This window comes from Emydura macquarii, unplaced genomic scaffold (genome assembly GCF_026122565.2).
Source record: "Emydura macquarii macquarii isolate MOO-44397 ecotype Brisbane River unplaced genomic scaffold, CSIRO-AGI_Emac_v2 contig_3506, whole genome shotgun sequence".
In the NCBI taxonomy this organism is placed as follows: domain Eukaryota; kingdom Metazoa; phylum Chordata; order Testudines; family Chelidae; genus Emydura; species Emydura macquarii.
In genome coordinates, this window is record NW_027133643.1 from 11,003,222 (window position 1) to 11,061,512 (window position 58,291).

Sequence of the window (58,291 nt, forward strand, 5' to 3'; positions counted from 1 at the left end):
ACGATAACTCTTTCCTTTTCCCCAGCCCGATCGCACCCTCTAAAAGTAGGTCCCTCCTCCAAACATAAACAAACCTCTGGCTTTCGTTTCCAGCGCTGCCTAAAGGTGAATTGTGAGAGGACAGCGCAGGACTTGTGATGCCAAGATTGCAACGCCCTGCAACACACACACCCCCCTCCCTCCCTGCAAAAGGGCTCCGGATCGCAGCCCTTGTACCCCCTATTCCCTGCCCTCTGCTCACCCACTTACGCGGCCGGGGCTCCTTTCCCCTCTTGTCTTTGTTCTTAGCGATCTTTGCATGAAGATTATCTAATGACGCAGCATAGACTCGCCACAACGTGACTGTCGCCATTTTTCTGTTTTTATTATATCTCTGCCATGTGATTAAAAAAAAAAAAAAAAAAACTTCCGGGTCTCATGACCAGAAAAGAGCAAAACAAAAACCGAGACAAGACAACTTCGCAGTCACACACACACACACGGAAGTGTCTTGTCTCTCCTTGTAGCCAGGGATGCGTCCCAGCTGTCAGAATCACAGCAATCGGAGAGCATCGGTTCTAGCTGTGTGGGATTGAGCCGTCTGGTAGAGAAAGGCAACCCTCGCTCACATTCTGCCCCAGATTTATAGCCAGGAGATCCGAAGATGAGACCAAACCTTGTTCTGCTTGATCAAATGCCTCTGATTTCTATTTAGACAGCTTTCTGCTGAGCTATTCCAACTGTGAGCTCTGTTCACACTTCATAATATTAAAGGAAGAGATATAATAGCGTTTTAATCGTTCTTAAAATGACTTGGCTACTCCATGTTGGACAACTGAAATCTGTTTGCTTATTGAATGTATCCTCTTCTCACACACGCATACTAATTTGTTATTGTAGGGCTATTCATAAGCTACTGGCAGAAGTTGCTATTACACGGAGGGAAGTGAAAGCATTTTTAAAATAGTTTCACATGTGAAGCATTATTCAGACTGCATATGGATCTATAAGAGCAACGGTAGATAATACTGTGGGTCTACCAACCAGCCATGACAGTATCCCAAGGGGACACTTACAAAATAAAAACAATGAGCAACACCATGTTGTCTTTTGTCTGGCAAAGCTCTCCCATTGAAGTCAAGGGACCACATTACTAAAAAACCTATTAGGTTTTTTTTTTTACTAACACGGCCTTAAATTGGTAAAACCAGGATTTATGAGAGTGGAGAGGAGGCAGTGAGAAGACTATTCCTCCTTTTCTGCTAAAAGCCAAGGGCTCCCCCTCCTTTCTTCTTGGTCAGTGAGAGACGGTTCCTCCCTTTTCAATCTACTTTAACCACTGCTTAAAACTGAACTTGTTAAAGATCTGATTGACTTCTTGCCCTTGATGCTATTTATCAGCTTGGATAGACACCTTTTTGGCTCTCATGCACAAGCACAGTGCTCTTTGAGTTTCCATCCACTGATGGAAATATTATACATAACCCCCTCCATTGCAGTGATTAATTTGCTAAAAACCATGAAACATTAAATTCACTGAAGGATTTCCAAAACTTTAGACAAAAACTGAAAATTGTGACCAAAATTACTTGATTGGGTCAGTTACCATTTGAGACTTACCCTGCTAGAGCAGATGTTAATTCATGACAGCAAAGCCATTATTAATGTTAATCATCCCAAGGCATCAGATGAACCAAGAAACAGGGTTAGCAGCCACCAGAGAGAAGCATAAACCAGCAGTGACAGGGGCAAGGGGATTGAACTAGCTGTGTAAAACTTTCATAGCAAAGTCATGTTTCTGATTCCATGGAAACCTGTTCATGCCAACATAGTAGGGAGCTAAATGATGGGGGAACATAAAGCTGTTGACCCTGGGCATGTCTGCCTTCCTCCCTCACTCCATTAGAGCAGTGGCTCTCAACCTTTCCAGACTCCTGTACCCCTTTCAGGAGTCTGATTTGTCTTCCATACCCCCAAGTTTCACCTCACTTAAAAACTACTTGCTTACAAAAATCAGACATAGAAATACAAAATTGGCACAGCAAACTATTACTGTAAAATTGCTTACTTTTTCATTTTACCATATAATTATAAATCATATAAATCAATTGAAATATAAATATTGTAATTGCATTTCAGTTTATAGTACATAGAGCAGTATAAACAAGTCATCGAATGAAATTTTAGTTTGTACTGACTTCACTAGTGCTTTTTATGAAGTCTGTTGTAAAACTAGGCAAATATCTAGATGAGGTGATTTACCCCCTGGAAGATCTCTGCGTATCCCAAGGGGTCCGTGTACCCCTGATTGAGAACCACTGCATTAGAAGACCTGTTACCACCAAAGTTTTCATGACACCATCTGAAAAACGGATAGTTTCCTCAGTACAAACTGTATTAATTTTTCTTGGGGACAGCCAGATTTATAAGACAAATAAACAAACAAAACACCCTACTATGATCCCTAATAGATTCCATCTGTGCTGTTCACCCAAAACTATTGTTAGACATCGTGTATCACTCAGCAAAAATAGAACCTGCAGGAAATATCTTATCATAATATACATACTTAATCATTTCACAACACCATGCCACCTGGTATCTACCTTTCCCACTGGGAGGCATGGATTCAGACCTTGTGTGTGGTCCGGGTGAGGCAGAATTCAGTGTCACGTCAGGAATACTAAGGAGTTTGAAATGAACATTTTCCCATGTATAACTATGCTGGCACCTCTTAGTTAAACTTCCTAGACACCTGCTTAAGTCACCCACTAAAACCAGTCTTACTTGTGTGTGATGGAAGAGATACTTCTCCTTTTCTTTAGTAGAGGAGGAAAGCAATGCAGTGCACTCTCTTGATAAAAGCCAAGCATTTTTATTACTATGCCTATTGGGAATTAACAACAGAGTTCATGAAGCCAGAATACAGCAGCTCTGTACTATCGTGATTTCTTGTATAATGAACTTTATATGCACTTTCTTGCTTTGGACTTTAGTCACAAATGGCTGAAAGAAGCAGAATAGGCACCAACTAAGGACAATTAATCCTTTAATGCTTCTGTTTCATTTGTCCCACAGATCAGAACATCTCCCATTCCTAACCTTTGCCATGAAATCTCACATTGGACCTTGTCAGCTATGGGTGAATAGCTTTCATTATTCCCCATCTTGTTAGCATTCACTGCTATTGTAATGCTTTCTGAATCTCTCTTCCCTTCTCTATTGCTAGGTGACCTTTTAAATTAAGAGACCATATAAGCCAAGGATTCAGCAGTTTGTAGATTTCAATGCTTTCTCCTCCCTCTGCATCTGGGGATGACCTCTTGGTGGATGGGTAAGAGCTTTAGGTTGGCATCTCACCTGCTCCTGCCATGTGTTGTGGGAGATGGGCTCATAACAGGCATGGGGATTTCAGGCCCACATCACTTTTCATCTGTAGACCTCAAAGCATTTGACAAAGATAGGTAAGTATTATTATCCCGTTTACAAATGGGGAAACTAAGTAAAGGAGGAAAGCAATGCAGTGCACTCTCTTGATAAAAGCCAAGCATTTTTATTACTATGCATGTGGGGAATTAAAAACAGAGTTCCACAGAGCTGAAGCCAGAATGCAGCAGTTCTGTACTATCATGATTTCTTGTGTAATGAACTTTATATGCACTTTCTTGCTTTGGACTCCTTTACTAAGATCACAGAGTAAGTCCATGACAAAGCCAGGGATAGAAGCCAGACCCCCATGATTCCCAGGGAGGAGGGGACACTGGGAGAACTAGGGAGATATGAAAATTTTTATTCTCTAGTTAGGATATATCCACCCTTTGAACAACACTTCCCCCCCCCCCCCCCCCCGATTTCTTGAGCCTGCAAAATCAACCACCATCGGTGCATGGTAAAATCAAAAGTTGCATGTGCAGCACTATTTGTACAGGTAACTGTCTCGACCCCCAGCAGAAAGTAGACCAGACATGCCACCTAAGCATTGACCAGAGCACTACTGGATAGTAATGGAAAGTTTATTTGTGCTGTTGGGGTTATTGGTGCTGGTGGCACTGTACTGGTGGAGATTGACAGAATGGAGAACCACATGATGGTTAGCCTGGCTTGAAGGAAGGCTAATGCAGATATTTGTAACATTAGCACAATGCTGGGATCATTTGTGTGTGAACATGAAGCATGTTATCAAATATTGCAGCATTATGCTAGTGCATTAGAACCAGAAAGTCACCTGATTAGTCTGTTTTCATTGTCCAAACGGGGAGGAAACAACAAACAGCAAAGGAGGAGAGAAAGGTTATATTTAAAAATCTCCTTCAGTTTAAATCATACAATTATCAGTAACACTAAAAATGTTTGTTTTAAAAATTTTGTTTGTTTTAAAAATTTTGGAACTTGTCAGTTTCCCTTTATAAACAATTCAAAACAAGGGAGTATGTCTCCCAACTGAATGAGACTTGGCAAGACTGCTACATTATAAATATTTTGTGTGTGTATGTGTGCATGCACATGCTCTAAACACACAATAACCACAGTCTGCAAAGTCCCTTCTCTAGCAGCTATTTTCATAATAGCTCCTATGGTAATATGTTGTCCCAGTGTAGCATATCTACTAGCTTTCAGGGGTGAAGTGTTTGAATGAGTTTTTCAAATTCTGTGCTTTAAGAGACAACCCCTAATTTGGTGACTAATGTCTCATGGCCTGGAGCTACTAAAAAGCATTCGATCAAGATAAAAATTATGTTTTGAAGCAGTAATCCTGAGAAAGTTCACATGTTGTAAGGCAAATGCATGATTTTGGGACACGTAAGCAACATTGTGGGAGCGAGTGGTACCCTTTAAAAATTGTTTGACCCTCATTTTTCATCAGGCCGGCCTTTAAATTTAGGTGGGCCATCCCTCCCAGAAGCCCCCCTGAGATTCTATGAGTTAATATGTACCCCACAGGTACCCAGATAAGAGGTATTAAATAGACCGCAGGTTTAAAACAAACATAAGGAAGTATTTCTACACACAGTGCACAGCCAACCTGAGGAACTCATTGCCAGGGGATGGGGTGAAGGCCAAAAGTGGGTTCAAAAGAGAAATAGGTAAGTTCATGGAGGACAGGTCCATCAACGGCTGTTAGCCAAGACCATCAAGGACGCAACCCTGTGGTCTAAGTCCCTAAGTCTCTGACTGCCAGAAACTGGGATTGGCCATTAGGGGGTGGATCTGTCGATAAAGTGCCCAGTTGTCTTTATTCCCTCTGAAGCATCTGGCACTGGCCGCTGTGGGAAGGCAGGATGCTGGGCTAGCTGGACCAGTGTCTGACACAGCTGGGCCATTCTGATAGTCTTAGGCCAGGACACAACTCAGACATTCATACAGGGACGTGGCGGGAGCAGGGAGGGAAGCAGGCTGGCTCGTGGGCTTGGCTGGGATTTGTAGTCCTTGTGGGCGGTTCAGTTTCCCGGTGGGCGTGGGAGACACGCACCAATAGGGGTACCAAGCCCGCTGAGCCCGGCCCCCGGGGCGGGGTTAGGTGTGTGACTGCTTGCAGCGGGCTTGCCTTTTCCCTCCCCGCTGCTGCTGCTGCGAGCGGGCGGCAGCTTCCACTGCAAAGGGACCTAGGCTGCGTCCCAGCCACTTTCTCTTAAAGGCGCAGGCGGAGGCGAGGCGGAGGCTGGAGCGGCAGCCTGCCGCGTGTGCTATGCTGGGTCAGTAGCGAGTTATGGGGCAATCCCTTGCACATTTTTTGAACGCCATATTGCAGGAGTTTCCCCTTCTCTCCCCCATCCCCCCCCCGCAAGGGGTGAGTTGAGTTTCCTTCCCCGAGAAGGGGGCTGTTTGAAAGCGCCGTGGGGTGCAGTGGGAAGGAGGATCCCCCCCCCCCGCACTACCCCCTTGCAAGCAGTATCTACGTCGGCGGGGGGGGGGGGGTCGCTAGGAGCCCCAGTAACTTTCACTGGGCGCTTTGGAGGCTGCAGCCCGGGCTCGGAGGCAGCTGGGGAGAATTGCCCACGTGCAAATAACTCCCCGCGTTCTCTGCAAGCGGCTCCGCGGGGGTGTGCTGCCGGGTGGAGATGCAGGCTGGCCGGGCGGGCGGCCACCCCCCCGCGGTGCTGCGTGCCCCGGGGCCGCTCGGCTGGGGCAGGGGCGCGGGGGTGGGGGGCCCTGCTCCTTCCCGGGCGGCTTGGCGACTGCTCCGTCACTGGGCTCGGGTCGCTGTCGCCCCGCAGGGATCAAGGGGGGAGTCCGGACTGCGTGAGAGGCGGCTGCGATGGCATCCAAGCTCCTGCGAGCCGTCGTGCTGGGCCCCCCTGGCTCCGGCAAAGGGACCGTGTGCCAGAGAATCGCCGAGAGCTTCGGGCTGCAGCATCTTTCCAGCGGGCACTTCTTACGGGAGAACATCAAGGCGGAGAGCGGTAAGTGGGGGGGATGCCCCAGCTGCTGGGGATCTGCTCGCCCACGGTCGCCTACGTGTTTCCCGGCATGCAGGAGGCGCCCTGTGCGTTGCCGACCATCTGGGGGTCGCGAACTGCAAGGCGAAAAGGCTCCGGGATCGATCGGGGCGGAGGATCTTAAACGCTGTGTGTCCCGGGAGAGGAATTAGGCTATGAAAAATTGAGCCCTTTTGCAAAACGATCATGCGCTCCCCGCTGACTAGCAACAGGCGCTCGAGGAGCCGGTTGACAGGCTTGGGTGCGTGGTGCCCAGTGCGTTGCATAAGCCACTTTTACCGTGTAATCTGGAGCGAAGAGAAACAGCACCTAACAACAAAGATGCAAACAGGTTTTTTTAAAATGTTGTGTGCTGCGCTTTTTGTCCACTTACGTGGCAGAGGATGAGGCTGACAAATCTTTAATCTCATTAGCCGGCCAACCTTTATCTTCTAACATGGATCACGTTTTTAAAAAAAAATGCAAAAGCAAGAGAGCTCTTGGTTAATGAAAACTGCAGCATTATCCAAACATGAGCAATTTGTGTCATTTTGCACAATTTGCAGTACACGGGTGAAATTCACTCACTGTTTACTTTCCTGCAGTAGTAGATACAGCTGTGAACTTTAAAGGGATGATTATCTTATCAGTGCGAGGAATAGCAGTGTATACAATTAAAACAACTTTTAAAATGTACTCTCCACTATGTATGCTGCCTGTTTGCCTTTCATGGTGTGAAAAATTGTAACTTCCTGGTTCTAATGTCTAAATCCACACAATTAACTTTTCACTGAAAAGTATTAAAAAAAAATTAACAGTGATTTCTGCATATGTGGTAATTGAGGTTCAGAGGAAGCCAGTATGAATAATCCATGTGTGTCCATGCATCAACTGTTAGCTGTGGTTTTGGGGAAATATTATACACTAATATTTGAATAAAAATACCACAAAATGGTCAGTGGCATGTGGTATAACTCTTTGTGCAGCTGTGAATTTGTGATGCTGTAGCTATTGTAGATCCTTAATGCATACTTCATACATGAATGCATCGTATGAAGTTATTGTGAAAAATAGCTCCCTGCTCATGTAGTGTTACAAGTATCTCAGCCAGATTGTCCACTTAGTTTTAAATGCTAAAGCTTAAATCTCATCATCCCCTTTGCAAGCACATGTGGTTTGAAAAGCAGTGGAACCAGTGCAATTCTGCTGCATGGGGCAGGTTATGGGACCATCTGTGCAGAGAAGTGTACCATGGAACTGTGCTGTAGACAGAGGCTCCATCTATGACAGCAGAGACTTCTCTCTGGTTCTTTTTTTGGGGTGGAGGGCGATGGAGGGGCATGGCCAGTAGCTGTGGCTATGTGGACCTGTCAGCTAGTCTTCTATGTAGTGGAGCGAGTGTGTGCATACTAGTGGAAGAGTCTGCAGCGACACATGGGCTGCAGGGCAACTAGGGCAAGGGAAGGATCTTGACAGTCCTCTGCCCCCTCCATGTTCTCCCACTTCTGGGCAGGGGAATGAATTTGGGCGTATTAGAATTAGGCATTATGAAAGTGGCTCAAACGTGGTTGCTCCTGGATGAATTTTTATTTTTCTAAAATAAAAACGTGCCATTTCTTCCTCTAACATATAAACGGTAAACAGGTGTTGTAACTTAGAAAAGAAAATATTAATTCCTGAAGCGAAGGCTTTTATATGCCAAGTTTCACCTCGGAACCAGTGTTTATGGCCAAATTGTACACCCTTCAGAAACAGGCTTCCTAATGAAAAGGCTTACAGAGCCAGGGGTTGAATTTCAGTAGTATCTGGTTAGGGGAGTTCATTCCCCCTCACTAACGGAGCAGTGGAGGGACCTCAGTGCATGCAAGCTAGGGGTTAGTTTGTCTACTTATCACCCCTGTATAGAATTTTCAGGGAAGATCACAGAATCCATTGCCTTTATGTATCAATATTAGCTGCACACTTTCAGGCGTGAGGGTGGATAATCACCTGGATTAGCAATAGCATTCTCTCTTATTCCCCTACCTCTCTCTCTTGCCTCTCTTCTCTAGAGCTAGATCTACACTAGAAGAAGTTTGCTGGTATCTGTGTGTGGGCAAACCCTCCCAGCGTAAACACCACTTATACTGGCCAGAAAATGCTTTTACTGGTATAGTTTAGTTGTACTGGTTTCCTGAGCATAATAAGCTGTACCCACACAAGCATCTTTCTGCAGCTATAATTGCATCTATACTAAGACTTTTGCTGCAATAGAAACATTTCAAAAAACACTGTACACCTAACCAGTGTTGATATACAAGCAAAAGTTTCTAGTGTAGGCCTTGCCTAGGTCTTGGTATTTTTCCTTTTATGGTAGACTGTTCACATCCCTTCTCCACACCCTCTTATTTTTGCCTATCTTTCCCTCTACCACTTTATTTTCCACCCTCCTTCCCATTTTGAGTTTCTGTTCCTCCTTCAAACCAGTCTCATTTCCTTCTCCCTTTGTCTCACACTTCTGCCCTTTCAGCGTGAGTCTTTTTCTCTGCCCGGTAAGAGGTTCACACCAGAGTTCCTGCACAACAGCACTGACCTTGTGGTGCCCAGGCAAAGTTTGGAGTGGATAAGTATGCGGCAGTCCTTACTGGGTTTCAACCTGGAACTCTGCCGGCCTCAATGGGGATGTGATAGTGTGGAGGAGTAGAGGTGTGGGTTTCCTCTGTAGTATTCTTACTGAGGTAACCAAAAATTAGAGGGATGGGAAGATGTGGCATACCTGCAGTTTCCAAGTCCAGTTTGCATTCCTAAGTGCTTTGACTTCATTGGCATTAAAGAGGTCTTGTGCTAGTTGTAATGTAAATGGATCCAGTCAACTTAGGCATCTTATGTGCTAAGGTCTAGTATTTTCTCACTGTTTCTTTGTACGTCGCTGGCCCATTGCACCCACCTGTTGTCTTATAAGTAGACTGTAAGCTCCTTGGAGCATGGACAGTCATTTGGTTCTGTGTGTTGTACAGCTCCTAGCACAATGGGGCTTGCTGCACGCTAGCTGTGGACCCTGCTGTCATGTACTAAAAGTTCCATAACTGAAAAGTTCTGCAGAACTCTTAGAGCACACAGCAGGGTCCACATGGTCTGGCCTTCTGGTGTGCTGTAGATTCACACCCTGGCTTGCTGTGCAGTCAAGCCCTAATGCACAAGAATTTGTAGCCTGTGATATACAAGAGACTAGCCTACATGATCTAATGGTTCCTTCTAGCCTTAAACTTGATGAAGAAATATATTTTTCTTATGGTTTTTTAGTCCAGTAAAGCCAAATAGTCTCCTTTTAAAGTTTAACTGCTAGCTTAAACTAAAACCCTGCATGCAAACAAACTGTTTCTTTGGAGGTTTACAGAGGAGATGGCAAAATACTATAGCAAATCAAAAGCGCTGCTGCTCTAATTAGTAGTTCAATGGAACTACTCATTTGCATAAATCTTGGCAAATTTGGGGCTTAAATTATTAGCCTTTCCTGGATTATGTTTCAATTCTTACATTTACATGAATACCATGTACTAAAGCCAGCCCTAGAGAAAGCTAGTCTGAACTTGCCCCGGTATATTCCCATTCTGAAACTTTATTATGCACTACTTGGTTCATGTTTTAGGTGGGGACAATCTTTCTTGCTTCAAAGAAATGTTTAAATGTTATGCTCCTGTAGGAAATTTAATCCAAGGATCTCTTACAAATACTATGCAATGCAGGGGGCATATAAAATTGATTGATCCATCTACCATTGAAATGGAGCCACTTGTGGGTGGTAAGTAGCAGCTGTTGAACAGTGTATAACACTATACAATTCAAGAAATGAAGACTAATACAACTGCCATGGGAAGCTTGACCAGCACCCTGGAGATGGTACTCCTATTTTTACCAGAAGTACTGAGATTACATTTTACTTCACAAGAGAAATTAGGTCTTGCGTCTCAATCAAAATGTTGAGTGCGCTGTTGCATCAGAACTACAGTGTTGAATAACATCTCTGATCACACACCTGTCAGCACTGGTTTAGCTATACGTGTTAATTAGCATTACTGCTTACTAAATGGCTGTGCTATTGAAAGAAAACTCAACTTTAAGAGTAAAGCAACTCTTAAATCTGTTCTGTCCGATATGTTGAGAAGATGGGGTACTGCTTTGCCTGTCTGGATGGAAGCACTTTCCAAACGACAACATGAGAGTACATCTCTGGTCCTGCTTTTAAAACGAGGGGATGGTTACACACGAGTAATCTGATACCATCTGGACTTCTAGCTGTTCAATTATCTGTCCAATAAAGAACCTGCAGTGTAAGGAGATGGAGCTCCTGTGTTCTGAAGTAGCTATAGGAAAAAAGCCAGAATATTTTTAATGGCTGTAATGTTTACTGGCCACTCTGTTAGGACTATTGTTCTTAGTCTTCTCTGAGGCCTTCATATCTTCAATTAATCAAGAAGGATCAGATCCTGCAAGGTCCTGAGCATAATGAAAGTTGGAAGTAAAAATGCATCTGTATTGAACAGTAAGGAGCTGGGGGAGTAGGAATTTCTTTGCCAGAGGCGGTTTTATTTATGGTACTGATCACTGTCCATTCCTCCTGACTTCAGATGGCACTTGGTAAGGCAGGATTGACTCCTTTCCATCCAATGAGAGACTTGAGTATTGTAATAGATACCTATCTCGTGGAAGAATGCAGAACTGTGAGTCCTTCACAGGATTCGCAGGTCATTTGTAGTGAAATAAAGGGATCGTTAAAACTTAAGTTTAACTTTCTGCCAAAAGGCTGTGTCTTTCTGAATTTTTCTGGTTTGTGAGAGTCAAATATCCTCCAAGCGAGTGGCTTGTCTATGGCTCTTGCTTTAATTGCTTCATTCAGCTCCGTCGTCTGTTTTTCTGATATGTCTAGATATATGTGATCTCCTTAAAATGTTGCTTGTTATCTTCTAAGACAGGCTTGATGAAAACAGACAGTATTAGTGAACGTGTTTCTGTCAGCTGTCTCGGTTCAGGTGCTTGGTTAACTAGGGTAGAACCCAGTTCTTTGTCATAAAGATACATTACAAAGCTGCTGGGATTGTTTCTTTTAAACAGTACTGAACTAACAGTCAAGTTAGTGACAGTACAACATGAGAAGTGATCAAATCTAAGTATGCAATAAACAACAATAAAGCTAATGTAAAACAATAAAGCTAATGTAAAAGACAGGCCTGAGTTATCCAGTTTGGGTTTGGAATGGAATCTGACTAAACTGTCTGAAAGTTCACAGGTGAGGTTTATACCTGCTATTCAGGTTTGGGGCCCATCTCTAATGAGTATATTTTTCTCACCCTCAGGTAGTTACTAGTCTCCTGATCCATCCACCTTTGAGTACAGGCTGCTGGACCCTTCACCAGTTAGTCACAGGTTTGAATGTGGTGCAGATTATTTAGCCCTTTCATTCTCAAAGTTCTCCACAAGCGTTAATCCTTTCTACACTCCAATGTGGTAGATAGGGTCTTGCCCTGGAACAGTGGTGATTAGAGTAGGAGTCCTTTACTCCCATTTCTGTCCACATGGTGCATGGCCATGCTTCCCCTCTGAAGGGTAGGACAGGCAGGAAAGATGGGGCCTCAACCAAAACTCCTGGTCCAGATCTCAACTTTGTCTCTGTATAACTGGGTAAACCCAAACCAGTGCAGGGATTTGCAAGCCAAACTTCAGGTGGTTAGGACTCCCTGAGTCTGGAGCTTTGGCTTCCTCTAGAAGGGATTGAAAGTAGTTAGCTGACAGTGGTGTTTTGGCCTGTGTAAAATGAATTGGTCCCAGCCCAATGCCTAGTACGTGGGTGTCCAGTTTACAAACTCATCAGAGAAGTCAAAGTTTGAATGAGCCTGGATCCCAACTGACTGGCTTGTGTCTAAGGGTGATCATCACCTCAGTGCTGAGCCACCCTGGCATGGCAGTTCAGAAGAAGTTTTGCACCGTTACTGCCCATGCTTCGCTTGTTTAGTGGATTAAAAAGAGAATTCATCCTTCAGGACATTCAAGTTGGTACTTCTCACCCTGTAAATTCACTTGTTTTGCTGTTTTTGGCTGTAAATAACCAGCTGCTAATACTTCTCTGGCTCTTTTTAAACTCCTTTAATCTCACAGTTAATTTCACCTGTTGGTGCTTGGATCCTGATGGACTCTTGAAACCTCAGACAAGTTCACCAGGAAAGTGAACTCATGTGACTTGCCATAGCCATGTCCATTATTTAGGTAGCTAATAGCTTGATAATAACAGCTGTCACTGACACACACCCTTCAAAAGAACATTTATCTAACAATCTAATACAGTGGACTTTAAAGATACTTAAACTTAATTCAGTAAGGTCTCCCAAGCATATTGCAGAAAGCTGTCATCTCTGTCACAATGGCCTTCTTGACTTCCTGTTTTGAGCTGACAGTTTTCCACCCCCAATCCCTTGGATGACTAGGTTACAAATTGATGGCATCCCTACAAGCATTTAACACTTGTTCAGGCCCTTTCATCTTTTGAGAGTAAACGGTTATATATAAACCTTATTGGTCTGACTGTTGTACTAGATAGCACTTATTAACACAGAAAATGTGTAACTAGTTGTTCCCTGGCTTGTAAACTTGTTTATAAAAGTCCCCTTAAGAGTTTAGAAAACATCCTCTCTATGCAGGAGGATCTGCTTCCTGCATCAAGCATCTGATTAACTGTGTCTTTATGATGTGGATCTGCAATAGTTCATAAACCTCAGTTAATAATACTTTGCTTGTGGCATTTGCTGGAGAAATGAATGACCCGAGAGCCAAGATTTAAAAAAAAAAAAAAAAAATACAAACCAATGCTTGGCTCCTAAAATAAGTGGCCAGATTTTTTGGAAAGTGCTGACCACTCAGCAGCTCCCAGTTACTTAACTGGGACTGTTTGTGTGCTTAAAGTTAAGCACGTGTTTTGCTGGAGTAGAGCTAATTTCTGTTTCCTCAAACCCAGGGTGCAATTGAATGTCTTTCCTGCTGTCTTGATGAGAGCAAGTTGGCTGAGGATCAGTCTAGATAAAGCTGAATTGACTATGGTGAGCTGAGGGAGGCAGCCAGGGTATTTAGTTGAGATGTTTGCCCATTACCGAGGTTTTGAATTTGGGCAGTAGAAGGGGTGTCTTGGTTTAGGGTCTTAGTTCATGGCAGCTCTGTCAGGAAACCAGCATCTGGCAAGAAGGCTGACTCCTTTCCTATTGGACAGTATCCAGGCCTCTCCCACCTTTCTGGTTGGACTGTGTACTGTGTGCCCTACAGGGCTACGCTTTAAATCTCCCTTTGAAACTGAAGCTTGTGCAGAATGCATCGGCTCACTTGCTAAGCAGAGCATCTAGCCTTGAGCCTCTGACACTAGTGTTCTGAGACCAGCCCTGTCTGCCCACTTCCTTCTGGGAGCCATATAAGCTGTTGTGTTTGACTTACAAAGAACTAAATGGCCTGGGAGCATCCCACTGAGGGACTGTCCCTCTTCCTCCATATGATATTGCTGCAATAGAGATCAGCAGAGACCCCTGAGCTGAGTCCCTCTCACTATAGAAGAGAGGGACCTGGTGGCAGGACGTGTCCTCAAATATGGACTTCACTTCCCCTGGTCTGAAATAGCTGGAACTTGTTGACCTACAGGGTGTTGTGTGAAGTCCCATCTATTTGACCAGGCTTTGGGGAAAGGGCTGAGCGGGCGTGGGGTGGAATTTGCTTTAGGAATCTGAGAAGGGAGATCTATAATTGCTCATGTAACTCTAGGCAGCAAAACCTGTACTGAGAGGTGGGAATGTGTTACTAATGTTAACTTGTGGCAGGGGCACCTGGAGCTGGGGGATAGGCATTCCCTTATCTGTGTCATTTTAAATCTGAATAGATAAAAGACTGTACACCCTGAGTCCTCCTTACCTCCTGGGAAGATGGCAAATAAATCCCTTCATTCTACTCCTCTCTGATTCAGGGATGAAGATGATGTGGATTTCATAACTTGACATTGGTTTGGTCTATTGCCGCCCCCATGTCTTTTTGTTTTTTTGGTATTAAAAACAAGCAAAGCAGGATCCAAACTTCTGTGAAGTGCCTAACTGTGTATCCCAATATCAAAGACATTCAGATCAAAGGCAGAAACTCTAGGCTAGAGTCTTGGTTCAGGCTGAGCTGTATTTGGCACATGACCTGGAGGGGGTGGGTCGCTCTGTACCACCTTTGTTTTCTTGATCCTTGGGGGGTCATAGCCCTTTTACTTAGCGAGCCAGAGACTCCAGCTGGTAGGAACAGCTGCAGAAGCAGCCAAAGCAAGGATGTTCGGACATACGGAGAACTTTCTACAGTGTTAACTGGACTTTTCTGCTCTGTTCTAATTGATTGTTTGCCCAACCCTCTCCCATCTTCCTTTACAGTTTCTTCACTTTGACTGCAGTCCACACCTGCCCCTCTTCCACCCTCTTCCCATATACCCTTCCCGTTAATATCCCCGCTTCCTTTACTTTTCTTTCCATTTTAGCTTATCCTCTCCACACTAAACCCTTCCAAAAATAAATAATTGTAGAAGTAACGTGACATTTGTTGCCATCACATGGTTACCTGTGCTTGTGTGTGCTACTCCTTCTCCCAGCCCTGTGTCTGCCGTGTCTGTTTAGAGACTCTAAGCTCTTTGGGGTAGTGGCTGTCTGCTACTGTGTTGTTACAGTGCCAAGCACAGTGGGGCATTAGGGCCCTACTGATTGATCCTCAGGCATGGCTGTAATAAATATAACTGAGAATACTTAGTGGATCATCTGTCTGGAGATTTCTAGGGATTTAGAAGAATCTGGTATCCTGCCATGGCCCCAGAATACACAAATCTGTGCTTTCTTCCTTGTCCATAAGAGGAGGGGAGCATAGGTCCTTGAGTAAATGACTTCATGTGTCTTTAAAATCCTAAGCACAACTTCTGGCCCCGGAAAGCTGGCCACCTTTGCGATAAAGCTAACCATATTAGTACACAGGTAACCGTTGGTGGTGTTGAATTAACTGTCTCTCTTCTCCATTAACGTTAAATTATTTAGCTGAAGCATAAACAAAAAATCTTGTCAGAGGCTACTTTGTACAGGCGAAAGTGTGAACTTATCTTGAGAAATCTGTCCATGAGAAGGTGGCTGGAGGGCTATTGAAAAATAAAAACCCTTCCCATTTGGCTTTTCCTGAAGGACTTTTGTGCTGTTTGTTTTTTGTTTTGTTTTGTTTTGTTTAAATCCATGCCAGTTTCCTAGCAGCCAAGCACTACAGAACCTTGTAGCAGCTGTGCAGTTTCTCCCTGAGCTGATACGGCGGTAACATCCTCTCTCTCTTGTCTTGTTTTCATTTAAATACCAGCAGCCTTGGCTGGAAACTCAAGATCTAATGGCAAGAAGCATAACCAACCTGTAACTGCAGCCATCTGTGATTTGGTTGGAGAAGGGATGGGTTGTGAATTGAGGAGGGAGATGGGGCAGTGACATTGAGGAAATCAGGAGGGAAGAATCTGAATTTTTGTGCACTGTTTAGGATTGATTAATCCTCTAAATGATGGGCCATTCCTTAGGAAGATCAGGGACACCAGCTTCATGCCATTGCTCCATGACCCTTCCCTTTTAAAGCAATCTGAGCAATGCTCTAAGAATTCTTGGCTCTTTAGAATGGCTAAAAAGTGACTCATGCAACTCTTATCTGAATGTATGAATGTGCTAGTTATTGCACATTATTACAGGCCTCAGCTTCTATAACAAGGGCAAATCCCAAATTGTCATTTTGGGAGGCTCAATTGAGCCCCGTCTTTTCTGTCAGTTGGCATGCACTGGAAATGCTGGGGATGGGAGTCCCTAACATGGTTTAAAAAGTCCCCTCAGGTGAGCCCCACTGCCATGCAGCTCCAGAGTCGCTGAGGGGTACAGATTTCAAGGGCAAGGGTTACTTTAAGATACTGCCATGACTTGAAAGCATCGCTGGAGTCTCTGGCTGCATCTGCAGTGCAAGTTAAGGGTATACCCATGGTAGCATTAATCTAGCTCAGTGATTCCCAACCTTTTTGGCTCGAGGGCCACAGATATCATTTTTACAACGCTGAAGGGCCACCAGTGTCTGCCAGCAGGCCCCCCCTCTGCAGCCAGACGGAAGGAGTTCAGCGAGGAGGCTGTCTCCTCGCTGATCTCCCGTCTCCCTGTCTGCAGCAGGGAAACGGCACGCGTCCTGTAGCCCTGTGCATTCCACCTGGGTTCCTCAGCAGTGGCTCCCTTCTGCAGCCAGGGACGGAAGATCAGTGCTCCCCTCCCTCGGGCTCCAGCAGGGACCCCGGCACCTATGGACCTAATTGGAGCGCTTTGCCATACTCCCTGCTACAGCCAAGGGGAGGGGAGCGCTGATCTGCCATCCCCTTGGCTGCAGCACGAAGCCTGCACTGGCCTTTTAGCCCCATGGAAACGCACTCCGCCTGGGTCCTTAGGCAGAGGATCCCTTCTGCAGCCAGCAGGAGGGGTGCTGCGGGCCACTTTGAAAGCCCCCGTGTGGCTCCCGGGCCACAGGTTGGGAACCATTGATCTAGCTAGTGTGGGTAACAGTAGTAGCGAAGATGTGGCAGCATGGGCTAGCAACCGGTATATGTACCCAGGATCCCCAGCTGGCTTGCATTGGAGTGGCTAACCTGTGCCACAGCCCATGCAGTCACATTCTTGTGACTGTTGTTACCTGTGCTAGCTAGATTAAAGCTGGCACAGGTGTGCCGACATGCTCTACCATTATACCTTAATTTGTGATGTAGACATCGCCTCTAGCAACGAAGCGAATGGAGAGAGAAACCTAGAGATGTGATATTTTCTACTTCCTCCTTCTCCCAACCAGCCAGGGCTCCTTTTGGAAAATGAAATATACATTTCTGTATACTTGGCAGGAATGGGTTTATTATGTGGACAATGTGAGACTTACAAATAGGGTGACCAGATGTCCGGATTTTATAGAGACAATCCTGATAGTCTGAGTTTTGTCTTATATAGGCATCTGTTATCCTCCACCCCCATCCCAATTTTTCACACGTGCTAACTGGTCACCTTACTTACAATGTCCTTCACTATTCATTTCAAGAGCTTGGGTTTTAGTAAATTAGATATTGGGTAACTTCTTTGTTCTCATGCCACTTTAACAAGCTTTTGAAACACTTTCTTGACTTTGGACTAGTACTAAGCCATTATATCAGTATTCACAATAGCTGTATAGTCCAGAGTCAAATGATGTCTTCGTATACATTCAGGGACCATCTTCTTGTCCTGTGTCTGTACAGCACCTATCACAGTGGGGTCCTGATCCGTTGATGCTATGGTAATTCACATAAATAATAACTTGCATTTTAGGTGTTTAGAGTGAGGGGCGGGTGGTTTGAAGTGAGAAACTTAACTTTGAAACTTTCTCAGTGGGAGTATAGAGCTGATATTTAATGCAATATCTTCTATTGAAGGGCTATATTTACACACATGGTTTCAATCAGAAGAGCTGTGTGCTCTAATAAACCTAGAAAAGCTCTATTTTAAACTGGAAAGGGAGAGGAAGTTACTAGCTCCTTCCAGGAATCTGTCCTTGGAGGTGGAGTATGGGGTCTTTTAGAGATTATACCAGCTAGTTAATTACAGATATATTAATCAGTTATGTGAAATGTAGTTTTGTAAGTTATTGGGGTTGGGGGTCAGGAGAAGAGGAAGTTTCAGGCACCTGGGTGGGATTCTAGATAACTGAATTCAATTCCTAATTTTGCTACAGACTCCCTGTGTGACCTTGGGTAAGTCACTTAATTATTGTGCTTCAGTTTTCCCCGTATGTAAAATGGGAAATAAAGCTCCATTTCTCCAGTCATTGTCTACTTAGGTTATAAACTCTTTGGGGATTGGACTCTTGCTCTAAGTTTATACAACACTTAGCACAATGGGGCTGCAATCTCAGGTGCTACTGTAATGCAAATAATAAAAAATGTACAGTGATGGGTGTCTCACAAATATTTTGTAGGAGTTCTTAGCACTTCAGGATTTGTTTTGTCCCATGACAAGTAGTATTCATCCAAACCTCTGTCAGGTCGGTTACTGCAACAGTTTTGTCTGGGCTAACCTTGAAGATCATTATGGAAATGTATTGATTTTTCCTCTGTCAAGAAAAATGCTTTCTCATAACCTAGGAGGGAGGGAATGCTACTTGGTAAATTAACATCATATTAAGTGGACTTTCCTGGAAATGTATAAACTTCATTCCTGAGAACTATAGAGAAGTCCACAAAAAAACATATGTATTTTAAATTCCTGGCACCCAGGACAATCTGGGTTTATTCCCAAGGCAAAAATCTTTTCTTTTCAGAAGAATTTTTATGAATGCCAGGGGTAGGGTCTGTCGGGCAGGGATGACTTAGCAGTATCCAGAGAGGAAGGGCAATCCGTTATAGCCATTATAGTAGCAAGGAAATCATCCCAACCATCTCTTCACAGAGGTAGGGATGGTGATGGAATTTTAACAAGGGGTCTCCAGCATATCTCTAGAATTTGAATCAGCTGCAGTATGTTCCTAGCATCTTCTAGGTCCCTGTATGTGCTCCAGGTATAAGAATGTGACCCAAGGCTTCATTGTTGAATGAAAGATGTACAGGGACTTCTGGTTTTGCATGTCTGATCTGGCTTATCTTTGAGAAACTGAACTAGGCCCCAAGCCCAGCAACTAACTGCAGATTGTCACTGAAGTCAATGGAGCTCTGTACTGTATAGAAAACTTCCCCTTGTGGCTCAGTAAATAAAAATGGTTATGAACACCAGTTCACGTTAGGAATTGCAGTGCTTTGAATCTGGGAGTGTCTCTCCCCAGCAACAAGTGCATTCTTGACAAGCCCTTAAGGGGCTTAGTGCAGCCCATGTGAACAGGTAAAAAAAAGTGCACGTAGAAGGGTGTGATAAAAGTTCATGCCCAAGGGGTTTCTGTACATAGGTTGCATAAGATGTATGTTTTTCCATCTGATGTGTTTAGAGACCTCAGAAACAGGAAGAAAGTGAACTAGTACAGTGGATTACCTTCCATTTATAAAAGTCACTCCTTGTCATCTCTCTATATGTACACGGACACGCCCTGTCACTACAACAGGCAAATAGCTGCCTTAACTGTGCTAGTTTCAATGTCTGCATAGAAAGAGAAGCATCCCATGAATCTAAATCCAGTGACTCATCTTTGCAGTCCAACGAGTGACTTTTTTATCTTACAGCATTCCCCAATGTTTCTTTTATGACGACTTTCTCACGTGCCAGAATCTGACATCCATGCAGTCGTCTCATGTTCCTTGGCAACAATCATCTCAGTTCTCAGATGTTGCTAGCACCCAGCCTTGTTTTGTTTTGTTTTTAGAAAGCTCCCATTGGCAATCCACGATTAACCTGTGGCTTCCGCATTCCTGAAGGAAAGTTTCTGACCACTTTCTTCACTGCAGGTGTTGAATCAGTCAGCTTGTCTGTCATTGCTTTGGGATTTTTTTAGGTTTCTCCCTAGGGGCCCAGTCATGAACCTTGCTGCACACCTGTGAAGAGTCCTCTCACTTCATTGTGCAGGCTACCTGCACTGCTGGTAGCTGCTGCCTGCCAGAGTGGTAGTCCCCCTCCTATGTAGGTGGGTGGGGAATGCACTGAAGTCAGCTTGGATCAAAGGGGAAAAGGATCCCAGAATTGCAATCTTTCCTGTCCTGCTCCTGGGGCGGTAAAGCTGAGTGCTGACCCTTACTTGGGTTGGTTTGTAACCTTACAATTGGTCCTAACTGACTAGCTGCTCTTTGGCTTTTGAGGCTGCTTTGTTTGTTTAATAATAATTAATAATAAAAACACACTCTTTGTGCATAAATAAAATCCAAGAAAAAAAATTCTGTTTTCAATTGGGATTTGATCACCGTTTGTTTAAAAATCAGTTGTATGAAACAGTGGTATATGATAAGGCATTAGTCACAAGCCAATTGGTAAGAAATTTCCCTCTGGCTAATAAACAGAGGTGATGCCCATTTTTAATGGGAATCCTCCAAAAACAGGCTGCTATCCTAAGAATATTGAGGGGAAATGAGTGAATTGCTTTACTCTGTGTTTGTTTAGGTTTTAATAATGCTTCAGCTAGCTGAGGGGAAACTATTTTGTTCTATGTGAATAAACTTCTTTTTGTGAAAGCTACAGAAGACTAAAAGTTGAAGAGCCTTGGTAAAAAGACTGAAGGAAACTGGCGAAGCAATTCATTCATACCTCGGTGCGGTGGGGGGGCTACGGTGCATGTGAGACATTGTCCTGTAGAGGTTGTCCAAAAGATAGGATACTGGACTTGCTGTTGCTACCATCATCAGCTAAAGAAATATTGTGCTCTCCTCCCTTCCCTCTCCACCCCCATTAGTTCGGAGTCCTACATACATGGAACTGCAGGAGAAGAATTCTAGTCCCAGCTCCTGTGTGGGAGATTATAGATCGACTGACTGCGGCACATCGGTTTGTTCAAGTAGTAGATGAGAGTGACCTCCCACGTCATGAGTCCATTCCCCTGCAAGGGCAGGCCATAGTTCCTAGCAGAGATCTTATTGGGTAGTATTAAACAAATGTGTTTGCATTAGCCAAATGTGTCTACTTCCACCCAAGTCTGGGTATGCTTCCTAAAGTGAATGATAAAAATAGATCTAGTATTGTATTCACTGGTTAAAAATTTTAACCTATGCCCTGTTTCAGATCGTAAACTGAAATGTGTTGCTCTTTGAGAGATTCCTCTGTCTGCTTAACCAAAGTCAGGTTTTAAGTTAAGTGAGTGAATAGGACACAAAATATGGAGCTTTTGAGATGATTGAATTTAATTCTCAATAAGACTCAGTCTGTGTGGTTGATTTTGGGGCATAGTATTTTGCCACATTTAGGAAACTGAAGGTTCTCTGTTCCTGGGCTGGTGGAATATGATGGAGATGATTGTGTTTCCAGCAGCAGCTGTTTGCAGATGAATTCATTAGCAGGATAGTTCATATCTCTAAAGTCCTATGCAAGGGATGATGCACATTTTTTTTCACCACTTCAACCCTTAATTTTGTGGGCGGTGGGAGAGAATAGGATGAGACAAACTGTCAGACCAGTTTAGCCCTATGAAAATTACCAGCACTGTTCAGAATGTCTATGCAGTGTTCCAGTATTCTAATTATTTTTCACACATTTGGGAGCCTCTGCTCTCCTCCTTCTCTTAGAAATCCATTCTTTGGGGGATTGCATAAATTTGTGCATATAGAAAACAGGTTAAAATTCATATTCTATTTGTACAGCACCTAGCACAATAAGGTCCTAATCTGGTTTGCCTCTAAGTGCCACCACACTATAAATGTTTCATAATAACTTCTAAATGTCCCTACTTGTCTTAATAATAACTTTTACATTATTAAAACAGAACTTTAAAAATGTTACTCTTGACATTTTACTCTGCCTTGGTGATGGAACAGAATCATTTAGCTTACTAGCCACTTTTGTTTTCTGGTTCTTGCATTTCCAACTGGGAGGCTGCAGATGCAGTGGGAAGGATACTATTCTACTATTCCTTCAGAAATAAACTCCCTCCATCAGGGGAGGGGCAATTTGTAAAATAAAATACAATAAAAAATATAATAGTTAAGTTTTTGGGTCCACATTGGCAGTGTGTCCCTCTTAAAATTCTGCATGTGCATCCAGCATTGCAAAAAATAGCATAAATGCACTCCTGTGTTGTACTGTCCACTAATCAAGAATCTGTACATCATCCTTTCACTCAATCAGTTGAGAAAAAGGCCACAAACTTCCACTTGGCATTTTCCAGGCCTTCTTTGCTTCTCAAGACAGCCTCACTCTTTTGTTCCCTAGTCTATAACTTCACAGCTGGCAAGTTAGGTTTTTCCACAGCACTGTTAAGTGTCCCTGGATAGCAATAACAAGAAAGCATTCCCAACAAAGCTAATGAGCAAAAGGAAAGCTAGGGAGGGGTTTCTGGATTAGTGGTCTGAAAAACAAACAACAGCTATCAAAGAGAAAAATCGTTTGTTTGTTTTTTTGTGGGTTTTTTTTTTTTTTTTTTAATTGAAACAATGTTTTGTTTCTTTAATAGAAGTCAGTGTCTTGGCAAAGCAGTATCTAGAGCGAGGCCTTTTGGTACCAGATCACGTCATCACCTGTGTCATGATGATGGAGCTGGAGAAAAAGCAGTCTCAGCACTGGTTACTTGATGGTAAGTAAACTGATGTGCATGATTTTGGTATCATGGGAGCAATAATCTTGCATCCCTCTGCTCTGGTACTTCTTTGTAGATTGAAAATCCCAGTCCTTTTCAACCTCTTGAAATCTATTTCTTTTAATAAAAAATCGTTCCTGGGAGAACAACGTAAGAGGAAAACAAATAAAACCAAGCATAGCCTTTCAATATTTTTAGCAATTAGGGAGGGATGGAGGAGAAAACAAAAACTCTTCTGAGAGCTTTTAATGGCCTCCTCTTAAAGCCTCATGCTTCTGAAAATGAAACTCAGATCCGGCTCACAAGAGATCAGAGGTACTAAGTAAAGATTTTTGTTAATTTAAGCTAGAGGTCCAAAGATCTACTCAAGGTACTGTCACTCTAATGGAAGGGGTTTTACAGCAGCCATCATGGTAGTCGGACAGCATGGAACAGTGCCCAGTACAATGTGTCCTGGAGCAAACTGCTACAGAGCATGTCTGCAGGCACCACCATTCTCCCTACAGCTTCCTCCTCCCCTGTGGGTTCTTAGCTTCCTTAACCATAAGGTCTCTGTAGCCCAGTATCAGCAGTTTTCAAGCGATGGGCTGTGGCCACCCGAAGTTCTGTGGACTTTGAGGGGCTCTGTGCCATAGTTGTCTCTTAGCTCACTGCAAATGTGTGTTGGGGAGGGAGATGCTGTTGCTGCTGACCCTCTGTGCAGAGGAAGAGGAGGGAGTGAAGGGAAGATGGACAAGCCCCATGCTTGTTCCTCCTCCCTTCTACTCCTGTGAAGAATAGTGCACGTGTGTCTGACCAGTCTCCACTGCAAAGCAATGGGAACATGGCAGAAAGCTGTCAGAATCCTTGACTTATTGTCTGTTGCATAAAGCAGGTCTCTCTTGCACAGTGCAGTTCTAAACCATGACATGCTGCAACTGGTACGAGGGAGTGATTGGACACAAGCCAAGATAAATCCCTTGGCGTTACTTCACATACCTATGAACAAGAATCAACCATTCATCATGTTTGCTAATCAGAAGCCTTACAAACACTTGGAACACAACTGGCTTTTTTTTTTTTTTTTTTTTTTTTAAAAGACTTGTTGGTTGTGAAGGTGAATTTTTGTTCCTGCAAATAATTAGTCCCTAATTTTACATCCATAATGAATTGTGGGAGCAGTCAAGTAGTGGGATGTCTAATTATGACAAAATTGGAGCCCAGATAGAGGCCTTACTTAAATATTAGGCTTAAAATATGAATTGTTTTATCAGATTGCGAGTACTTGTAAAATCCATGGTGCACCTAGTTCCCACTGTTGCTTGCATTTAGTCTTATATGTTGCTCTAAATATTTGATTGTACTTACTAGTAGAGCAGTGGGCTTGAGTTTAAGTGGATGTGAGGGGGTAAAACAAACATTTTTGCAAAAGTTCCATTTTTTTCAATGAAACTGAGAGATGCTCTGAAATGTTTCTTCGAATTATCTTCAGTGAAAAACAGTGACTAATGGAAGGGTATTCAGCCACCATGGTAATGAGTGCAGTATAAGCAACTACTTGTTTGTTTACATTATAATTATATGTTTATAAATATAAATGCATACACTGGAGACCGGGGCCCAAATTAGAACTGAACTCTCTAGCGTAGCTAAGATCCAAATTTTGCAGCTCTGGTTGAGCTCTAATTTATATTAACATGAACTTTCATAAATCCTAAGTATTTGGTTCATATGATTGGTGCTAGTGCATTTCAGGGCTTGTCTGTACCTAAAACACTTCAGTGGCGCAGCTGCGCCGCTGTAGCACTTCAGTGTAGACGCTACCTGTGCCGACAGGAAGGATTCTCCCATCGGCATAGGTAAGTCACCTCCCTGAGAGGTGGTAGCCAGGTCGATAGAAGAATTCTTCTGTCAATCTAATGCTGTTTACACTGGGACTTAGAGCAGCTTTAACTACATGGCTCAGGGGTGTTGATTTTTCACAACCCAACTGATGTAGTTAAACCAACATAATTTTCTAGTGTAGACCAGGCCTTAATGAGGGATTTTAATATACTGCTACTTCCTAACCAGAGGGCTCATCCTTTCCCACTTGGGTGGGTCAGTTGGTCGGTGTTATGACTTAATTTTGTATGACTTGGTGTCTTGCTCTTTTTTAAGTAGAAGCAGTGACTAGAACCTCTTGCATTATGGCGGCGTTTGCATGTTAACTATGAACTCGCCTGCTGTAATTGTCTTTCCATTTACACTCAGACTGCATTTTATAATGTGGCTCCATGAGGCCTCTTTGCATTAATCTTTCAGGCCCTTATATTTCTCTGATAGTCATGATCCATTCGTGGGTGTTCAATGGCTGTGTTCTGAGAGATGACATAGCTGTTGATGTTTGTGGTACAGTGGCACAGAGGGTACATCTACAGTGCAAACCCCCTCTCTCTGTGGCAGCGAATCTCAGAACCCAGTTGACTTGGGCATGTGCTACAGGGCTCAAAATGGCAGCGTAGACTTTCAGGCTGGGGCTCAGGCTCTGAAACCTGACAGGTTTGGGTGTAGTAATACAATCCTTATCCTGAAGAGCTTGCAGTGTAAATACACAGACAAAAGGTGGAAGGAGAAACAGAGGCACAGAAAAGTGAAGTGACTTGTCCAGGATCACAAAGGAGGCCAGTAGGAGAGCTGGGAATGGAGATACCCCCAAGTTTAAAGAAAAAGAAAGCAAAGCTGAGATGCTTTTTTTAAATGCAGCTAGGCAAGTGCTCTAGCTAAAAGTGTGCACTACTTGCTGACTGAGATGGAATAGACACTGGATTTCAGGATTTGTGTTCCATCTCATCGTTGTCACCTGGAGGCTCACTGTTAAGACCACATGTGGCTCCCACAGCCCTGATGAGGAGAGGCTGAGGGAACTAGGCTCGTTTAGTCTGCAAAAGAGAAGAGTGAGGAGGGATTTGATAGCAGCCTTCAACTACTTGAAGGGAGGTTCCCAGGAGGATGGAGCTAGGCTGTTCTCAGTGGTAGCAGATGACAGAACTAGGCGCAATGGTCTCAAGTTGCAGAGGGGGTGGTCTAGGTTGGATATTAGGAAAAACTTGTTCACTAGGAGGGTGGTGAAGCACTGGAATGCGTTACCTAGGGAGGTGGAGGAATCTCCATCCTTAGAGGTTTTTAAGGCCTGGCTTGACAAAGCCCTGGCTGGGATGCTTTAGTTGGGGTTGGTCCTGCTTTGAGCTGGGGTTGGACTAGATGACTTCCTTCCAACCCTGTTCTTCTATGATTCTATGATGAATCTCTGAATGTCTAAGGATGGTGCCTCTTTCTTCACACCCCATCCACCTAGGGTACATGAGCCCACTGAGCTAGCACATGGTGACACAACGTACAAGTTTCACTGTGCACACCTGTTGCTGAGTCAATCCTCTCCTCAGGAGATGCACTCTTCATGAAAGTTGCATGGGAGGTGTTGGGTGTGTGTGTCTCAGTTTCCCTTAGCAATCTCCCAAGATCAGTACTCGCTTGGGGACATTCTGTGGCCCGTGTTATGCCGGTGATCAGACGAAGAGGCCAGGATTTTAAAGATACGTTGGTGCTGTCCTGCTGAGGGCCACATGGCTGAATCTGCCGCCTAGTGGCATTTTTAGCGCCAGGGTAGGTGCCAATTAAGCGCTGACCTTCCCATTCGCTGCATGGAGGGCTGCATAATTGCCTGTTGTGGGGTTTTTAAGAGATGCTCAGCTTTGCAGAGAGCTCTTGTGCTCCTTGCATGTGTCCAGTGTCTATTAATGTGAGCGTTCACTTCAGAACTCTGTTCTTACGTTCACATGCGCTCTGTCCGCTGCCCCCCGTACAGATGGGAAACGTGCAGTCCTGTAGAACTCATGCATGTCCCTCTGCGGTGTTTATCTGTCAGCTGGAAGATCGATGCCGTCCGGGGTGCATCTCGGCAGGGCCCTCAGGAACTTGAGCAGCCTGACCCTTTTGAAATGACCCTCTAGTCAGGATGCCCAGGACAGCGTCACCCTGACGGGTACTATGTGTGTCTGGCTTCGCCATGTGGAAGACCGGAGGTCATCATGAAGCAGCTCGCAGAGGTTTTGCCTGGAGTCCTGGTTCCACCTGTACCTCGGTGTGCAGACCTGGCCAGGTAGCCCAGTGAGTAAGCCCTTGTCGAAAGCAGCTGCCAGGCCAGTATATGTGAGGGTGTGGACACGAGAGTTGCCCCTCCCCCTCCGGCTCTTTGCCGAGCTCGGCTGGGGTGCCTTGCCTTCCCTTTGCGCTGGTTCTTCCATCTCTCGCCGGTACAGGGCCAGGTACCTGCTCCAGGTGATGCTCTGCTCTCCAGCCTCTCCCTTCTCAGAGAAGACCCTCCTGGCCCTACCTACCTGGGTTCTCCATGCCTCACTTTATCTAACTACTCAAACTGTCCCCGCACACTTCTCTTGTCCCCCCCTCGGTGCCCCACTAACCCAGTCCCCGTCCCTGAGCAGCTAACCTGTAACCTGCTCTCTGTCTAACCAAAGTTTTCTCCCCAGCACCTCCCTCTGGCTTGTGACCCATGTACTGTCTCGCACGCTTCCTACCTTTTCTACTGCCACCTGCTCGCTGCCTGGTCAGCACTTCCATTGTTGCTACCTCAAGTTATTGCATGCAGTCAGTGCCAGGGGCCAGGCATTAAGCATGACCTGAGTACGCCTACATGACTGGCCCCTTACAGTGAGACAGGCGTGCCTCTGCCTAGTTTAAAAATGCCACTTAGGTGCTCAGGGAGTTCTTTGTTAGCGAGGGGACTGGGATGTAGCAGACTCAGCTCTGCAGAAGTACTGCTAGGTGAATCTGTGACTGTCCCTAGAGGGTAGCAACAGCACCTAGGACGCTGAAGCTAAGGCACTTTGGTGCCAATGGGTGGGAACTTAGGTGCCTGCAGGACTGGGTGGCAGCTGAAAGACAGTTTTCAAAATACTAGTGGTGCTGTAGTTGTGGATTTAGGCACCTATCTGCCACTTTGGGTGCCTAAGTATCTTTAAAAATCTTGCCCTAAATGATCATAATAGTCCCTTCTAGCACTAAAATCCGAATCCTTGAGGTTGGATATCTTGCTCACCCAACAGGGGTTAGGCTCCTTTTTGATGTAGGCAGTTGTAGCTTCATTATTGCCCTGCTAATTTCTGAGGAGGTCCTTGGCTTTCTTGAAGCAAACCGGGGAATTGTAACAGAAGCAGTGCAGAGAGACGAGCAGTTCTGGAAGATGGATGTATTTGTAATGAATAGCTTAATTCATTAGTACTGCAGCAAGCAGTGTGTTTATTTCAGATAGCCCATTCATTAACCAACAATAAAGTATCCTGATGACTAATTCAATAACTGTTCTGGTATTACCACAAATACTCAGCTAATAATGCTTCGCATGCAATAGTGCCTTTCATCGGAAGATCTCAAAGCACTTTGCAGTCATTAACTGACCCTCAGGGGGGCCTGGAGAGGTGGGTAAGTATTGCTGAATTATTACCCATTTTGCAGCTGAGTAATTGAGACACAGGACAGACAAGTGACTTGGCCAAGGATATTTGGTAGCAGAGCAAGGAAAAGAACCCTGCGGGTTTAGTCCTCATCCCCTGCTCTAACTACTGGGCACTCCATTTTTTTGTTCCTAAAGCTGAGGTTACTGTAGTTATTTTCCCCTGTTTCTTGAAGGACGGGTCAGATAGTTCAGTCACTACTCCCAGTAGGACATCAGTGAAAAGGGGGGGCAAGGGCAACGGCAACGGCTGAGAGCAGCAATGAGGGAGTTTGTACCCAGGGCATTTGTTCCCCTGGGAATGCTCTGAACAGAGATGACCTTTTCCAGTGGGCAGAATCATTCAAACCCTATGGTAGTTCCTTGATCTGGTAATACCAGGATTTCCCTATCATGAAACTAGATTTCAGACCTACACCTCATTAAAACAAGGGTATTGTATGTGAGAACAAATATAGCCACTGATGTGCATAAATTTATCATTACTGTACTGAAATATTGCTGGTCGTGGAAAAGAAAATAAAGCGTTGCCAGAACTCTTTGGGTTCTGATGTGCTCCTGTCTCTCCAAATAAAGCAGCCAGTGTTGGCTGGTGTAGCCATGAGCTGACTGGAATGGTTTGTGGTACTTGTGTAAATGATCATGTTGTTTCCTTATGAAGGACACAGACTCTTTGAACTGCAGGCTCTTGTTTCTGTTGCAGTGGCTTTGACTGACACTAAGAGAATTTATGGACCCAGTCAAGGCTGCCATACAAACTTAAATTTAACTTTTAAAAATGCATATTCTGAGTCACTCCTAGCTGCCTTCTGTGTCTGTCCTATGCTACCACCTTGTTACTGCTGCGTCCCTTTCTTGTGCTTCTCCTCCTCCTCCATTCCTTTTCCACTTGCATTAAGAGCATCACAGACACTGATCTGAATCTCAAGTTCTTGTGCATCAGCTCCAGGCACTGAGATCCTAATGATCTATCTTGCTATGTGGCTGGGACAAATGAGTGACTAGAGGACAGATATTAGAGCAAGCTGATCAATAAAAATACCTGGATGGATAGATCAATCAACACTGCTGCAAATGGAGGTGCAAAACTGTCCTATGGCCAGATCCAGACAGGAAAGAATGGGGGATGTATGTCTACAGGATCCCATGTTGCCTCTGATCTGGGGGATGCTAGAAAGTCCTGAGACCCCTTAACAACATCCATATGTTCCCTTTCTTTCCATCTTCCTTTTTCCTGCTTTTTCTGCCTTTCTTGCTTTTTCACTTCCTACAGCAAAGAACACACATGCACAGAGATACATATATATCTGTGTGTCACCCACTTTCACAAGTCAGAAAAGAGAGCATTTAAAGAGTCTGCTATTCCCCGGGCAGGAATTAGAGAGTAAATGCATTGCCAAGTGTACAGGTCTCACTGGGGCTTTAATTGCCAACATAGCTTCCCAGGAAAGTGGGGACCAAGAACAGTTATGCCATTGGTAGGAGTGTTGTGGTCACAAGGAGCTTCCTTGTGAATGACTAAGTTCAGGCAGCAAACTTTACAAAGACTGCAGTACACTAGGCAGCATACAGCTAACCTGTGGAACCCCTCGCCCCAGGAGCCAGTGGAGGCAAAACAATGAGAAGAATTAAAGGGCTTAAACATCTACATGAATTAATGTAACTGAGGCAGCTCGGCCTAAGACATGATGAAGGCCTTCATGCAGCAGGGTTGAGAACCTGACTTCCCTCCCTTCCCTCTTTCTCCTTGGCAAAAATGCATCCTGGGGAGTGGACTCTCCTTGTCCTGCGGCATAAGGCTCGCTGTATCCTAGGTAATTTGTCATCCTGCTGTTCTAGAATCGTCGCAGCTCCTGGGTTTAAATAAGGGTGTGCACACAGTATTTCTTTCTGTATAGGCCTTGGGTACTGCTGGGCTTCTGACTTCCACCACTTTGCCACAGTGCAACATTTTGGCTTCCATGCTGTTGTAAGAGACCAAACAGCTGACTGGACTGTTAGGCTCAAAATTCCATCCTGGAGGAAACCACAAAACCGAAGTCTTTCTTTTGGCCTGTCTTCATTAGCTCTGCTGCTGCTACTGCAAAACAGCCCTTAAGGTTTGTATTGACATTGGCCCTGGGAATTAACATGCCCAGTCCCTGCCCCTCTGCCCCCACAAAAAGAAAGGAGCAAGCGGTGAAAATGTGCTCTACAGAGCAGAAAAAAATAGCTGGCATTAGAGCATGTGTGCAGGGTGCCATTCTCCAGAGGAAGTGAATCGTAGTAAAGGTGCACTGTTTTACTGGCAGACACCCAAGGTGAGGAGCAGCTGACGAATTTCACTTGTGGGAAGGCATCTAGATGTGATGCATCCAGGTTCTGATGTGGATGGCTGACCTTTCTGTAAACGTTGCAGGGGAGCGGTTATAATCTCAACCCATCCCATGCCTGGTAACTGCTGGAGCGGGCTCATAACTGGTTTTTGCAGGTACTTAGACTCTTGCCTTGCCATGGGGCAGTGAGTGTCCGTGGTGGTGCTGAAGGGGAGCTTGGAGCAAATCATAAGAGGCTGTCCCTGTATGAGCTGGCCTGGAATGAGTGGGCTTATTGACACCAGCAATGGAGATAATTTTGCATTATACATACACAGTGTGCTCTCACTAGACTTCGTTCTCCTGGACACTTGATTAGTCTAAGCAAAATATGGCAGCCCACTCTGCTCTTCCTAAAACTGTTTGGAAGGCCCCATCTGCCCTCCAGCAATGGAATCAGATTGCAAAGGAGAGGGCAGGTAAGAATATGGGATGGGAGTCAGGATTTCAGGGAATTGGTGATGGCCATAGTAGGGATGTAAAAGTGTAACCCTTTAAACGTTTTAAACAACTGATTACCGTTTAAACAGGGCAGAAGGGGAGCTGCAGCTGAGCAGCTCTTGCTGGCGGGGAGGCTTAGAGCCAGCGCAGGGGAGGGTGGGGAGCTGCAGCTGGGTTCGGCTCAGCTCCCTGTGAGTGAGAGCTGCCCAGCTGTGGCTCTGCATGCCTGGTGGGGGGGAGCCGCGGCTGGGCAGCTGTCACTTGGCAGTGGGGAGCCGAGCCCAGCACGGCTCCCTCCCCCACGTGTTTAACCGTTTAAATGTTCTATTCTTAGAATGCTTAAACAGATCTTTCATTAAACTAATTTTTACATCCCTAGGCTGTAGACACCATCTGACTCCACACCCCTGGTTTAAAAAGTACATGTTGCTTACTTTTGCACGGTTGGCAAAGCCTTGGGTGTGATGGCTTCTAAACGTGCTTCCTGGATTTGTTTTTCAGTTCAGGATTTGTTTTACAATTCCGCCTAGTTTCTCCTACAGCCACACTGTCAATCATTCCATCTTGCTCTAGGCAAGTCTCACACTCACACATCTGTTAGGGCCTGGAGAATCTCTTCCTTTTTTTCCTTCAGAAGGATGGTGGCAAATTTATTCAGTAGCATGGATGAGAATCCCTACAGCAGTTGGTGAGTCATGTAGAAAAGCCATTTTCTTGACTGTGTATAACACATGCTTTGCACAGGATCCTAATCCTCTGTACTAAATACTATATTATTACATACTAACCTGTTTTCTACATAGTAAACTGCGAGGGTGTGTAACAGGGCATACTCCAACCCTGTCCTCTGATACCCCAGGATATGTCTACACCACAATTAGACACCCGTGGCAGTACCATGTCAGCTGACTTGGGCTAAGGGGTTGTTTAGTTGCGGGGTAGATGTTCAGGGTTGGGGTGGAGCCTGCGCTCTGGGACCTTCCCCCCTCATTTAGTTGTGTGTTTTGTTTTGAAAGTAGTCAGGCTGTATGACTAGTAAAGAAGGTTCTCAATTACTGTAGCGCTCTGATTAGGTATTAATCGCTCTGAATAGGGCTTTAGTAGTGCAAGAGGAAGGTGCACACAGAAAGAAAATTGTGCTAACAATAAGTACCAACTCCTCTGGTATTAGGAATCCCAATCGATGTGGTTAAATAAACCTGTTGCTAGGAACCAAGTATGAGTGAAGCCAGGACATTCTGTACGAAGAAAACTTCTTTCATGGTGGTGAGGAGGGAGGCACTCCAGTCTGAAAGGTTCCCTTTGAACATATCCATTCCTTGGAACTTTAAAGTATTTTTCCTGTCAGACCGTGGCAGTTAAAATTATGACTGTGCTGCTTCTGTCTGATTATACATGAGGCAGGACAAGATTTGCAAAGGAATGGAAGTAGCCGATGGCCTGCAAAAATCCAGCTGTATGGCACCAGCAGTGTACGTACTAGGCATGTACTAACATTAAAGGGCACAGGTTTTTATTTTGCCTCCCCTGCTCTGTACACCCCCAAACAAATTAGTGATGGGTCAGAAGTCCTCTATAAAGCAAATCCATACTTTCACCCCACCCGATCAACTCTACCTCTGTCTTTACTGAAAGGTCTCAGTGCCGGCCCCTGTTAGAGCGAGTTGAATTCTGACACGGGAAATGTGAAATAACCAGTATCTCTGAATGCCTCTATATAGCAGCCTCCTCTCTCAAGAGTCTATCTCAAATGTATTGAATACAATTCTGCTGCTCTATTAAAATACCACCTTCCCCTTTAAAGCACTGATTTTTCTTGGTAGCTTCATACAGGCTTCAGTGCCTTATTTCACAGTAAAGACAAAAATCATGTTGCTGGGGAACATCACACATGGTTTACCAGTGTGAAGAGCCATTTAGAAGGACTCTACTTACAATCCAAAATGGATGGCAAAGTTACTTATGCAACAAACAGTTGTCTGTCATGTTAATGATAGTGGTGATGGTAGTTTTGCCCTGTTATGGGGCCTTCCATTGGAATACTTTACAAGCATTGATGAACTGAGCCTCACAATAAGGCTAGGGAGTAGGTAAGTATATTCCCATTTTGCAAATGGGGAAGCTTATGCATAAAGGAGATAAGTGATGTGACCAAGAGTCTCTCAGTCTGTGGCAGAGCCAGCTGGAGTCTCGTGAACGCTAGCTACAGACTTTCCTTCCTCTCTATTTAAATCCTTTTATTTCATTGGTGCAACAAAGTGACCTGATGTACCACACACTGTGTGCCTGGCCACGTAAGACAAACCTCTTGGATACATGCAGTACAACAGAAGCTCAGCTTTATAAAGGTCTTAGCAAAATGTCTGTATTGGAGGGTTGGGGGAGAGTGATAATTAGGAACAACTGTCTTGAGAAACTCAAGCTCCTCAGAGTTGACTCTCTGAAAGTGGAACTGCAGAGGAGCAGAGCTCTGCCTTAGTTTAGCAGCCCAACAGCTCTGAAGTCTGAAATGCCACTTGACTAGAGCTTCAGTCAGTGCAGTCCCAGGGGACATAACCACCATCTCTGAACTCAGGTTAATTTTCACGTAAGGTTCAGATGAGCATGCTTGGTATTGTCCTAGCAAGTATATTTCCCTGCACATTTTCCTCCTTCCCTGACCATGCCATCAAGTGGTTGCTCAGACCTTTATCCTCTCCCTGTGGGTGCACTCAATTTCCTTTACCTTTCAAGTTCGTTCACCAAAGCCACCGTTATTCTGGTAGAGGAGGAGTAGCCAGGGCCCACCTGGAAACTTACCTGGCCAATTAAGCAGTGATAATAAGTCGCTGCTGAGTTACCTGCGGGAACTCCCCTTTCTTCTTCAAAGCTGTCTTTGCAACACATTCATCCCCAACTAAAACAGAGCAAGAGATAGAGGCTAAGAATGCCAGTAATTTTTTCATGTAGTGCCCATCATCCATAGATCTCCTTACAGTTCCCTTTCTCAGAAAAACGGCATGCTCCACTAATTACTATGTCCTATACCTTGGCAATGACTTACCCCATTACTTCATTTGGCCCAGTCAGATCTGTCACTGATCAACATTCTTGTCGAGTCCAAGAGATGCATAGCTTGATGATTAAGGTGCATGATTTTTCACTATTAGGGGTTGATCCTGTGAAGAGCGGCACACCCTCAATTCCTGTTGATTCCAGTGGGAGTTCTGTATCCACAGCATTTCAGTGAGTGTAGGATCAAGACCCAAGGGTTTAATTTTCTGAGAGCAGCCTTTGCCTGAAGCATGCAGTACAGGCTCCCATGGCTCTCCAATGTGGTACCACATGCTTTGTGCATTAAACTGCATGCAGCGCTAGTTGAATCGCACAGCTCAAAATTGGCAAAATTTTCAGAAGGAAATACCTCTGTTTCATTAGTACTGCTCTCTTGGGGCTATAGACTTGACCCTAAAGATGGGGACATTTCTTCCACTTGGGCAGTTATCATCTACAAGAGCCAAGACTCCCTCCAACCCTTCCTTGCTCTTCATGTGGCTTGGAGAATAGCACATATGATACTTGGAGCCTTCCTCTCCCCCAAAGGGATCTTGCTGGTATTCGTCTCATTGTTATGACCTGTCTCGACTTATACATCCTCCTTTCCCTTCACAAATATTTAATGTGTTTACCCTTGCAACACCCTTCCAAAACAGGGGAGCATTATTCCAGTTTTACAGATGGGAATTGAGGCGCACGGAGATTAGGTGACTTGGCTGAGGTCACATAGATGCAGTGCTGAGCGCTGACCCCAGATCTCCTGAGTCCCAGCATTCTAATCTTTGTCATTCAGAGTTACTCCCAGGTAGCTCAATCAAGTCAACAGTTCAGAACTTGGTACAGTGGGTGCTCATATGAAGCTTTAAAGGTAAACATACCTAGTATCGACTTGTATTCAACAATTAACAGATGTCCTGCTGCAACAAAGTAGCCTGACTAGGGAATGAAGTGTGAATTCTTGTGTTCACGTGTTAGTTTGTTTTAAGTGTACATTTATTCAAAGCTTCAGATACTTAAGGCTTTTGCTTTAACAGAGGGCTTGCCTTTTTTTTTTTTTTAAAAAAAAAAACACCAGTACTGATTATTGATAATCCAATTACTATTAGTTGCCTTGTCAGTTCATGTAATGTGTGTGTTTTTTTTCCTCTCCCTCACCCTCTTCCCCCTCATTCAGGTTTTCCTAGGACACTGGTGCAAGCCGAAGCACTTGACAGAATCTGTGAACTGGATCTAGTGATCAATTTAAATATCCCATTTGAGACGCTAAAAGACCGTCTAAGCGCCCGTTGGATTCACCCAGCTAGTGGAAGAGTGTATAATATGGAGTTCAACCCACCTCATGTACATGTAAGAGAAGCTGCCACATTAAAGACTAATTTAGCTGGAGAAAATTTAAATCTACTTCTAGATCAGTGAAGATGTCTCCACTCAAGAATGGCTGATTAGTCTTTTTAAAAATATTAGGGAAAGAAATCCTATTACACTGTAGTCAGGACCGAATGCACAGGAATTAAATTCTTTTTTGTGCTAGATAAGTCCTAGAAAACTAGAGAAGTTTTTCATGCTCCTGGGCCTTAAGAGGACAGCTGAAATATTGTGTGTAAGACTATTTTCAATCAGGCAAGATTTATTTAGGAAAATGAGATTTATGTTAAGAACTGTGTAAGAAAACGTCCTACTGTAATTATTGTGGTCCAGAATACCACAGTGGTTTATTGTTCAGTGGTGGCACAAATGATTATCCTGGGCGATATGGCAAGGTAGTACGCAAATGCCATTGTTACCAAGGGAGAATACAAGGTGTTTTACAGTAACTGGTACTAGTGTCGTAGATCAATGTTAATTATCCCTTTGCCTCAGATTTTTATGCAACATATGTACACTAGTAAAGTATCTTTCAGTGATAACATCTTACATGAATGTGAATTCTTTATAGCTGGCCAAATGTTACCCTCAGTTACACCCATGTAACCCCCGTGGCTCACTGTGTGGGACTGGTTTCATCTGGCACAGTGTTCATTATGTATTGTTTGGCTTGTACGCAGGGGATCGATGACATCACGGGTGAACCATTAATCCAGCGGGAAGATGATAAACCTGAGGCTGTTGCTGCTAGGCTAAGAAAATACAAAGATGCTGCAAAGCCAGTAATAGAATTATACAAGTGAGTCGAATGCACCCAAGAAACACAGAACGTGCCCGTAAAAATAAGGGCTAACCTTTCATCTCCACAAGTCTGTTCTTGGCTCACTCAGGGATATCTTGAGGTGGCCTCTCACAAGTAAAGTTGCTTATGTGTTAAGATTTTTGCCTGGCCTTAATCAGCAGCTATATGTTATGTCTTTTTGGGCTGGATTCGGGCTCCCACCCAAGTGGCATGTGGAGGTGTAAAGTGGCTGCAGTGGGCCAAAGAACTCTTCCAGGGCAGGAGCAATTGTACAGGGTGGAGGAAGGGGTGGGGCTGGGAGCAGAAATGAGGCACTTGGTGTGCTCGCTGCTATGGGGATTCTGGACTACAGAGCAGCCCTGATGAAGCCACCTTAAATTGGAACAGACCCCAGGCTGATGTACCTTATGCCAGGGCCTGTTTCAAGCCTTAGAATTCAGGCAGTGAGAGGTGATTCCTTTGCCTTCCTTTCTTCTCTGCTGCGACTGCTTAGGGGAGACAGCGCAGAATTTAGCTCTTTCTTTTCAGCCAAAAACAGAACCTGCCTTGGGATCAGTTCATGGGATGAGGCTAATTTTGCTAAATTTAATGATAGAGAGATTCACTATCTCCCTATTCTGCTTAATCTGCTGCGTTAGAACAGTTGACTCTTTAATGTGCATAGTGTTGTGTTCAGAAAGTGTCTAGCACGTTTTTGGGTGCTATTGCAATCTAAATGATGATGAATACAAATTGTTATGCATGTGTCACTAAGAGAATGGAATTGTATGTATGGTTTTTAACCTAGGTTGTTTTTTTTTTTTTTTAAAAGGAGCTTTTTGTTTTGCTCCCGTTTTTCTCTCTCCTTTCATCACCTAATCTGTCGGCTTTAGCTTGTGCTGATGGAATCGCATGATTGAAATAGCCATGTACCCGTAAGCAGATGCTTATGAGAGAAATTTTAATCTATTGATTGGAGCACCGAACTGCAGCCATCTGTGAAATGGGAAGATCCCTACCTGTTTCTTAGGGATGCTGTGTGTTTGAAGCTGTAAGATTTTAAAAGTAACATTTCTAATTCTTTTATCTTCTTTAGGTAGAGCCTCTCAAAGCACTGAACAGTAAGAAAGAGAAAAGCTTAGAGACACAACAAAACAAATCCAGTGCATAAAAATGTAGCAGAAAATCAGTTTTAAAATGGTGGTTACTTACTTACTGAGAGTGGCAGCATGTTCCAGGCACAAAGAACACAACAGCTTTCTTTAAGAGTTAAAACACACTCATGAATTATTGGTATTGTTGTAGTGCCTCAGAGCCCCGGTCATGGACCAGGACCCCATTGCGCTAGGCACTGTACAAACACAGAACAAAGATGGTCCCTTGTCCCAAAGAGCTTAATCTAAGTGTCAGACAAGAGAGAGCAGATGGATATGGTGTCAGTGTGCTAGGTGGTGGGCTCAGCATACCAGATGCCTTCAAATGCAGTTTTATCTCATGAACAATAGGGAAAAGTGGAAAGGAGTGTCTCTCAGCCCTCCATATTTATATGTACACTAGCAGACCAGACACGGGTGTACAGTGTACTAAAAAAAGCCTCACAAGCAGTTTGGAAGAACTTATCCCACTAAAATTTGAACGTGACTCATCAGCTACAGCTTCCTTCCCTGTAATTTTTTTTGTTTGATTGTGCCATACCAAGAAACATTTAGAGTCTGATGTAATAGGGCTACTCACAGGAGTAAGATTATGCATATGCTTAAATATTTGTAGGATCGGCTCTTTAGAGAATGTGTCCATGTTCTTGCCTACGCTGTGATTATTTTGGGGCATATTTTGTAGTACTTGCTGTGCCTTACATTCAGCTCTGTGCTAACAAGCTAGTGATTCTGAAAGAGACTGAACGTTTGACAGCAGTGGAACACTTGATAGCATTTTAAAAGCGGTCATATGGAATAATAGGGACATGAAATTCAAGGGACTAAGGGCCTAAGTCACCCAAGACCTTAAGCATGTGAGTAGTCCCACTGAAGCGTGTAAAACATTGAAAGTTAAGTGCGTGCTTTGGTAAATCTGAATCCAAGGTTTTTACCTTGCAGTTGTTCTTCTGATGATACATCCATAGTAATGCACTAGGAAATATACGGTAATGAGCAAACCTGCACTGTAGAGGGACTGGCTAGATAAGTCTCGTGTGTGAGAGTGAGAGAGAAAAATATATAAAAATGCAGTCCAACCCTATCCAAGATCCTAGGTATATGCTTGGGCAGCTAGCCCAAAACACCACCCTTGTAGCTGCAGCCACAACTGCTATTTGTAGCATGTGTACATCCCATTCAACTGGGAATTACACCTCCCGGCTGCAATGTAGACATACCCGGTACTCTAAGTCCGTGGTTCTCAACCAGGGTGTACATCCACTCCTCTAGATATTTACCTACTTTTACAACAGGCTACATAAAAAGCACTAGCGAAGTCAGTACAAACTAAAGTTTCATACAGACAATGGCTTGTTTATATTGCTCTATATCCTATACACTGACATGCAAGTACAATATTTATATTCCAAGTGAATTATTTTCTAATTATGTGGTAAAAATGAAAAAGTAAGCCATTTTTCAGTAATAGCGCGCTGTGACACTTTTTTGTATTTTTATGTCTGATTTTGTAAGCAAATAGTTTTTAAGTGAGGTGAAACTTGGGTATGCAAGACAAATCAGACTCCTGAAAGGCATACAGTAGTCTGGAAAGGTTGAGAGCCACTGTCTTAAGTAGTAAAGAATCAGTGAGTAGATTAGACTAGATGAACTTTAAGCATAGTCAGATTTTTGTTTCTACTGTTTTGTTTACCAAAAATTTGACCTGCACTCTAGGATGGTTATTCGAGAGTTTGTGCTACATCCATTTTCATTGGCCAGGCTCCTTTGCATGTGAAGGTATCTGTTCTTGATTGTAGACACTGTGCATAGTCCTAATGTGTTCCAGAATTTCAATCAATTACACTGATTTCTAATCTTAATTATATTTTTTCAGGAGCAGAGGTGTCCTGCACTCATTTTCTGGGACAGAGACCAACAAAATCTGGCCGCATGTTTACACTCTGGTTTCCAGCAAGATCCGGCCTGTCCATTCCAAAGAAGCAAATTAACCATCTCCCGTAGAGGATCAAGAATTTAATATGGTCTTTCATTTGGTTTCTCTGTGCAGTATTGGTGCTGTGCCCAATTAGAGGATAGTACAATGTCTAGAACAACTTCCTTGGGTTTACTGGAGTTTACAATTCTGGAAATGCAGTTACAGCCAGTGTCAGGGTGGAAAAGACCTCTTTCTGTAAAAGATGAAGTCTGCTGGAATAAGAAATTCTAGATTTCATATATATAAAGTATTGTTGATATGATCTGGGTACCCTAATCAATGATGCAGACCTAGATATACTCTTGGTCAGGTCTCTTTAACCAGTCATGGATCCCTCCCACCTACCCCTGAATTCATGTACATATGTAATGTGCTGTTTGATTGCTCCACAACACCTTTTCCTTGAGATAACTCTAGATGGCAACTTTTTAAATTTTCTTAAAGAAATAAAAACCCTAAATGCAGACTTTAACCGCATGGGGAATCAATGAGTAACATGGAAAATATTTACACTACAAAGCTTAAATGCGAAGACAAAATTTCCAGTATTAATAAACAGAAGAAGAAGAACTGTGGGGGTTAAATATATACTTGTGCTATCCTCCTCCTCCTCCTCCTCCAAAAAAGAGCTGCTATATGATCTTGTTTTCACTAAGTGGTATGATATATGCCAACCAATAGACCAGGAAACTGAGTAGGCCTAAATTTATCTATGAGAATTGAGTTGCACTAGTTGGTGCTTTGGTTGTTTATAGCTTTATTACTACAAGATATGGGCATAGTGTATTAGTTTGTCCCAAAGATTTATTCTAATGTCTTTTTTTGGTAATTTTTTTCTGGAAAAGGTCAGTTCATTGTATATATTCTGCTGCCTTATAACTGAGGTTCTTTCTTCTCTCTGTCTACAGAGGCCATTCTGGGGGGAAATACCCTTAGTAGGGGATTACTTGTGTAACATCCCTTACTTATTAATGGAACTCTTTAGGTCCTCGTCCTTCAGGTCTTATGCAGACACAACTCTCATTGACATCTGTGAGAATTTTGCATGTGTGTAGGATGGCAGGAGTGGGACCAGTTGGTGGTATTTAAGCACTTTCTTTGTGAATCAAAAGCAAACTTTCTTATACATTCCTTGATAGTCAGGCAAAACTGACTCTGTTACTTTATGTATGCAGTGGTGTAGCAGTGTTGCCCCCAGGATAATAGAGAGACAATGTGGGTGAAGTAATATCTTTTATTGGAAGTTGGTCCAATGAAAGATATTGCTTCACCCGCCACCTTGTCTGTGTTACTTTATGCTCAGGGGAGGTCTAAGCTAGAAGTGCTATCTTGGCGCAGCTGCATCATTGTAGCGCATCTGGTGAAGATGCGGTATGCCGATGAAAGAGCGCTCTCCCGTCGGCATAATTACTCCACCTCCACGAGAAGTGGAAGCTATGTTGGTGGGAGAGTGTCTACCGCCAACATAGCACCGGTGTGGACAGCGCTTAAGTCGCTGTAACTTGCCTCACTTTTTTCACACCTCTGAGCAAAACAGTAGTGTAGACCTGCCTTCAGTCTAGTCTTATGCTTGAGCTTACGTACAGTGAAGCATGCAGCTAGCTAATCTAAAAACACTGCTCAACTTCTTGCCAGAAACTCTTCCGAGCACTGAATAAAAACACTGCATTTTCTATAGGTTTTTATACAGGCTTTTTCCCTCTCTGTTCAGAGTTTTAGTTTCTGGGTACAGCTAATGGAATGGGAAAGTTTTACTGTATTTTTTGTCCTCTATTGACATTAATTACCAGTGTACAGCTACCGAGGTCTGAAACATTTTGAACTACTAGTGATTCTTTTTTTAACTTGTGGGGGAAAATATAAGTGTTGCTGGATAGACAATGTTACATGTGAATGAATTGTTGTGAACAAACACCTTTCAGATGTATGAAATCTCTCAGTTTCCCATGTTCCTATTTTCATACGTGTTGAGTCATGAAGCTTGGTGCAGTGGTGGTTTTTCTAAAGTAGAATTACTGTATATTTGTTTGACTTGATCTTTAATGCTTACAGCACCTAATTAACAGGGGATGTGATTTACCTCATAAGCCCATGTCTCCTCAAGTTGCCTTATTTTATAAGCTATTTAAGAAAAACCAAGATGTGTATTTTTGAGAAATAAGAAGCTGAATTTTACAGACTAGCCTTTGGAGAACTCCTTGTCACGCTGCTTCAGTCACATAGCTTGCCACAGTCCATGTTGCTATCAGTAACCGGCTAGAATGCGGAAGAGCTACCTCCATATTACAATTGACAACTTGATTAATAACAGCTAACAAGCAGGGCAAGCGTCTGCCATTGAAATGTTATAGCTCCTGCTTTTTTGCTCTTGAAAATACACTCCTGAAGAGTGGCTTTCTGTCTGCAGGGAGGGGGTTCTTAGATGAAACTTACTTTGGCTTTCTGAGGCACAGGGAGACTTTTTTAAGTAGGAACCTTTTTTTTTTTTTTTTTTTTTAGCACCGAAAGAATTGTCATCTTACTTTAATGCTTCTCCCAGCCAGGAGGATGCTAATATTTGTCTTGACGTTCTTTCGTGATGGGAAGACCGTGGGTCATGGGTATGTTCACACCCTCCCTCTTTCATCCCATTCTCATTACTCTGGCCCAGTAGTGCACAAGGTTTCCACCAGCCTTTATTCTGGACTCCATTTTCTTCCCCATAAATCAGGGTCCCCGCCTGCTCCTGGCAGCAGAAAGCACACTCTGGCAGTCCCGGAGTATTGCAGCCAGTCAGTCATTGTCCTCAACTGGCCCTAGAACCACTGTGGGATGTGTTCTCATGTGGTGAGAGGCCAGTGCCTTCCTAGCTGGAATGCGTGGCGTTGGCCTGGGACCAGACCGCTTTCTAAAGGTCATTATTGTCCCTTTCTGTGTGAGACACAGCAGAATTGGTTTGAAAATCAGCAACATTTGCTCTGCTGTGGTATGAAAAGGCTGATCGCAAAACCTCAATGGCCTAAACTGATCTCACCACTCATGGATGGGACGGGGTGTTGAGGGGGGTGGAGGGAACCCTTTAGAGGACATAACGAGGTACGTGCACCCCTTGCAGCAGAATTCTCAACCCTTCCTGGGAACCATGGTTATGCGCCAGGGTTTGCATCAATCCATAGGGTTTGCGGGGACAGGGCCAAGAATGGGAGATGTGGCACCAGTTATGGATCTGCTGTGTTAAGAGGCCTGGTTCTTGGCCCCCCCCATCCATTCTCCCCCGCAGTAGTTGCCTTCCACTGAAAGTAATGGTGTAAAGGAGGCACTGAAACATTCTAAGGCTTGCCCTCAGTGGGAGACTTCCCGCCGACTGGAATAGGAGCAGGATTGAGTTCCACAGCACTACCAAGGTTCTCTCATGGTGTGGGAGGACAGGGGCAGCCACAGAGCATTCGGGAGATCGGTGCTAACAGACTGTGTGCCTGGGGAGCTCCTGGAAGGGATCTGCACCATCCATCTACTTAAAGCACACTTCTGATGACTGAGTCTTCCCACTTAGCTGGACTGTACTCTGAACAAAAGAAATGGCTCAAATTCATAATATATTTTAGCAACAAAAGGGGTTATTTGAAAGTAAAACTGCTACTTGAAGAAACAAATGAGGCTTCTGCCTCTTCTGCCACAAATGGATTAGGTCAAGGGTATTTAAATTGTTTAAAAATATGCTAATATAGGGACAGTGGGAGTGGCTTGTATGCACATCCAGGCTGCTCTTTGTCCTTAAATGCTGGCGTGCTCTACTCACTGCACTGGACAGACTACTGCTGGATTTCTAGCCACCTTAGGAATCACATAGGTTGTAGTGGCCACCTTTTGTTGCTCTGAGGGTCCATTTTATGGGATGAGGACTGCCAGAAGGGAAGGGGATAGGGCAGGAGTCTTCTGTGCACTCACTTTCCCACATTCTGCAGAGAAGGGCGATGCAGGGAATGCCAAGTCTTTGAGATACCTGTATGGAGCCCTTGAAAAGGGACTGCTGTAGGGGGCGGAGGAAAGAATAAATGTGACACCAGATTAAAAATTCCTAGTATCTAAAATATATGTGGCTAACTTATCAAAGTTACCAAACTGATGCAACAGTGGAGTGATTCTAGGAGGAAAACACTTACTGGTGGAAAAATAAGTGCGTGGGAAGGGATGCATTTGAGAATATTTTTTGTTTGCCAGCAGCTATTAAACTCTTGTTTGGAAATGCTGTGTAATCTCATCCATTTTAAGCAAGCATTCAAAGCCAGGGTCTCTTGTTTCCCGGCCTTCACGGTCCTGCCCTCCAGTGCTATTCAGGGAGATCTATTTGAACAGTGTCACTTGGGGGTTTCATTTGTATCCATTATTTTACTTGCTTTTTGTCTCTGTTAACTCTATCTCTGAACACATTAAATGTTTTAAGGGTCTTCCTTTATCAGAAACCTACAAAAGTGCAAATGCTGCTGCTTCCATTTATCCCAGGGCCAGTAGCCCATTGTGTTTCAAGCTGTTGTATTTCATAAGACCAGAGGCTCTTGGGGAAATTATTCTTGAATGGTTTAGAACATCCATTTGGATATGCTAGAGCCACAACAATTCCTAGATGCATGGAGACCTGCACCTTTGAAAGGTACATAATACAGTGAAAGGGGTTCTATCTCTCTCTGTTCATTGGTAGTCTTAGCCTTTTTTACATACATTAATTGGTCCTCCCTGGGCAGTGCATACTATCCCTGTTTTGCAGGTGGAGGTCAGGTGAGTTGCCAAAGATCACTCGCTCACTCTGAGCTTGGGTCTAGCAGTTCTGTGCTCAGTGCACTGGACTATGTTTGTGTAACATTCTGCTAAAGAAGTTACAAAGCTACCTGTTGGAGGGCACGTCCATGCTCCCTGTTCCCACGCAGTAGCTGCAAACTCCATTCTTGGTTATCTTTCCTCTGCAACTGTTCTTAAAATATTAGGTTCCCCTTAAAGTTACCATATTTAGAAGGTGATTGGTGCATGTCCAGTTTGTTTTGAATGAGAGCTTTGTGTATCAATGTTCTGAGTGTCAGTGAATTTAAAGTCTATCTCCAGCACTGACAATTTTGAAATCAAGGTTGGATGTTTTTCTTAAAGATTATGCTCTAGGAGTTATTTGGGAGAAGTTCTATGGCCTGTTGTACAGGATATCAGACTAGATGAACACAGTGGTCCCTACTGGCCTTGGAATCTATGAATCTATCTATGAAAATAGCAGTCAATGGTTACTCTTTGTGGCATTTACAAACTTTTTTTAATGCCAATTTTTTTTTAAGAGTTGTAAATTCATTGCATCAATTGGAGACCTGATCGCAGTGAGATAATGCCATATTTATATTCCACAGCAGGGCATTGATGGATGGATATAAAGCACTGTGTAAGTGTGAAGTGTTTATTTCGAAGAATTGGCACTCACGGCATGTGCATTCCTCAGGTTTTTTAATGATGCAGTAGGTTGGAGTGGTAGGGGTGGTATACTTCCTGAAGTCTAACACTAATAGTGCAGTCATGTGTAGTGTATCATGTCAGCACTAGAGTTTTAATTCTGAGTTTGTAAGGTGGTTGCCGCAGCTGTTCTTTAGTGCAAAGCAGAACCCAAGAGACCCTGAATTTGAATAGGAACCCAAAAATTCACTTGAAACTGGCTACAGCCTGGCAGTTTGTGTCAAAACCAACAACTTACCATGATCCCTCTCATCCCAAAGTCCAGCTCTACCTTTAGCTGTCTTTGCTGTGTGCAAAGGGGTGGGGTGTTTAGAATGTGCAGTTAAAGGGATGGAATGGATGTGTGTGTATTTACTTTAGAACAGTTATGAGATGGCTTGTAAGAGATTCTAGGCCCTAAATAAATCCACTTTTTTAGGAGGGGAACAGGTCTAGTTTTACAAGGTAGGGACTAATTAAATGTTGCTGTACAAATTCTCAACACATATTTGTACTGCTTTTAAAGGAGGGATCCAGTCACTGCAGAGATAAACGTCTTCAGTTTAATCTGCATACCATCTCGGAGCACTCGGGTCACACAGCACAAGTCTATCTCTTCTTAGCACAGTCTCACACTGCAAGTTAGTTGTTCTGCTTCACTTTTCTTCTGCTGTCTGAGTCCTCCTGTCAGAATAAAACACATTTCCCCATCCCTCCCACCCAAACCTTGGTACTTTACTGTGAATCTCATGGGGAGTTTTTTGGTGTGGTTTTTTAATGAAATGGTGACAGTTTTGTAATAAACCAAAGTGGGTGCTTGGGAATAGAAGGTTTCTTCTGTTTGCCTAAGGAACCATTTGGTATTTGTATGTTTGCGGATAGCTGTACATTTAACAGCGAGTTTGTTCTTGGATGGTCTCTTCCTGAAGAAGCACTACAGCTATCTTGCCATTTGATATATGTAAATAAATATTTTTCCCAGCTTCTACCTGTTTTATGTGGTGTTCTTTGGGATCTTGCAATCTATGACCTCTGTCCTGCAAACTTCACATGGGCACTTTTGATTTTTAATTTCCCACTGGGAATTTGCGGCTCTTACCTTAGCAACAGCCCAAACAGAAAGGCAGTTTGCAGATGGATGCACCTGGATCAGTGCGAAGATATATTAATGCCTTTGGCGGGATGAGTTTACAAGGGCCACTTTGGGAAGGTAATGTTATCAGCAAAGGAAGAACTTGCTTTTTGGGTAACTCCTTCTGCCCTTCTAATAGTAATACAGTCACACTATCTCTGATTGCTATTATTTTTCCCAATGAAAGAATTTGCATATAGTGTAACGTACAGTAATGCAGCAGAATCACAGTAGGGAGCTTTTTTTGTGTAAATTGCCCAGAAATCCAGATACATTTTTGCATCTCTCCCAGCAGAATGTAGCACTTGAAGGAATAACAAAATTGATTATACCTCATTTGTCTTGAGCACTTCTCTCTCTTCCTGTGTGTGAAAGCTCAGGCTGAACATCCTGCTGACCAAATCCCTACCAAGACCAGTTTTAAAGCTTTTCAAACAGGAGTTTTCATTAATCAAGGAGACAAGAAATCAGATTGCCCCAGTGTGTAGCAGTAAGAAGTCTAGCCACTTCTCCCCAAGGCTCCCTATCTCGGCTTTGCTCCTTCCTGCACCATTCCACCTAATTGGGAGGTCAGCTGTCTGTGGTACCCCACTGTGCTGCCTCTCTGCGGTCTCTTGAAATCTCAGTGGGTCTCTTAGTGTCAGATGTACTTGATGCGTCATTGTAACTGCCAGAAGCCTGGAGGCATCTGCCCATTGGTGCCTTATTGGCAAGATCTAGTTTCTCTTTTAGCCCCTTTGGATGACCTTTGTGGCTCTTCTGGAGTCAGTGGGCAGTAGTTCCATTACTGTGCGAACCAGGGTGCTCTGTCATGAAGACCACGTAGCCACCATTATGACCACTTAGCAAGTTCAATGAACTAGGAAGAGCCACGATTCAAGAGATGTGAACAGGTTTAGTTACTCTAGTGGCACAAGTAGGTGTCTGGTTTCTAACTGGTGCTGATCCAAACACTGGAAAGGTCTTAAAGATTATAATAGAGCTGGAATTTCAGTGAGACTACAGTGAAATATGAATCTGAGTCAGTCCTGACGTCAGCTTACTGAGCTTCAGAGCTCTCCATACATCATAAGCCAAACAGCACGCTCAGAGTTTTCTTTGCCGAGTATACAGTTTATTTCTCCACAAAGGCAAGGATACACTATGGTAATGGATGAACCAAATATGGGGTGATATGGAATTAAAACAAAATGTTCCAGGAGTGGGAAGCAACATTTAATAAGATGATTGTATTTGTCCTAAGGAAAATACCACAGAGAAGAACATGCCTTTCTGCTCAGCTGTTAGATATAACAGTGTGTGCACAGTAGCTTAGTCATCTGTTCCTAAATAAGCTGCCATTACCTGGTTACAGGCACTTTATTCTTATGATAAACTGCATTTACATCTAGCATTACATCAAACATTTCATTAAATATCTCAATTCCTGTGAAGGAGGGATGCGTTCTTATCACCCTTTTACCAATGAGTAAATGGAGACCCATACTTGTAAGTGACTTATCCAAGGCCCCAGAGTCTATTAGTGGGATCGGTGTGAATTTGAATTCTGTTTTCTAATTCTAGGTTCTGTCCACTAGACCAGAAAACTCTCACTTGTCAAGATACTATCTGCGATAATCATGACAATTTATCTAAAGTCCACATAACTTCCTTTATACTAGGAAGCCTGTTGACTCGAAATGTTTTGTTACTGTTTGTTAAACTCTTGCTCTATGTATGAGCGGGGCTATTGTTTCACATGGGGAGGCAATTCAGGCAATCTGTTTATAAACTGCTTCATTTGCCCCAGTACCACCTCCTGCTGATAGGAATGAGCTAAATTCTAGCACTACTGTACAATGTCATTACTAGAAAGTTACTGATGATGTTACCAATATTACAGTAAATGACTAGCACTTATTTTTCAGATAATCTAGTATGGAGGAAGGAGCCCACCTGCTTCAAGATGATCTCTCCATCACTTAGCATGGAGGTCTTATCTAATTTTATCTCTAGGGTAACCTATCATCAGCATGTTGGTCTTGGTGCTAATCTTGCACATTAGTTTCTGTTGTGAGAAGCTTCTCATCCAATACGCTGAACCTGATTCTTTCCTGCCACTTGTGTAAATCAAACAGTAGCACTTTACACAGCTGTAAATGATGACATAAAGTTCAGGGCAATGCAGAATCAGGTCAATTGTGGAAAAAATTATCCTGAACACGATTTTGCCAATTCATATGCTATGAACGCTCCAAATGATTGTAGTCAGCACTCAGCAATCTTGAACGGATGGAAGAATCTCCAACAGGTGTTAGCTTTTGGCCTTGCTTTCAGCCAATAATTTAAAGATAACCACAGTACCGTCTTTCCAAAGCCAGTAACCCTAAAAGGTGAGCAAAGAATGGCTATGCTTGGCACTACCTAATAGACTAGATCACTGTTTTTCAGTGAATGAAGAGGATGTAGGACTCTGTTGATAACATCGCAGGAGATTGGTTATTTTTCTGGTAGAGTAGACAGAGTGAATAAGAGCAGTGCTAGGTTGGTTTTATGGATTTTTTTTTTAAATGGCAGCAGTCATCTGAGGCAGCATCTTGAGTTAAAAACTGTACAAAAGAAGAATTGAGTTTTCTACTTTCCTATTTGTTTCCTTACAGGAACAAAAACCCAAATGCTTTCTTCATCTATCCCCTTGAGTGAGGCTGTCTGCACTCAACTAATTCTTGTTGGTGGGATCACTAAATTCCAAGCCTAGATAGTGCAAATTCTGGGTTGTATTTTTGCTTTATTAAAGCCTGTCCCCCAATTCCTACCATGTTACCTCCTGCTCCATTTAATCTATAAAATATGCCCTGTGTTGTAGAGTTCTTCTCTGGCCAGCAGGCATTACTGTAGAGCATTTCACCAGAGGCCTGATTTTCAGAGGTGCTGAGCATCCACATTCTCCATTGACATCAACTGGAATTGCTGGTGCCCAGAATCTCTGAAATTCAGAAATTTGAGGAGCAAGAGCCTGATATTTACACATACATCTGCTCCCTTCCTGGTGCTTAGCATTCCCTTACTCACTAAGATTGCTTAAAGTAGTGTCTTTTGTTTGTTCAGTCAACAAGATTTGTACAAGTCCTTTCTGTTTGTGGAATACTGTGATTCTGCTCCCCTGCCATGTGAATTCCATGTGTACAATCAAGCTGCATGAAAAGCAAATATTTAGTAATTTAGCTTCACTGCTTGTATTCTGCTTTGTTCATTGTTCCTTTTGGTGATGATGCTTCTCAGAGGTGGGTCTTTGGGCCCCTTTTGAAGCCCATGGGTTTTTCAGATTTGGGGGAACTGGAGATGTAAAGGAAAAATTTAGCTTCTAGTTACCCACATGATTTCTAGCCCATTTTCCTTTGCACAAATAGCGTTGCAACTGTAAAGACATAAATTGAAAGGAAACTTCATTTTCATTTCTGCAGCTGGGAGCTGGAAGACATCTGATCAGCCTAATGCACTTTTATGTAAAAAATTAGTCACATTTGGGATGTATCTATGTGAGTCCTCTTTCGAAACCACTCCTAAATCCTTAGGTAGGCCCTATGCATAGTGGGATAATAAAGTTGTACAGAGAGAATCATATTGCAAACCTGTGCAAAATAGTAAAGCCCCTGTGACTCAAATAAGATAAACAGGAGCTGGCCTGTTCAGTATTTCGATGGTATAACATCAAACACTAAATCCCCAATGTCCTGGTATTACGGGGAAACATTGGGGTAGTGTGGTGGCAGGGAGACGGGTGTAGTTCCCAGAGAGGAAAGAGACAGGTGGTATTGGCAGAGTTCCACCTTTTCCCCCCCAATTTGAGCTCTGGTATGTTCCTCCAGAATTCTGCAGTGAAAATATTGTGAATAAAACACCTCTTTTAATCACCAATGTTTCATTCACTGTTACTGAAACCTTGGCTCGGCAAGCTGCAGTTCACCAGCCTGATTCACGAGGAAAGCAACACCGAATCTAACAGGAGGCTTAGCAAAACTTGGAGATGACTGCAGTGTGCTGTCCAAAGTCACAAGTCTTTCACTGGGAGCTGAATACATTGCGTAGGAGTAAAAATGATCCTTGAAAACGGAGAACAATTTCATGCCATTTCTATCACTCTGGGCTATTTGTTTGTGTCAGAACATGCCTGAAATTGTTCTTTATGTATGTTGAAACTTGTAGTGGGCATGAGTTAGAACTGTTGATTAACAGGAGAAAAAAAGCATAGAAATTGCAAAGGTCACTGCAGCAGTTATATGATTCATCCTGGAGCATGAGATGTTTGGGTTTATTTTTATCAGACTATTCAAAGTGTCTAACACTTACAAGTAAGCTCCTGTGTACAATGTCCTTTAACAGCAGGGAAGACATACTGGATCAGGAGGAGAGCTCTGTGAAGCTGGGCTGTGCCATCAAGACAAAGAAATACACAACGTTGTTGACTTGTTAGTGATGGGAAGGGCGTGTGTTTCATTATATATAAAAAAAAAAAACAACACTGGGCCTTTGTTCCAACTGGGCAACATGAGTGACAACGACAAAGCTTTAGATGACATGGAGATATCCATATAGATAAAGAGAGATTCTAAAATAAACCCTATTAAATGAATCTTAAAAACAGAACAAATCCTATTATCAAAACTGAATAATAGTCTTTTAATGATTTATTGATTTTAATGATTGAAGAGTGTTTCCCAGTGATGCTTCTTAGTTGGAGTCCTAGAAAATGTTTGTTACCCATATGCTAATTAACTAAGGCTGGTCATCACCACAAGTGATGGAGGAAATGCCCATAGTGCTTTTGAGACTTATGTTCGATAGAGTGTGGGCTGTTCAATGACTTGTGGATTCCCATCCTGCTACTTTCAGGCACACTACTTGGATGAGCACTGCTACAACACACCGTGAAGTGCTTCCCCACTCACTGGCTTTGTAATCTGCAAAAGTTACTGAGATCAAGTGTTAGTGGGGCAGACAATTGGAATGAAAATACATTTATTTTACAGATGGTTTCCTCATGCTCTGAGTGGGGACATGATGGCAGAATATGGGGAAGATTGTTCAGTGGTTAGGGTACTAGCCTGGGAGATCTGGATTCAACTCTTCTTTGTCACTGACTTTCTGTGTAAAGTTGTGCAAATCCCTTAGTCTCTCTCTGCCTCTGTTCTGTAAAATGGGGATAATAGCACTGCCCTATCTCACAGGAGTGTTGGTGAGGGGGAATGAGTGCATTAAAGACTGTGAGCTGCTCGGACACTATAGTAGCAAGGGACAGATAAGCACCTTTAAAGAGAGGTAAAACTATCACTGGAACTAGTTTGAAGGTCTAGCTCATAATCTTGGTGCAGTCATAGTTGCACTGTGATAAGGATTATCGGATGAATAGGAATCACGTTTATACCAATAATTAGCTAGGGGCCATTTATAAATCCACATAACATGGGTCATGCTTCAAGTCCACGGTAATATATTCTCTTTACTCCCTGATATTTTTTGGATTTACACTGATTGTTTAATGTAAGAAGGGATTAGAACTGTTATGATCTGTAGCCATATTCTGCCAAAGGAAATGACAAAAAATAGAAATGAATGTATCTGAATTTCTAATCCATCTCACTTGCTGATCAGCATGCCTTCTGATTTCAAAGTTTGCTACAAAGAACACCTTTTGGATGCTGATTTGCCTACGTGTTCCTTTAGCACTGAATCTGTCCAAGGGATTTAGATTTTTTTTTAAATGTAAACTTGATTCAGAACTGAATTAAGGGAAAATCCTTTGACTCCAGATCCTACTCCATGCCACGTTTTAGAAAATGTGTTATGTCTGCTTACATCCTCATCCTTCCCTGATTCTGTATAATTCTAACTATAACCCAGTACCATACACAGTTGCATACAATTATCACACATCAGTGCCCTGGCTTGATGGATATAGCGTCCATGACCTATGACTGGCTGTGAATGACAAATCAAAAGTCAGCGTTTCATAAATCAGCTGGGCTTCCTGCTGATCTGCAGCAAGAGGAGGAAGAGGAGAATGAAAGAATCTGAAAATAAAGGTAAGAAAAGACCATAAATGGAACTGTGTACAATAGAAAAAAAATGAGATGGTGCATAATTAAATATGTGGTACTGTTTACAGTATATTCTGCTGAATAACCATTTTAAAAATGCATCCTTGCATCCTGCATCTTTGCTGCAAAGATCCCAGTAAAAAAAAAAATTGCAGTTATATAATATGCTGAGGGAAAGATTTTGCATCAACATCTGCTTCTCATTTCAATACATCACGTATTACCATTTGATGGCGAGTTAAGATGGTAAATTTAGCAAGTGCATAGTTGAGTATTTAGCATTTGAATAACTGAAAAAGCATCCCCTTTTCCACAACCCTAGCTAATTATGAATAGATCATTAAAGCCTCTTTTGACTGCCTAAATGTATATATATTATGATGTCATCATCTGAGCATATTACCTTCAATAGAGAAAAATAATGTGACCTTTCCAGATTAAAATAATAATGATGTGGTGTCATTAGTAGCTGAATGAATCTCTGCTTCTGATGGAAAGATTAACAAGGTATTTGTTTATGAATATAAATTAAGGAAGTATTCAGTCTTTTCAGGACATACATGGTCAAGCTGACCTTCATAGTCTTTTCTGAACCAAAATATATTTTCAGAATTTTCTGGCTATGTCACTTTCAGATGTTCTGAGAGGTGAAGGCAGAAACAAATAACAGAACGTCAGGTATGGTTCTGAGGCTGTGTATTAAACTACCATTTCTAAGATACATATACTATAATGTAGTGTTTCTAGGTTCCTCCCACTTTAAAACATGAAATATTTTACTTCTTCCTGATAGATTTTTTATCTGTATTGCTGTCCATATTTTGGATGCTATGGAAAAGAAAAAGGCCTGCAGCACTGGAAAGTAGAACCCCTTATTCAGATACTGAATTTGGATTAGGGTTTCCATCTTTTAATATTCCCTAAACTGAGGATTTCTCTGGGTCATAGCATCATGCAAGAAAAAAAAAATTATATGTCAAGTAATTTAGATGGTACACACAGCATTAAGACAACATAGGCTGTGCTATATTTAGTCAGCTGAGACATAGCCTGCTTGTTTGTAGTCCCAGAAATGTTAAAATCTGATACATGCAGTATTTTTGAACTCTCTATCCTTTAAGAAGGAATTAAATTTTGCCCTTGAGTACTAGTTTTTACTGCATGTCATTGTTAGTGTAAACTCAACTGTTTAATTGCTGAGTGAACAAATCTGTTTCACATACAGATTTACCCTGGTGCAGATTAATCCTTGACGTAGCCAGACAGGGTAGGCCTCAAGCCTGTTCTGTTACTTACCTGTTCTCCCCCCTCCCCCCCGCGGCCCAAAAGGCTTTTTGACATAGAGTTGTGCATTTTTTATAAAACTGTTTCTACTTGGATGAGGAACATAATAGGAAATGTTTGTCAAAGAAAGTCAGTGTACTTTGATGATGGAGAAAGTGTAGCACTGAAATACACAGTACAGAGGATTTTTGGATCAACATTAAACAAGCTAGTCCTACGATCTCAGAGCATATAAATAAATGATGCTTTCAACCTAATATCTAATACACATTCAGGATTGTCTATAGGTTGCCGTAGGTCTGTTTACATTTCAATTATCAATGTTAGAGCTTATGCACTGTAGATAAGGACATAATATGAACATGACTAATGAACAGATGAATCCACAAGTGATTATTGCTCTTGGGCCAATATGCTTTGGAAGCATTCAGAAATGTATTAACTAATGCTAATGTATTGTGAGAATCTATTCCTAATTGCATGCGTGTCATACCTGTTAATGCTAAGGTACAGAGCTAGAATAAACCTCTATAAACATGCTAAATATATTCTATAAATCACAACTGTAACACTACCAGATAAACCGGGTGCCATAATTTCCATTCATTTAAAAATCAGACATAAAGAGATGTTGATTCACCTGAGTATTGGTCCATAAGCAATTGTGTACAGCTGCTTAAATGAAAATACTACAAATATTACTTTATGAACTCTATATTACAATAACATGTAAAGGCCCCAGTAGATACTGGAGTCTCCTTGTGCTAGGTTCTGTACATACCCATACTGAGACACGGTCCCTGTCCTGAAGAGCTTGCAAACAACATAGACAAAAAATACAAAGGGGGTGGAGGGGTGGAGGAGATACAATCCCTGTGTTTATAGTTGGGGCACTGAGCCACAAAGAGATTAAGGGAGTTGCACAAGGTCATACAGGAAGGCTGTGGCAAAGAGAGGAATAAGATCTAAATCTCCTGAAACTGGTTTTCAAGTAAAAATTGAGGTTTGATTAAACTAAATGTCTGCTATCCAGGGGAAAATTTTGATTTTTTAAGGGGGGAATGGTAAAAAAAACCAAAAACACAAACGCCCAGAATAAAAAAAAACAAAAACAACTTTTGGCTGAATCTTTTATTGTTCTTTGAACTTCTGCCAAAAATAGTTTTTTCTGTGGAAAATTTAGACAAAAATGAATTTTTCCCTGTTTTGGAAACATTTTGCACAATAAAGAAAAATATTTTTTCAAACAGCCCTACTCCCAATCCAATGCCATAAGCACAAGACCATCCTGCTGTCTAAGGCAGCCTGGAGGTGTACCAATAATATAGGTAGAAATTATTTTTCAAATAGAAATTCCACTTTAATTCAAAATGGCCACAGTTACTATTCTTGGAGCAGTAGTGGCCTTAAAAATACATCTGCTACAGTAGGCACCATTAGCAACTTATTTGCCACTCCACACTGAGTACCGCAGCATCTTTCCATTTGTTACTGCAGGGCCTGTGGAGGTGATTGTTCAGATTTTAATAACAGAGCATCATCCTGATTCTGGGTACAGTTCATCTTACTCTGGCACCAACAAACTGCAACAGAGGGAATTCCCTAAGTCACCCTATCCTCCAACTCCAGGCTAGAATAGTTGTGCTTGGACTCTTAGTCTGTGGATTAATATGTATATGTGGCTAGTCAAGGGTGTGACTCTGAACATGTGCTGGGGAATTTGCAATATCCTGGGGATGAGGGTACAATGAGGGAGGGAACTGTTTGAGGCCACATATGTTTTATTTAAATAGGGCGCTTGAAAACCTACAGCTGGTCCCTGTTTTGCTATTAGCTAAGACAGGGTCACATGACCTTATAAGACACGAGACTCCTCAGAAGATGGTAACTGATGTTGCTGAAATTTTAGGCAAGGGCACTTTTAAAGCTTAGAATAAATCAGGTAACGTGATGTTTAGGGCAGGAGACAATCTTTCTTAGGCCCTGATCCCATGGGATTTCTTGCAGTAGGAAAATTAAGCATGTGCATAATTAGTTTCAGGACTGGGACCTTAGACTTCAAACCCTATGTTCACGATCATTTAAAGGCTGTCTTAGCTAGAGTGTGTGAACTTGGCCCCTCCAAGTTAACTTTCAGGACTGGTTTGAGTGATCATAAATTAAACGTGGCTCATCCCAGCTGGTATCAAAGAACTTGAAGTTCTTTATCTGAAGAACTGGATTTTTCTGAGAGATTCAAGCCTTTTATTCAGCCCTATTCTTCACCACTATTAGCTGCACTTTCAGGGACAGGCAAAGTCAAATCCCGTGGCTTAACAAATTTTTTGCTGATTCATTTAACCAGGTGCAGAAGGCAGATGTGACTTCACATCTTTGTGAGAAGTGAATCTCTTCTGCTCGGCAAAGCTGCTTTCATTTAAATATTCCTGATGTTCTTTTATTATACAACATCCTGAATGCAGCCAAGGAATGCAAGCCAAGACAGGTCACAAGGCAGACTCCAAATCCTTGTAATTCACAAAAGGGTCATTTAAACACCAACAGTGAGCTCAGTGCTGAACAAAAGCAGAGGGTGATGTGGGCCCTGGTTTTATTTTATACTAAGGTCTCTGTACTCCATTTTGGTAGTGTAAAGGGGCCTAACAGTGTACACAAATTCCATTTACACTCACCTGAAACCCCTTTACATTACCACAGGTAGGTAAAGGAGCCTCAGGGTACATCTACGCTGCAAATGAAGGTGTGATTGCAGTGTAGGTAGGCATACTATACTAGCCTTAATCTAGCTAGTACTGGTAACCGTGGTAGTGAGGATGCGGCAGGATGGGCTTCAGAGTGGGCTATCTACTCCAATACAACTTTGCTGAGGACTCGGAGTATGTACTTGGATTGTTGACCCATGCTGGGGTCATGCCACTGCGTCTTCACTACTATTGTTATGTGTGCTGGCTAGATTAAAACAAGCACAAGAATGCCTACTTGCCCTACAATTACGCCTTCATTTGCGATGTAGGCATATCCTCTCTGCCACTGTCAGTCAGTTGCTCCCTGCATCACTGAATTTACAATCTAAATCTTAGCTCGTCAGCGTTCATCTTGCGATGCCACAAATTGTTCCCATTCCAATGAGCAAAAATGTTTCTTCCTTTGATTCACACGAGTTATTCCTCCACAACTCCACATTGCTCTGTATTTTGACAGCAACAGCCTGAGAGAGAGGGCACAACCCAAACAGCAGCATAGAGGTGTTCAGGTAGATAACTACTTTGGAGATTTGGGAGAGAAGAGTAACAATTTTGAACCCCAAAATTCTGTCCATTAGAGCAGATTCATGGCATGTTTCTGAGTGCTGCAGAAATAAGGTCTTTGGGCTAGGGACCATCTTTGTTCTCTGTACAGCATGTAGCATAATGGAGCCCTGGGTACTATTGTAATAAGCACTAGGCAATATCAATAATAATATGATGGGATCCTATAAGGGAGCAGAGAAACTTTCATGAAGAAAACAATGATAGGGTGAGTTACTGCTGGCAAACCTTTAAACAGTCACACTATGGCTCCTGGGCCAGACCTCACTTGTGGACTTACTAAAGGAAAACTGTCAATTGAGAAATCATATTGAGGGAAATCCCTGCCAGTGTGGTAGGATATAAAACTTGATGGAATAATGATCTGGTGCAATATGGCAAATGCCATGATACATTTCTCTAAATTTTCATTAAAGCACTTTATAAACTAAGAGTTTTTCTCTTTGATTTCACGATAGCTAGTTGGGAGCAGATGGCCTGATTTCTTTTCACAGGTATTGAGCATTAAAGCCAATGAGAGCTGAAGGTTCCTAACACCTCTGAAAATCAGGCCATGAGGACTTTTGGACACCCCATGCTGATTGCATCAAATGACATTTGAATTGGATTTGAACAAATATGTATTTGACCATGGATCTCAAATATATACTGAAGGAATTCTATTAGGTTCTTTGTTTTTAAACTTTCCTTTAAAAAACAAATTACTTTTTAAATAAAAAATTGGGGTTTATTTATATTTAAATATTTTTCTCTTAAATTTACCAAAAAATTGTTTCAATTATTTTTGTGTCCTACGATGAACATTACAGCAGCAAGAACTGAAATTATCCAGTGGTGACTCATTTGCTGCTACTGTGTTTCTAAAAGGCAGTCTGATGGTTTTAATTTTTATTTTACATAGTTGCACTGTTTCATTGAGAATGACTACTTTTTAAAAAGAAATTCAAGCTCTGCAAAGTTATACTTTTTTGTGTGAAAACTGTTCCCAAAATCTTGCATTGTTGATGTTGCTTAAGTACAACTGAAAAACTTGCAGCTATAGATATTACTTATACACAAAATGGTTAATTAACCTTTGTGACTTACTGCTGCACAATACTGAGGCAAATAACTAAGTAAATTGAATTAGGATTTTCCAAAGCACTCAGCATTGACCTAATTCTGCTTCTGTTAAAATCAATGGTAAAACTCCCACTAACTTTAATGGGAACATAATTAGGCCAATACTGAGCGCTTCTAAAATTCTCATCTTTCACAAATCTAGACAGTTAGTGAGGGGTGCTTTAAAATATTCATTTTATAGATGTGCAAACAGGCACAAAGAAATTAAGAGACAAGGAGTCACAGTCTGTAGAACAAAACCCAGATCTCCTAATTCAACATTGTGTACTTAGACTAGCAGGCCATACTTCCTTTCCAATGTTTTAACAAGAGTAAAATACACTGACTAAAACCCCTCAAGGTTCAGATAAACAAATGCAATTAATGAGGTCTAATATGAAAACAAGGAAAGAAAGAGTTGGGGAGGAAGATGATAATTATGGGGCCAACACTGGTCATACTACAAAACCTTGGAAATAAAAATGTTGAGGACTTTTTTTTTTAGTAGGAAATGGGGAAGGAAGCTATGAGACTATGTCAAGGGAGAGATCTGCATATATTAGAGGCCTCCACAGTGAAGATGTGACCTAATGATGGCTCCTGTCTGAGAGAAGATAACAATTGAGACAAGGCTCAAGAAGGTGGTTTCTACCCATTCTTCTTAGCATACACATAACATGCTTCAGGTGGCACTTGACCAGGATTCATCA

At 42.9% G+C, this 58,291-nt stretch overlaps 1 protein-coding gene and 1 long non-coding RNA gene across 3 annotated transcripts in view; one reads left to right on the forward strand and one right to left on the reverse strand.

Moving 5' to 3' along the window:
- The window catches only part of LOC137144993 (uncharacterized), a 16,532-nt gene extending 16,135 nt beyond the window's left edge, over positions 1–397 (reverse strand). For both annotated transcript variants that reach the window (XR_010917535.1, XR_010917534.1), the window contains exon 1: positions 242–397. This is a non-coding gene — a long non-coding RNA (uncharacterized lncRNA). The remainder of the gene's footprint in view (positions 1–241) is intronic.
- Positions 398–5,460: 5,063 nt separating this feature from the next.
- Positions 5,461–41,699, forward strand: AK4 (adenylate kinase 4). The gene is made up of 6 exons (XM_067535561.1): positions 5,461–5,672; positions 6,195–6,380; positions 22,512–22,631; positions 35,131–35,303; positions 36,002–36,120; positions 39,133–41,699. The coding sequence occupies exons 2-6, from the start codon at positions 6,236–6,238 to the stop codon at positions 39,245–39,247; spliced, it is 672 nt and encodes a 223-aa protein (XP_067391662.1). The 5' UTR covers positions 5,461–5,672; positions 6,195–6,235; the 3' UTR covers positions 39,248–41,699.
- The last annotated feature ends 16,592 nt before the right edge of the window (positions 41,700–58,291 follow it).

Excerpts from the sequence above, each read along its gene's own strand:
- AK4 (XM_067535561.1), top strand. The coding sequence starts at position 6,236 with ATGGCATCCAAGCTCCTGCGAGCCGTCGTGCTGGGCCCCCCTGGCTCC. Across the intron at positions 6,381-22,511 it reads GAACATCAAGGCGGAGAGCG|AAGTCAGTGTCTTGGCAAAG; the intron begins GTAAGTGGGGGG and ends TTTCTTTAATAG. Across the intron at positions 22,632-35,130 it reads TCAGCACTGGTTACTTGATG|GTTTTCCTAGGACACTGGTG; the intron begins GTAAGTAAACTG and ends CCCCTCATTCAG.